This window comes from Carya illinoinensis, chromosome 12 (genome assembly GCF_018687715.1).
Source record: "Carya illinoinensis cultivar Pawnee chromosome 12, C.illinoinensisPawnee_v1, whole genome shotgun sequence".
NCBI classification, from domain to species: domain Eukaryota; kingdom Viridiplantae; phylum Streptophyta; class Magnoliopsida; order Fagales; family Juglandaceae; genus Carya; species Carya illinoinensis.
The window spans coordinates 849,706-921,794 of NC_056763.1; the positions used below are offsets into that span (position 1 = coordinate 849,706).

The 72,089-nt window shown below is 36.1% G+C and overlaps 2 long non-coding RNA genes and 1 pseudogene across 5 annotated transcripts in view; all 3 read right to left on the reverse strand.

Moving 5' to 3' along the window:
* The window catches only part of LOC122290315, a 574-nt gene extending 279 nt beyond the window's left edge, over positions 1-295 (reverse strand). The window contains exon 1 of the long non-coding RNA XR_006236354.1: positions 77-295. This is a non-coding gene — a long non-coding RNA (uncharacterized LOC122290315). The remainder of the gene's footprint in view (positions 1-76) is intronic.
* Positions 296-21,209: 20,914 nt separating this feature from the next.
* Positions 21,210-38,537, reverse strand: LOC122290054 (annotated as a pseudogene).
* LOC122289166 lies at positions 27,286-30,345 on the reverse strand. 4 transcript variants are annotated; one of them, XR_006236133.1, is made up of 4 exons: positions 30,036-30,345; positions 29,651-29,742; positions 28,523-28,796; positions 27,286-27,524 (listed from the first exon to the last, which is right to left on the reverse strand). It is a non-coding gene; the product is annotated as an uncharacterized LOC122289166 (long non-coding RNA). The 4 variants fall into 4 exon arrangements; XR_006236131.1 differs by having other exon boundaries at positions 28,523-28,818; XR_006236132.1 differs by having other exon boundaries at positions 29,651-29,826.
* Positions 38,538-72,089: the final 33,552 nt, after the last annotated feature.

Here is a 72,089-nt window from a genome sequence, read left to right on the forward strand (position 1 = left end):
CACCCATCACCATTATCAGTTAATATTAAGTAAGTAATCCATCAGCTCGTTACAATCAGAAGCTTGGGCTTCTAACATCTTAACGTTCAAGGTCGGTAAGCTTCATGCACTGCTCTGCTCTTAAAACTACGATCCATGTCTTTGTGTAACGGGCTAAGAAGTTTAAACCTAGACGGAGATCTCACTGGATTAGTTATCAGAGTCAGAGATTTTCTGTTATTTCCCAAATTCTAATTTTCACCTGGCTTTTTGGGTTATACCAATTTAATTTGATCGGGCCAATGATTTGGGTTTGGGTTGTATACTTGTATTTTATTGAGTCAATGCTCAAAACAGAATTTAGAATTGGTTATGGACTGATTTATTGAATTAGGATAAGTTAGAATCCATCTTTTAATTTTTAATAAAAGAAAAGGGGCAGATACTCTCATTAAATTATCCTACAATTTGTAATAGAAAAATAGTATTTATAGTCGTAGAGTACGCAAACACCACACAATTTATTTGAAAAAAAAATAAGTAAAGTAAATAGAGATCCATATAAAAAAATTAATTTTTTAATTGTAAACCTTACTCTTTTTTAAAATGATTGCATGGTATTTCTGCATTCTATGGCTGTATGCAATATTACTCTTTACAATATCCTCCCAACTTTTAATTTTGTCAAAAAAAAAAAAAAAACCCACAAACTACCAAGCAATTATAATATGACCCTTTTTTCCTTGCAAAAATGAAGACATAAATATTCAAAGAATTTAAATTGTGATTTTTTTTTTTTAAAAAAAATCTCTCTATTTGTTATGTTTATATATTTGTCTTTTTAATTTTTAATTTTTATTTTGTGTTGAAGATATTTGTGTCGACATTTTATTGAGAGAGCTGGTAACTTTTTGACAGTCCATTGAAGCAGTGTTTTGTGTATTTTTTCCATAAAAATTCTAAAAAGCAAATACAATGTCATTCAAGTATTTTAAATGTGTATAAATGATTTTAAAGTATGGCTTCATTGTATAGATTCAATTTTAATATGAATCATAATAGTTTCATTGGAAATATCGTTCAAATATCTAATCTCAAAAGTTGTTTTTGTTTTTGTTTTTTTTTTTTCCATATAAAAATTCTTAATTTATAAGGTGGTGATAATTGTATTATTTTTTGCATAATCACAAACTCGATATAAAATCTTCATTTATCTCATAATGTAGATAAATACTCAAGCACCAAATTAGGCAAAATCACAAATGCCATCAAATTCAATACAAATCCAAACACACTAACAAAATTTTTATATATAGTCACTTTTGCGTATTCTTTATGCACTCTATTAATGTGATTAGTTACATCGCTTTTTTTTAATATAAAATATCTGATTTGGCCAATCACAGTAGAATGCACAAGGAGCATGCAAAAGTAACTGTGTAGCAGAACTCTTTGATGATCCCATTAATTTGTATGACCATCCTCTCCGCTGACACATTGCGGAGAAGGGGACGGATGGTTCACATAGGAATATTGATCTGAATATCAATAAGAATGGCCATACGCAGTGTCATTGAAGTGTACGACACAAGGAAGAAAGATGTGAATTATGATCTCCCCTAAAATAAGCACACTCCTTCAACGAATTCTTCATGTAGCAGCTAGTTTATGTTGGGTTTGATCTGTACATTCGAGAAAATATTTAGCTGCAACAGCAACTAGTAACGTAAAGCTTACAACACCAATTTTGACTGAAAATAATGGACACATCAATTCCTTTCTCCACTTGCTTTCTTGCACAACACTTGAGGGTGTCACAGGTGGGGTCTTCAGAAACGATGAATATACATTAATTTCTGCCCTTGTGAGTTTCGGTTTCAATGAAGCCTTCATCGTCTGGAAATGATGATCACACACAACAGTGGTAGCAATGTTTTCCCTCAGAGCTACAATTCCAGCTTCCCTACACAGGCCTTCCAGTTCAACCCCTATGAAAAGCTCAGCATTTTCTGCTATTCTTCTAAGATCAACATCAAAGCCTATTTTCATGTTACATGTACGTACACGAAGTATCTCATGCCGAGCTTCTAGATCAGGTGGTGGTACATACAGCACCTGCAATTTCATAAAAGTGACAAGTCAACCAGGGACAATTGGCTACCCCTCCCCCCAGAACTGACAACAACATTTTCTGCTATTTATTTATTTATTTATTTTTGTAATTTAGTGCTACCTCATGCAAGAAAACAAGGAGGCAAACGGGATTCACCAACTTGCTATTAGGAAGCTCACAACCTCAGAATTCACTCTATCCTAGAGAGAGACTGACTTTACAGGTATAATGTTAGCTATGAATATGCCCAAGGGGAACAAAACTTCCTTACAAGTTCAAAGCATCTAGGGCGCATAAGTGTAGCATCAATTGCATGAGGACAATTTGTAGCAACCAAAACAAGTATTCCCATAAAAACAGAAGAAACAAATAAGCGTATACTAGAATCACAAGAAGAAAGTGAAAGTTGTGTCCACTTTATCATACATAAAATATTAAGGTCACTAGAAGATAAATAACCATTTGGAATTAATGCTCACTTTAGCTTCTTCTAAACCATCTATTTCAGTCAGTAGAGTAGATAGAAGCCCCTCTCCTACTATGATGTTGCTGTGAACTCTCCCCTCTGCCAATAAAAGATACATAGAGAAAAAAGTCCAAAGTTAATTAATTGTGTGTTCGGGTACAATCCTAACACCCTCAATTAAAAGCCAGGACATATCTTGAATGCCATTGTGCAAACAACCAAAAACAGATCTAAGTTAGTAAATGAAAGTTCTCAACAAAATTATGCATTAACAGTCAACTGTCTCTAAGCAAAAGAAAAAAGGAAAACAACATAGACACATAAAGGTTAAGACACACCATAAGGCCCATTGATTAACAAATAAGGAAAATGATAAACTTACAAGGAAAAGTTACTCTGCCGCTTGAAGTGTACCGATGAAGTTGGCCCCATTGGGTTGTACAGGCAGTGGTTCAATGTTTTGATAATTTTTTTTTTAAATCGATGACATGGCTGTCATGTGACAGACCACATCAATGGGGCAACTTCATCGGTACACTTTAGGTGGTAGAGTAGCAAGACTGTTGTTACAATTAGTCTACAACTATTTTACCACTCTATTTAAAGTGAAGGATTAAGTCAAAATGGAATTAGTTTTTAATGAAATGTCATAATTACATTGGTTGATTTAAACTAAATTGTAAAATAGTTATAAAAGAGTTGTAGCCTATAGGTGTATTGTTACCCAACACATAAACAGACCAACTAATATCATACTTAAGCCTGTGAGTTGTGCGATTAGACTAGCCAGAAACATAGCAAAAATGGTTCCTTATCCCCATCAGAAACCTGATTTTGGAATTTTGTGCACCTACTGCCATTATCCAACCACCTAACTGTTTAGGTTCAATTTCACTGGACAAGCACATACATGCATACTAGGAAAATGATTTAATATTTGGTGCCCTTGAATCATAGGGGTTTTTAGGAGACATAATCACAAATGAATCCTTGATAACCAATCACAAATGCTCAGGTTTGTGTTTTTCATGAGTTTAGACTCTGCAAAGCACACCCTAATATTGTATGGTACATGCAAACTTCACATTAATGTCAAAACCTAAGGTTAGTTCTTTGAGCATGAAGAACTGCTTAGTGACAACAACGTTAGCTTCTTTGAAGAATATTATGCTTGGAGCTGTGAGGCGAGCTCTCTGAAATGTATTCTGCAACAAAGCTTCTCCCCCTCCAACATACATTGAATACAATTCTGCACCACTGTAACAACCATAAGCCAAACAAAAATCAAATCATAATCTGGTAAAGGGTCAAATGTCAACACATATTGTAAAAACTAACAACATGCATTTCCTAATTACACCCCAGCAGTCCCGACGATATTCCAAGCAAGCACCATAAATTTCCTAATTACACACAAATGCTCCTGTTTACTCTATGTACCCTATGTAGTGACCGTGAAAAGTCCGAACCTCAAGGAAAAAAGAAGAAGCTTGGGCAGCATGAGCTGCAACTTTAGCAAGGGTGGTTTTCAAGCATCCAGGAGGTCCATGCAGAAGAATTCCACACATAGGAGATATCCCCAGCCTCAAAAATGTGACAGAATGTTTGATAGGCCACTCGATAGCTTGTTGGAGCTTTTTTTGCCCATGGATAAGGAATCCTTACAAATCCCACGAGACTTTAAATGCAAAATAAGAAGTCTAGGATACAAACCTTTAAATCGTTTAATCCCCCAATATCTTCCCAAGTTACCTTTGGGATTTCCACAGTAACACCTCTTGTTATGCTAGGCCCAACTATGGATTGTGCATGTTTCCAATCTCCCATTGTTAAGCTAAGCACACTAACACTTCCATTTGCATCAGAAGACCTTCTAACTGCAAACATGGTAGCCTCACAACATAAAGCTTCTATAGCAGCTCCAACATAGCCATTGCAAAATGCAGCTATGGCCCGTAAATCAACACTGGGATCCAAAGGAACCTTCTTTGTGTAGAGCTAGAGTATTTAACACAAATAATGTTACAGCCTTGAGCTGATAATAGTGTACTTACCTATCATACATTCTATTAGACTAGTCAAAAATAAAGGCAAAATAAATTTTCATCCTTTCAAGTCCATATTTGCCATCAATTTGGTTTGTGCAATGGCAATCCAACAGTTCTTATTTCTTTCACAAGGGACAATCTTTAATTCTTTCTTTTGTTTGAAGCAGAAATTCGTCTTTATTTCTCCCCAAGAATATATAGGATGAGGAAGAGGTAAGTTTAACTAAATTTTCTAAAGTAATCAAGTCAAGTGCATAATTTTTTAGCACAATACTACAATTAGTGGGATGGCACCAAAAACTGCCTCTTATGACGAGAATTTCCTAAATTATGTCAAGAAATACAGGCTTAGACCTTATTTTTTGGACCATTACCCTTCTTTTTATCGTATGTTTATTAACTTGAATTTGTTGTAAAGCATGTGAAAAGCTTCCAAAAAGAGAGACCCCATAAGTATGCCCACCTACAAGTCTTTGTTTTAGGCTCTTATCCCAACTAGTCTTCATTTGATAATGTCATATCTTGAGTAAATGGGCATCAAGTGGGATGCAGTCCCACTCTTAACTTGATCATCTCTAGCCTGTCACCAAACACAATTTGCCATAACATGATATAAAGGAGTACTGCCAAAATCTTCCATTCTTTTCAGAAGTTCAAATCCATCCATTTCATGACCAGTACCCTATAATATGTATGATTAAAATACAATATGGTACTCTTTGGCTCACAAAACACATGCAAAAACTGTCTATATAGATGGGAAGATGCCAAAATATAACCAAATGTATTACAACTACACAAGGGGAACAATGCCATATGAATGCACATGGTTAAGACAGATTGAGGTACCCTGACCAGACATGCAATGCAATAGGCATGATGCTGTTTACAATCTGCCCCCCACAATCTGCAAGATATCTCCACCACCGAGGCTCTGCTACACAAGTATTCCAAGACTTGCTTTATTGACATTTGCGCTATCTCTACCAGTATTTTGTGCAGGGATTGAGGCCTAGCCAAAACACCTGCTCTGGGGGATTTTTTTTTTTTTTTTATCATGTTCTCTTGTAGAGAAATTGAGAATGCACTGTCTTCTTGAGTAACTAAGTAAAATCTCCTAACAAAGCCATAACTCTAATCAGAAAGCACGAGCTTTTTCATTACTGGTGGAAAAGTGATTGGCCTCATTGAAAGTAATGCCAATTTGATATCCTAGACAAAGGAGAATAAAAGATTCATATCAGACCTGGTCTAAGAATGTTTAACTCCAGTCACAACAATATGTTGGACATACCTTTGTGAGACTTTGATTGAACAATAGGTCTCTCACCAATGTTTTGTCAAGATCAATTGTAGTTGGAGGCTGACCTTGCCATTATCATACAAAAACATCTAAGCCTGCCACACCAGATCATTTAAACCTGCCTGAAATATCATGCACAACCTGTTTAGTAAGACAATCTCATGCTAGTAAACAATTGTTGAGAAACTAGATTAAAGAGTTTCATACTAAATTTTAATGATTAATGATATTGACACAACTATTTTACAATCCATTTAACAACCAACCAATGTGACAGTGTCATTTCATAAAAGAAATATTGAAGTGTTTTTCAAATTTTGAATTTCCCATCTGATTTGAATTTTAAAATTTGCATAACCGCTTTCCATTATACGCAGAGTTAAAAAATGAGTTTTATTTGTATCATTACTCAGTTTTAATTACAGATACATGCAGCCTATTTCAAATGAATATAGAGTGGACTGAAACTACTGCAATTGTAATTAACAATAAATTGGAGAGTGTAACATTAAATGAGCAATGCACTTCTTTTATTTGGACTGCTGGTATTTAAGTATAGTGAACTAAGAATTAAGGAATGAAGAAGGAAGCATATGTTGTAAACTATCTAGAAAACAAGAAAGCTTTGGAGTCACCCCGAGAAATTAGAGCAAAGTTTTCCCTTAATTATATGGGTGGCATTATTCTCTATTTTGTTTCTACCCTTTCTCTAAGCCCAATAATTATGGAGTGGAGCCTGTTGGGATAACATATCAAGGGTACTTTGCCCACTAGTCAACATTGCTACAACTATAAAAATTGCTTTCGGGATCTTAGATGGAAACAACTCCATTACATATGAAATACAGGCACTGCCAAAATCTTGCCCCACCAACATCACCTGCATTTAGAATAAAGATTTTAGTTCTAGTACATCTGAATGAAACATTACCAGAGGTACTACCACATGTTTACTATGATCAATGCTAGTTACTCTCAATTACTCGCAGGAAAGTGGAAAGCTAGCTACAAAGTTCGCTAATTTTATATAGGCATATGAACTTTCAATGAATATCTTGTCCAACTGTATTGCATAACATTTGTTTGGAATTAAAACGTTAGTCTGAGAGATGGGAATCTTATAAGCGTGAATAGAAGAGAGTAATATGATAAGGAATCTATACACAAATGAAGAATAGAATAGAAAATTAAGAATAATAAAGTAAGGATAAGCTTGAATAGTCCCTTCCAAGACTCATCTCCATATGAGATACAAACAATCTGAAAGGGTTATCCTTATTGCAATTGAGAGTTAAAAACCAAGACAAGAACACCAAAGATCTCGGACATACACAACTTTTTACCCTATAAGCATATATGAATGCAGACAAAAATAAACAGTATGATTATTTATCTAACACACAGACACATAGAGAGAGAGAGAGAGAGAGACAGACAGAGACAGAGAGAGAGAGAGCTTTTTCCCATCTCCTAGTTTCTCTAGGATATCTGTGAGTGGCTTTACATACTGTGCAAGACTGGTGATGTTATTTGTGTCATATGAATGAACTTCAGCTCCAGTTAAGTCAACTGCATCAACTTTGTATCCCCTTCTTCCAAAAGTGTCATAATTTTATACCAACACCAAGCACCAAAGCCACCTCCATGAACAAGGACAATATGATTGGTTTCCAAACCATCAGCCTTTACATCCTAAGGGATTAAAACTAGAAAATAAGATGATGAATGATATATAAGAGGAAGAATTTACTTTCCTGGATGACACAATCATCATTTTTTCCACCTCCTATTGAATAAGCAGAGTAAAAGTACAAAATCAAAATGACCAAGTACAAGTATTTGAGCAGCATTAGAGTCCAAACATCATGGAGATGTTACTGCATGTCCATACATAATGATGGGAAATAGATAAGGTCAATTTTTCACAAACTTGATCAAATGCTTCCTGATCACTAGCTAACTTTATCCATTACTACTTATTCAATCCATCATGCATCAAAACAACCGTCAATTATATGCATACTTTCTAAGCACTCTCATTAAATTGAGACTCTTGGAGCCAATAGAGAGTTCTCTATTCTATTTGTTTTCCCTTTCTTTTGTTATATTAGACAGTCGAATTGGGAAGGATCCTACTTGCTTGAACACCTGAACTTTGAAGAACTGTATATTAATTAATTCATCAAGGTTTATGGGTGGATCTCTCACCCATAAGGAAAAGCGGTGGCATTGTTTTGTGGGTAAACTTGTCTCTTTTGACAAGTCGGAAGGAAGCTGCTTTATCCAAGCCCAATCATGTTGTAAACTTCAAGTAACTTTTTGGCAAAAGCATAGTGATCAAAGGGTAATGGACTTCACATCAACCTTTTTGATGTCTTTGAATCATCAGCTTTGGCAACTCTTCGACAGCAGAAAGGAGTCTGTATTCATGGAATCCATGCATCTTTTCAGCCATAGTATATGACATCTCCAACCAAAGTTTGAATTTCACCAAACCCGTCCAATTTTAGATGTTGAAAAATGCCCGACCAAACAAGCCATGTAAACAGACGAGAACTTGTGGCATAATTAAACACTAAAGAAATATGGTGGAATGTGATTATATGGCATATTTTAATCATATATATGAAATAGGATATTATAATTTATTATGAAAACATAATCATCCTATATAGAACTAATTAATGGCCAGCAGGCTGCACTTTGAACTGGTCTTTCCATCTTACTGATTTGACCAACTCGGTCAAACAACACTATTCCTAAGGATGCAAGCAATGAAATGAAGATTAACCAAAACTCTAATTCCTGTTCTTTGACATGAGCTTTAGATCAAAAGACTCACAAACAAGATATAGTTCCCAAAACAAGAAATTGAGTAATAATATAGTTAGAATGGAAGATCAATTTTCACAAGGCCAAGGGAAGAAATCATTTTGATGAAAAAAAGAAGCACAAAACTATGATCAAGTGTGGGAAATAATCTGACTCATAGAACATCCAAAAACCATAGGAAAAAAAAACCAATTTTAGGGAAAATTAATCAAACCTTATTGTTAACAAGTTGATGAGGCTGAATGAGCAAATCAGAGTGTGAACGCTACCTAGAACTCGAACTCTTGGGAAGCTTTTTAAGAACACTAGGAGATGGATTATGATAGACGACATAAGTGGAGTAGTTAAGGGGCACAGAAAGGTTATGCTGATGTTGGCAAAAGAGAAGAGAGGCGGTAACGGCTTGCTGTCGAAGCTGAGCATCTTCATTGTAAGAAAAGGAATCAGAGAGCTTTGCACAACAAAAAATGATCAAAATAGAGCACAATGAAACAAGAAAGAAAAGAGGCAGAGTCGATGGTGAAGAAGGAGAAATTTCCTCTACTTTGAATGAATCCAATACAGTGACCTGGTGCGATTATATACACTAAAAATATTCTAACTGACTAACAAACCAAACTAATAATATAATGACATCTGTACACTTGAAAATAAAATAGAAAAGAAAAATATAAAAGGAAAAGGAAAACTACAGCTTTATATATTACAATTGAAATTAAACGACCTGTAGCTTATTTTGCCCTGTATCGTCTAACACCCCACCGCAAGATGGAGAATCGTAATTTACTATTCCCATCTTGGAGAGATGTGAGTGGAGAAGATAAGAGGGCAAGGCTTTAGTGAAGATGTCAGCCAATTGGTTGTTGGAGGAGACATGTGCAGTAGTAATCTGTTCAGCTTGAATTTGATCTCTAATCAAGTGGCAGTCTAGATCAATATGCTTCGTCCTCTCGTGAAAAACTGGGTTTGCAACAATATGAAGTGCTGCTTGATTATCACAGAAGAGAAAAGCAGCTTGTCTATGGGAAATGCCAAGATCTTGAAGAAGATAACGAAGCCAAGTTAATTCCGTGCATGTGGCAGCCATACTTCTATATTCATCTTCAGTGGAGGAGCGAGAAACAACTGTTTGTTTCTTGGATTTCCAAGATACCAAGGAATTACCAAGAAATATAGAATATCCTACAGTTGAGCGACGAGAATTCGGACAAGTGGCCCAATCTGAATCACAATAGGCTTTGAGTTGAAAGGTAGATAAAGAAGGGAGGAGAATTCCTTGACCTGGAGCTACTTTGATATACCTTAGAATTCTGTATGTGGCTGCCAGGTGAGAAGAAGATGGACTAGCCATGAACTGACTTAGTAATTGTACAGGAAAGCAGAGATCTAGCCGATAGAAAGTAAGGTACAAGAGCCTCCCAATAAGTCTTCTATAAATTCTGGGATCAGAAAGAGGAGACCATTCATCCTTGCTAATTTTAAAATTCTGATGAAGAGGGAGTTTGAGGGGTTTACAACCCATCATGCCAGCATCAGCCAATATATCCAAGGCATATTTCCTTTGGGAAATATGAATTCCCTTAGATGATCTAGCAATTTCTAAGCCTAAAAAATAGTGGAGGCAGCCAAGGTCCTTAATTTTGAATTTTGAATGAAGAGTGGACCGAATGGAATCAACTAAGGCTTGAGAATTGCTAGCCACAAGGATATCATCATCATAGATTAATAAAACAAGAAATGAGTGTCCATCATGCTTAGTAAATAAGCTATAGTCAGATTTGGACTGAATACACCCAAACTCTAGCAAGGATGAAGTAAGTTTGAAATTCCACTGTCTTGAGGCTTGTTTAAGAGCATAAATACTCTTGAGCAGCTTGCAAACTTGGTGGGGCTGACCTTTAGTGTAACCAGGGGGTTTTCTCATATAAATTTCCTCATGCAAATCACCATTTAAGAAGGCATTATTTACATCAAAATGATGTAAAAGCCAGCCTTTAGTGGCAGCAACAACAATGAGGCATCTGACAGTAACAAGTTTAGCAACAGGGGAAAAAGTCTCATGAAAATCTATGCCTTCTTGCTGTGTGTAGCCCTTGGCTACTAGTCTAGCTTTAAGTCTCTCTACAGTTCCATTAAGTCTCTCTACAGTTCCATCAGACTTAAATTTAGTTTTGTAAACATACTTTCAAGCAATAGCTTCTTTTCCTTGAGGTAAGTCTGTGAGTGTCCAGGTTTGATTGTGTTCCAAGGCCTCAAGCTCAGCCTCCATAGCTTGACACCAACCAAGATCCTTCAAGGCCTATTTGTAAGATGTAGGCTCGATGTGGAGAGAAATGGAGGAAGTGAAGGCTTGAAAAGAGGGATTAAATTTTCTATAAGATAAATAATGACTTAGAGGAAAACCTTACTATTTAAAATAGGTGCATCCTTGGAAGCCGATTGTTCAAGGGGAGACAGCAGAGCATGGTGACAATGAAAATCTTTGAGGTAGTCTGGAGCTTTCCTGAGTCTAGTGGACCTTCTAAGGGGTTGATGGGGAGTGATAAGAGGCGGAGGAGATGGTGAAAAAAATGTGGGCAGTGAAGGAGAAGAGGTGCTGCCAGTGTTCTACTCAGGATTGGAATTATGTGGTTGTGTGGAATCAATTGAAGGAAATGATTCAAAGCTGGAAATAGGAGTGGATGAAAAAACTGGTAGTGGAGATTCTGTGGAGGGAGGTAGAGAATATGTGGATTGGTGGAAAGGAAAAATGAACTCATGAAAAATAACATCCCGATAAATAAAAATGGTATTAGTGGTGAGATCTAAAAGTTTGTAGCCTTTAGTCCCAAAGGGATATCCAAGAAACACACATCTTCGACCCTTAGGATCAAATTTTTGTCTAGGATCAAAGTTTTTGGCTCTCAAAACATAGAGAGCCAAAAACTCTCATATGGGCATAAGAAGGTGGTATTTTAAAAAGAATTTCATAGAGGGTTTTATTTTGTAAAAGAGGGGTGGGCAGCCTGTTTATTATGTAAGTGGCTGTGAGTACACAGTCACTCCAATATGTCAAAGGTAAATTGGATTGGAATCGAAAGGCTCGAGCTATATTAAGTATATGTTGATGCTTCCTCTCAACAATGCCATTTTTTTTGAAGCGTTTACACACAACTTCTATGGTGGATGCCCTTATTATTGAAAAATTCAGTCATGGAAAATTCAGCACCATTATCACTTCTTAGGATTTTTATCTTGAGTCCAAATTGAGTTTCCACCAAATTATGAAATGATTCAATGCAGGTTCTAGTTTCAGACTTATGGGCCAACAAATAGATCCAGGTTGATCAAGAAAAATCATCCACTATGGTCAAGAAATATCTTGACCCATCATGTGCAATGGTAGGGCTAGGACCCCATAAGTCACAGTGAATGAGTTCAAAGATTCTTGAGGAAAGATGAGTGCTGTCATTAAAAGGTAATCTATGGAATTTGGCTAATGGACAAACACTGCAAGGATTTTCATTAATGGAATATATTTGTTTGCTTACAATGGGATCTGCAATCATTCTAAGCCTAGGAATAGATAAGTGACCTAGGCGATAGTGCCATAGGTCATGCTGAGTAACTGTGCTAACAACAGGAGAAAAAGTATTTGAAATTTTGTAAGTATGAGATGTATGGTCTGATAGAGACTGTGCAAGGGCTGATGGTGAAATTTCTGAGCAAACCAAGTGGTATAAGCCATGCTTGAGCTCACTCTTCCCAATCGTCTTCCAAGAAAGCAGGTCCTGAATGAAACAGTAATGGAAAAAAAATAAAATGCAGCAAGTTAGAGAATGGGTCAACTTAGCTGCCAAAATTAAGTTGAAACAAAATGATGGGACAAAAAGAACATCCCATAAGATGAGTGTATTAGTTAGTTGAATGTCACCAATGTGAGTAATAGGAGCAGAATGCCCATTAGGAAGTTTAACAGAGTAAGCAACAGTGGATTTAATTGAGTTAAAAAATGAGGGATTACAAACCATATGGTCTATAGCCCCTGTGTCAAGTATCCAACTAGAAGAAAGATGATGTGAGGTGCTCTATGTGTGTGTAGAGAAACAAGTGTATATACCAGAACTTTTTGAGGTATGAATGGAAGAAGAAGAGGTTTGAGGAGAAACTGCCGAGTGGTTGATAACAGCTGCAGTTGAAGGATCCTGTGGCTGAATCAAGGACAGTAGCTGCTGATATTGAAGCTTGGTCAAACCAATCCTGTCATCACTAACATCTTGAGAAGCAGGAGTCAGTGAATAAGAAGCCATGTGTGCACTCATTCCAGAAGGGGGTTGCTGTTTGGAATGAAATTTGTGACCAGGGGGATATCCAACCAACTTGTAACACTTATCCATTGAATGACCAGTTAAATGACAATGTGAACAAGAAGGGGCAATGGCATTGCCAAGTTTGAAACAGTTTTCCAAGGAATGACCAAAGATCTTGCAGTGGCTGCAATATGGGAGGTCCTTCTTGGAGGATTGGTTTAATTTGGTGGTCTGTTTGGGAGGGAAATAAGGTTTCTTAATAGCCAATGCCATTGTGTGAGAGGAGGGCACATTAGATAGCATCTGATGATGCATTTCTTGTTGCTGAATTAGTGAAAAAACTTTGGTAACAGATGAGATAGGGTCCATTAACATAATCTGGTCACGAATGGGGGAATATAAGTCATGGAGTCCCATTAAAAATTGTAGAACATAATCCCTCTAATATTGGTATGAAAGGATTTTCATATTTCCACAAGTACAGGCAAGTAAGGGATCATAAAGAGAAAGCTCATCCCAAAGTGTCTTAAGTTTGCCATAGTAGGTACTTACAGAATCGTGCTCTTGAAGGAGACTAGAGAGTGACTTCTTAAGCTAAAAAATGCGTGGTACGTTCTAATGTGAGAAGCACTCCTCCAGATCCTTCCAGATGGCTTGAGCATCATTGACAAACACCACACTGGTCTTAATGGATGGACTGATGGAGTTTTGAATCCATGAGACCACCATATCATTACACCTCTCCCATAGATCTAGTAAGGGGTCCAAGGGATTGGTAGGTTGCTGCAAAAAACCAGTGATGAAACCAAGCTTATTCTTGGCACGGAGAGCACGATGCATGGCACGAGACCATGTGGCGTAATTTTCAGAAGTGAGAAGCTCGAGAACAAGAGTAATGGCTGGGCTGTCTCCATGGTCTAAACGAAAAGTGTTGGAGGGATCAGAAAGGTTGAGGTAGCGAGACAGGAGCAGAGCATCATTGTGGATGGATTTAGGTGAATTTGGTGGTGGGTTATGGCTAGGCGAATTGGGTGGAGTCTGAAGGTTGGGGTTGATTTCTGCCATCGAAATTACCTCTTCCTTGCTCGTGATACCATGTAAGAAAAGGAATCAAAGAGCTTTGCACTGCAACAAATGATCAAAACAGAGCACAATGAAACAAGAAAGAAAAGAGGCAGAGTCAATGGTGAAGAAGGAGAAAATTTCCTCTATTTTGAATGAATCCAATACAGTGACCTGGTGCGATTATATACACTAAAAATATTCTAACTGACTAACAAACCAAGCTAATAATATAATGACATCTGTACACTTGAAAATAAAACAAAAAAGAAAAGTATAAAAGGAAAAGGAAAACTACAGCTTTATATATTACAATTGAAATTAAATGACCTGTAGCTTATTTTGCTCTGTATCGTCTAACATTTATCATCGAGCTTATTCCGCTGCTTGTTCCTGATAGGGGAAGTAGAAGAAGAAGAACCGGTTCTAATTTTGCGTAAAAAGTTGGGTATGCATTTGGAGGGTTCTCTAGTGAATCTGAATCTGACCTCCTTGGGAGCGAAACATGTCCACGAGTTTCCCATGATTGAAATAATTAACGATACTATGAACACACACGTTGTTGAAGCATCCACCTTGGCATCCACACGGCAAGATACCTCCAAGTTAGCAGCACCACTAGAACCTTCTAGAATAGGTTGTGGCTTGATTCTTGTAAATGATTGTAACGGATCGATTTGGCACAGAGTACTGTAACAAACTCTGCCAAACCAAGCACTACCTCTATGCACGCCACCTGCCTGTAGGATGGTGCAGGACTGCAGCTTGTAGGCTAGCATAGGACAGCAACTGCTTTTTCTGTGTATATATACTACACTGCAACATCGTTTTATTGGCGAAGAATTCTTACACAAGCAACTCTGTTTTGCAACTCTTACACATGTTAATACAACCTCAAATCACACAAACCAAACCTTTTATGGATCCTATGTTTATATTCCTAATCAGACTCTACATGCAAGTGATCAGAATTCGAGTATGTGTATATCAGAGACAGAGAGAGAGAGAGATATATATATATATATATATATATACATATATGAAGATTTAATTGTTGTTCATGATTGCTCCTTAATGTTCTTAAAAGGCAAAGTTGAGGAGGAGCACAGACATGTAGTAACAAGCAACAGAGAGGTACGTGTCCTTCCTCGAACTTCAGACAGTCGGCAAATAACGGGACTTTGTCTTGTAATAGTTACAGAACTGTATTTTCAATTCCACTCGCAAAGTGCAAAGTGCAAAGTGCAAACTACTCGTTAGGTCCGACTGAATGCTAAGTAAACACTATGGGTTTCTTTCTTTTTCTTTCTTTCTTTTAGTCAAAGTTGGCCACCTCGAATTAAATTTTATTTATTTGTTTCGAATTTATTATTTTAAAATTACTTAAATATTTTGTATCAATTGAATAGAAAAATTATATGCAATTATTTTTATATTTTTTTATGCACTCAACTAATTTAATTAGCTGCGTCATTTTTTTAATATAAAATAACTATTTTGACAAATCACATCAGTGCAATGCTTAAGAAATATATAAAAGTGACTATATATAACAGAACTCTTGAATATAATATATTGATGAATAAAAATCGTCATTTTTTTTATCATAATTTGGAATTATTTTATATATTTAATATATTATAAATGTTTTAACCACAAAAAAGAACATTGATATTTCGTATGCATTTATCGCACTATTCCAAAGGTGTCGTCTGTTGTTGACAAAGGTTTGGTGCGCAAAACATCGACGACTATTTGCAAAAAGGGAATGAAAAACTGTCTATTTGTCATGATGAAACTCTTGCTTCAATGTTAAACTCTTTTTCTAACACCTTGCACCACCTGCAGGCTTCTATGGATTACATTTAGTACAAGATGCAATGTTTGGTTGTCAACTTCATTTCCATTTATCTCAAACAAACTATTAATAGAACTTACTAATTTTTTAACTTTTAATAAAAAATTAAACATGTCTCAACTTATTTTATACATTCAAATACATATCAATAGGATCCATAAAATATTATTACTCACAAATCATCTGAAATAATTTGAGATCATCTTAACACTCAAAAGCACCTCGTAACCTTGTCCACGTGATAGTCATGTAACTAACCAACTAAGGGCATTTTAAGTGATTTATATATATATATTATACAAAAATAAAATATATATATATATATTATATAGAGATGCGTCCCGAATGTGTGTCTCAATTCTTTTTTTTTTTTACTTAATGATTAAAGAAGTATTTTTTAATGATGTTGTGAATTTTTTTAAAATATTTTATGATGATAACAAAAATGATTGAAAAAAAGTATAAAAAAATACAATAGATGAAATAAACTACTTGGGACCCAAATTCAGTAGGCATAGAAGGACTCATATTATATATGTGTGTGTATATATATATATATATATATATATATATATATATGGACATTAGAGGAAGGGAGGAAGAAATTACAAATTGAAAAATACTTGATCCACAAAGAGATCTTACGAAAAGATCTTCAAAAATTAATGTAATTTGATAGAATAAGTTAAATTATAAAGTTTTTTTTTTTAATTATAAACTAAATCTAACGCATCGGATTGAGATGAGATTAGAATTTTATGGATAGTAATAAGATAGTTTGTAAATAATAGTACGATAGTTTGAATTAAATATTTTTTAGATTTTGAAAAATAAGAGAGGAAAAGTTAAATAAAAAATATTATAAATTTAAAATATTGTTATAATATAATTTTATAATATATTTTTATTTATAGATTTAAAAAAGTTAAATTGTTATTTATTTTTTATTTGAAAGTTTGGAAAATTTATAATGATTAGTTTGAATAAATTGTAATGATTAGTTTAAAAATTTTGTATTTAAATTATGTTTGTAAAATAAATGAGATAGTTATAAAGAAAATTTTGAAATGAGATCTATTTCCAAGCAGGTCCTAAATCATGTGTCTTTGTAAATCTAGCACTCTCACTACAACAAATGAGATCTATTTTGAAATGAAAAACATTTATTACCGCAGTTGCATTTCGTGGTGAAAGATAACTTTTCTCATGAAACAAAATCTGCTAGGTAAACTATTATTCGTCATGAATTATATGTTACCAACGAGCCATCACAGAAATTGGTGAAAAAAGTTTTTTTTCCACTTAACCTGTACTCGTTTCCACCACTCACCCTTGTGAAAAAAACTAAGAATTGTTGCAGTGGATCTCTTACAAATAAGTTGGGTTTCAACCAATTAATGCTCAAATAATATATGTAGAGGCACAAGATACATCACACCCCTCAGAGAACAATTTCCCTATTCCTTTAAATCAGAATTATGAAGTAATAAATATCAAAGTCTCTTGCAATTTGTGACTGGAGACTATGGTTACTCATCAATGCTCAAGGTTGTGCCACAACCTCATCAAGATCAATAATTTTTGTAATGAACTGTAGTATCTGAGATGCCTTAAAGCAACAGCCCTCCTGGTCTTTATATATTATGATACGGAAGGCAGGAGTGAAAAATTGCCTTCAGTCAACAAGTTGATGGAAATTTCCGTAGATATACTGGGAGCCACCTTCGAAAGAAACTCCTCAATGTAAATAGACCTAGGAAATATGCACCAGAACCGCCCAGACAAGCTGAAAGCCAGTGCCTAAAAAATGGGCCAGAAGCCATCAAATTCCTACTTCCAGGGAGAATTTCCAACAAAAAAATAGCCAGCTTTTTTTAAAAGAAAAATAAATATCTGCTACAAAATTCCAATTCTCCATTCTCCTTTCTCACGTTGCAGCAGAGGAACCAAAACATCAAACTGCAGCATCCAGCATGATTTAGAAGACAACGGTTGGCATCAAGAATTGTTTTCTGAAAGAGTGTTTTAAGCAAGGTAGCTCAAAGAATAATTCCAAAACTTTAAGGTGCTGCATCTAAATTAACTTTCTTTTTTTCCCAAAAAGGTAATGACTTGATTGGTGCAATAAATGTGTTGAACCAAGTTTGTCTTATGATATTGAAAGCCAATATGGTAGGCAATATCCCATGTAACACCCAGGTCCAGCAATCAACCACCTTCTCAAGTTTTCGAGTTTATATGGGTGAAAAACCTACTTGAGAATAACAAGTATCTTTCGAATGGACTACAAGCCCAATATTTTGTTTGGTAGATACCGACTTTATTTATTTTATTGGGCTTGCTAAGTAGGATAAAATCTTTAAATATTTTTGGTTTGAGTGAAATACTTTTTTATGGGTCGAGGAAATTAGCTGGAAATTTGGATTATTTTTAGAGGTTATATTGAAATCCAAAACTCAAGGAAAAAGAGTCGAAACCTTCTATGTTTAATACCCAAGCTCGTGAGATCTTGTTTAATACTCCATGTTCTTCTTGATGCTCGTCTGTTTGTCATGCATGCACGCTTCCAATGCGTCCGTTTTACACGGCTTGCCGTTGCTCGTCTCTCTTTTCCCTCCCTCTCTAGGGTTTTATTAGTTTTCCATATATATATATATATATATATATATATATATATTCACATTACTGGGTCTCTTGCTTATTATTATTTTTTTTTTTATCATCGTCAACCTAAAAACCTAGGGCACCGCTCCAAGTTTTCCTCCTTCTCTTGGTTTCCCTCTGCCGCTGCACCACCTCGAGGTAGACATAGCCCAGCGATGCCGGACAGTTCCTTCCCATCTCCGCCCATCAACGTCGTAAATTCCTCTTAGTTCCTCTCACTCTATCTGTTTCTATTTGCACCCAACCTTCTTAGATCTCTCTTCACTACCAACTAGCCCCCCCCCCCCCCCCCCCCTTTTTTTTCCAGAAACCATAGCAGATCAGTTTTCTTTTATGCTTGCTGCCCATTCAATGCAACCTAGCGGTCTCAGCCTTGCCGCCGTGTAGCACATCACATTTGTTAGATGCTACCTAGCCACCGTGTGACCCAACTGAACCACCCAACTGAGGCCGCGTGTCCCCTATTTTTCCATACCCGAAATAGAGCATCCACCTCTCCTTTTGCCAGCCACTGCAACCACCACATAGAGAGCCCCACCACGTCGTGACCTAATAGAAACCACCATCTGGAACTTTTCGGCCCCCAAGTTCGTTGCATCTCACAGTGAGCTTCATCTCTATCCCTCGCATCTCTCTCTCTCTCTCTCTCTCTCTCTCTCTCTCTCTCTCTCTCTCTCTCTCATCTATCTCTTCCTCGTGTTTAACCACCCAAATCGGTGGCGTCTTTGCTACACCATTGCCTCAACCCAACAACTGTCACACCCTCCCTCGATGTCATTGTCTCTTTGTCCTTTCTTGGGTATGTGCTGTTGCTGCTCAACTCTTTAGTTTTTAAGAGTTGTGTTTTACATTGAGCTGCTTTTAGTTTTAAGTTGCATGCTAGTTTTTTTTTTTTTTTTTTTAATTTTTCCCTCAATTTTATAACTTTGTGTTTTAAGGTTTTATTCTTGTTTTTCTACTGGGTTTCTTTTATTTTTAAGTTATTTTGAAATAAAATGTTTTTCGAGTTGAATTCGGGTTCTAAAACTATTTTGGGTCGGGTAATATTTTATTTTATTTATTTATTTATTTATTTTTATTTCAAAGACTTAGATTGTTAAACAGGTTGGGTTTTGATTTCTTAAATAGACTGATGTTTGAGTTGGAATTAGGTTAAGTATATTAAGTGTATAATTCATGGTTTTGGCAAAGGATGGTATTTTAGGAATTATGAGGATTTTAGGTTTTGAGAATTTAAAATAGGTTAATTTAGCATTTCCAGTTGAAATATCGAAATATATGTATGATCAGAAATTTATGAGAATTACATGATTATTTTATAGGTGACAAGTAATTTTTGTTCAGGCATTATTGAAGAAAAATTTCTAAAAAGCTAAGAAGTCCAAGTAAGCGATATTCCTATGCTAGATTTTGCATAAAAGGAAAAGGAAATGAGATTGACTTTTAAAATATGCATATTTTGGTTTTTGAAAAGAAATATGAAAAACAACCCCAATTGTTTGTTTCAGCATTATTCATGAACTTTGATGAAAAAGAAAGCATTTTTTTGTCATGATTGGAATAAACATGAGCTTATTTTCTAGCATTTTGTTTCTAAACTACGAAAAGAAAGCGAATATGAAAATTTGTGCATAAATTATTTTTTTATGATTTGATTCTATTCTGTTTAGAACTCCGATAAGTTATGATGTGATTTCTAAAAACTTTTGGCATGACATTCTGAATCAGGATGTGGTTTGTGAATGGTGATTGGTTTGACCTACTACGGGTGCTAATAGTGGTTTCTGTTTGGGTTGGTACCAACTGTTCTATTTCTGCTACACCCAATTTGGAAACAAAGTAGTTTTCTGGTGGTCTTTTTGTGTGCACATTCGGGAGTCTGAGAATAATAAGAGGAAGATTCACATTTTATTTCTGCTCGGCTAGCTACTGAGGTTTACACAACATTACCACGAGGTTTAAACATGGCCTCTAATGTGGTATGATGTTCTGGTATGATGGTGGTCAGTAATAATGCTATACCAAAAATGATTTTGATTAGGTATATTTTTGAAATTTCACTCGAACGTTTTATAGTAACATGTTCTAACTCTGAATTCTGAAAATAAAAAGTGTTTTCATTCTGCATTCTGAACTGTGTAAATGGTCATGTTTGCACACTAGTATATGCTCTTTGCTTATTGAGTTGTTAATAACTCACCACTTATCTCCAAATATTTTTCAGATAATTTTGATAGTTCAGCTGGAGAACAAGAGTAGGGAGTTTTAGTAAGGTATGATGATCATAGTGGACTAAGTACCTAAGGGTACAAGTGCTTACTTGAGAGTCGTAGTTAGTAAATTGATTTATTTTTGAATATTTTGATTTGATGAGTTAAGGATATTTTCAAGTCTTTAGTGAGTTTTTATTTTATATTATTGAGAATTTCTTTGTTGTCCCTATGAAGGAACATGGATATTTGGGTTAAGTCAATAAATTAATATTTTCTGAATTTTTTGAATTTTATAATTGTGATATTGAAGTTGATAGTAAGTAATAAGAATTAACTCTCCGGACCTCCGGGAACAGGGTGCTACATCCCAGGTCAACAAGTGTTTGTAAAAATACCTTTGAGTTTTGCTTCAACCTCATTCATTCATGCCAGGACCAAAGCAGATAGAACATGGTGAGAAGTTTGTGGATTATATTCATGATAAATTAAGCATTCCAATGGGTGAGATATAAAATAATAGACCCAAAAAGATTGTACAGAAATGATCAAATGGACGGAGAGAATTTGAGATCTTACCAGCTAATATCAAAACCAAAATTTAATTTTGTGAGCAATAATATTGAGGAGCCAGTTCAGATAGCCACAAGTAATCGATTCTACTAATGCTACAGATGTACTTATGATTAGTTTGGACTAGTTCGTTGAAAACTATACACTCTAGTTTTGCCTGGAATAACACAGAAGAAGGGTGGATCTGCACCACCTGACCACTAGCTAAAGCCCTGTCATTATATTAGAAGTGTTAATATTCCAATTAACAATGGAGCATCATAAATTAACCAAAATAACCTTTTTGAAAGGTACAAAAACTAGTGGATCCCTTAAGATCTACCAGATGAATTCCATAATGGTTCACCTTGTTAAAAGGTATAACGGCAAGCGGAACATTTGAGATCTACCAGAGGAATTTCAAATACGATTCATTTAAATGTTACATTCAATACCTATATGTTCCCTCTGGCTGCCTCAAACCTGCATTGAGGAAGAATGAAGTAGCAAGACATTTGCGGAACTGAAGCATGTCATCTCCACAAGAAGCAACACGAAGACCCATTTGTTCAACATGACCTCAAATTTGACTGCAATAAGCACCTAATAAATTAGGGGTGGAGATCTGGTGGAAACTTCAATGAATCAACTATTAACAATCTTTTATGGAAAATGAGGCCTAAAAGATGCACACATAAAAAAGCCAACAAGGATGATAGAAACCAACCTATGAATGTCACGAGCATGTCTCAAGTAACGACTATTGATGAAATTTTCCTTGCACCACTTGCTCAGAATTTTGTCCTTTTTCTCTTTGCTAAGCCCCACCATTCTCTTATCCAAGAACTCATCAGAAGCATCGTACACATTAACCAAAGTGAGGTGGTCTCCCTCTGGACTTGAAAAGCATCTCATTGCAGTTCTTACCTGGCCACATGGGGGATAAACATGATAGAATAATTATGAGTCCAAATGCATAACAATTTTTCTACAATAGTCCTCTCTGTATTGAGATAACATAAACAAAAATGGGCGATAGCAGAACAAGATAAAAAATTCCACAACTTATTTACTCTGCAAACTATTTCAGTTCACAATTATTGCACATATTGCTCTTCCATTACTCATTGAAGTATTAAACTCCCACACAATAGATCTAAACGATGTTTTTTTTTTAAATTTTTTTTTTATAAGTAAACGATTATATTCATATTAATACGAATAGGCATTGCCCAAGTACACAAGGGGGTATACAAGACATAGCACCTATTTAGGAAGAAGAAATAGAAACAAGAAAATCATGAAAATCGAGGCCATTGAAATCTACAGCTTTGGCCCCAAAAAAACAAAGTTCTAGCAAACAGATCTCCACGAAGTTACCGCCTTTAAACACCCTTTTGCTAATACTTAGCATATTTAATGCCTAACCAAACTAAACCATTTAAATATGGATTAAATTCCTGCTCACTAGCACTTGCTTACAAAACTTATCATCTGACTAAAGCAGATAATATCGAAGTATCATTCAGTCACGTTCATATCATTGCCTAGCAACAAAACCTATACAAAAATTGCCACAAATACATTAGAAGCTACAATTCATATGCACTTACCTCTTCTAACTTCTTGCGGGGGGCATAAAAAATAGATTCCACTGTATCACGAAATATAAAGCAAAGAAATCAAGAACAAGCAAGGAGGACATGAGGACACTAAACATCAAGGCTGCAACTCACAAAGCAATACATGCAGCAGCCAAAGCAGACCTGCAACAACCTGCAACACTCAATGAAAGCATGTAGCTGAAAAAGTAAATAAAGTATCTTGCAAAACACCAAAAGTAAATAAAGTATGCTGCAAAATACCAAAAGAAAAAAGCAGCATAAATGAGAAAGTGTTGGCACAGAAACACAAAACATCAGTTGAAGGAATACATGATTGCACAAAAAAAGAAGTTAGGGTCTCAATGCACAAAGCACTGCATACACCATGCTGTCCAAAAAGCTGAGATTTACAATCTGTAATTCGGTAGCAGAATAGAAAGATGTATTTTAGAAGTTTTCTTTTTGCCTTTCAGTTCTTGTAGTAGTGTATATATATGAGTTCTGTGATAACCCGTTTTTACATGTATTTTCATTGAAGGGTTGTTTTTAATTTAATTAATATATTGGTTTATTTATTTTAAATTAATGTATTTTAAATTGGTTTTAATTTATTTGATATCGTGTTTAATTTATTTTAGTTGTTTTACGGTTTTTAACATCGTTTTCGGCGGATTTGTTTTTGGTTTCTGGAGTGAGGATTGGACCTCATTTCTTTTCTTTTCTCTTTTTCTTTTTTCCTTTTCTTTTTCTTTTTTTCTTTCTTTTTCTTCTTCTTTCTTCCCCGTTTCCCCTCTCCCGCGCGCTGCCCCTTCTTTTTCCCCTTACCGTCGCTGCCACTTCGACCGCCCATAGCGCCGCCGTCCGGCGGCTGTGTTGTACACCACCCCAACCATTCTCTTCCCCTTCCACTAGAGATCATCTCCACCAATTTTCAGAGCCATCGGACCAGCCGTTAGCCGCCACGAGCCCCTGGAAGTCACTACACCTGCTCTGTTTTTCCCCCTGTCGCCGGTTGCTTTCGCAGCCCAGAACCGTCGCTCGCCGGCGGCGTGGCCTACACCACCCATCCAGTTTTCTTCCCCTCTCACCGGTGAACATCCCCACCAAGTTTCACCTCCATCCGAGCCACCGTTAGCCACCACGAGCTCCTCCAAGCCATACGGTTTTTCACCTATTCCGGCGCCGTCGCACTACCTCCGGCCACCATCTCTTCACAGATTCTTCCCCTACCTCTTGCCGACCTAAACCATCCATTTCTGGCCTCGATCCGTTGCCAGAGTAGCTCCCACGAGCTCAACTCCGTTCAGCCCCTTTTTGGCCTTCGACCACCATTTCCACCACCACCCATGGCCAAAACTCGTTTCTTTTAACTTCATAAACATCCCTAGACTATTCCCTATCAATCCCAAGCCTTGGTTTGTCCCCGTTCAAAAATGGGTAATTTATTACCCACGGCCACAGTGTAAATTACACTGTTACGTTGCTTTTCTTCTGTCGTTTGCAACTCCGCGAGCTTTCAAAAAATACCATATAGCGCTGTAAGTATTTTCCAAACTCTACTTTTAGATTTAAATATATTTTTCTCATACAATAAATATTTGATGTTGGTTGGCTGATTCCGGACTGAGTCCGAGGAGTTCGGAGGTCGGATGGATTGAGGACGGAATTGTTTGATGTGTTGATTTGGATTGGTTGGCTGTTTTATGCCTTGAAGTTGCATTTATATTGCATTTATGCGCATTTGCTTTTAAGTGAGAAAATCATGTTTTATTGGCATAAATGGTTTTTGGGTGCGTGTGTCTCACGAGCCCAAGCCGGGATGGGTTATTATCTCGGTGGAGCTCCTCTGGTCACTCGGGAGTGGATAATACTGAGTGACATCCCCTGGGTTGTCGCGGGATAACGACCGGATCGCACGATATGGTAACGCTGTCGTGTCAACTTCGTGGTCCCTAGAGTGGTGGGGACTAGAGGATGGCCTGGCCAGGGACTCGCTAGGCGCGAGTCTGGGCACCGCTCGTTTAGGTGTCACACGTGTAGTCGTTACCTGCAATGTGACACAGAGCTAGGGTTTGCGGATGATCCCTAGGGGAGATCATGGTGCATGCATAATTGGATCATTTTTATGGTTTTCGGATGTGGGCCATTTTCTGGGAAAATGGCGAGATTTGGTTTCGAGGCTTTTGATCTATTTTCTGGGAAAATAGTGGTTTGGGCCATTATCTGGGATAATGGCGAGGATGTGTTGAGGCTTTTGATCCATTTTCTGGGAAAATGGTGGTAGCGGTTTTGGGCCATTATCTGGGATAATGACGAGGAATGGTTTTAATGGTTATGTTTTTGGGCCAAATGGGTTTTTAGCGTGCGTGGAAAAATTATGATTTTATGGGACATGTGCATTGCATTCTTTCATGCATATTATTGAGTTTAATATGTTTTTATCTAGTGGTATTTGGATTTTACTTACCTGCGACACCATTTTTGGTACCGTAGATTTTGATGCAGAGATCGAGAAGGAGGAGAAGGCTGAGCCCAAGGATGAGGCTCCGCCGAAGGTCTGAGTTGAAGTTAATATCTTGTTGTTGCTTTGAATTATATTTGGATCTTGTAATATTTTATTATGTATGTTTTTGAACAGTTTTGTATTAAACTAAGAAAGATTCTGGTACTTAGTTTATGACTTTACCTTTCACTGCGTGTTTCTTCATGCACATTTGTCTTGCACACACTTGGCACTCGACGATAGGGTGGTGACCCGTATTGTCACCATCCGGACGTCTCGATTTCTCCGTGTCCGTACGTGGGGATTTGGGGGCGTCACAAGTTCCATGTACCATAAATGATATATGAGAAAAGAGTTTCTCCACATCACTTGTTCATCTCCCATTTTCTGTTTTCTATTTTTTGTTTTAACATGGTATCAAAGAAGGACTTCAATCCTACTTTGTTTCCTTAAAGCTTGCAAACAGAACATTAACTCATGAGTCATGACATCCTCCTCTTCTTCTTCTCCTTCTTCCCTCGAGGACCCAAATAGTCCATTCTTCCTGCATCATAGTGGCAATGCCAATACTATCATTGTTTCACCACCATTAACTGGTTCAAACTATATTTCTTGGAGCATATCATTTATGCTCTCCACTTTCATCAAGAACAAACCAAGATTTTTGGATGGCTTCATTACTACTCCTGACTTGATAGTTTCTTTCTATGTTTCATGGCTAAGATGCAATAACATACTACTTACATGGATTCTGAATTCTATTTCAAAGGACATTGCATCTAATGTCTTTTTCATGACTTTAGCTAAGCAGGTTTGGGACAAGCTCAAGGAATGCTTTGCACAACCTGATGAAGCTTGGATCGATCACCTCCAACACAAACTCAGTGGCATTGTGCAAGGACACCTCTCTGTAAGTGATTATTTCACTCAGCTTAATGCCATTTGGAAAAAATTACATAGCTATAGGCCTCTTCCATGCTATTCTTGTGGTAAATGTACCTGTGATGCCTTGAAAAATGTTGGTAAAGTCCAAAAAGGAGACTGTGTTTAAATTTTTAATGGGATTAAATGAAAGCTATGATGTTGTAAGGGGACAAATCATTCTCCTAAGTCCCTTGCCTTCATTGGATAAAACTTTTTCACTCATTTTGCAAGAGGAAAGGCAAAGGCAAGCAAGAAACACAGCCTTGCCTACCTTAGAACCTTCTGCCTTACCTGCCTACCAAAACTTCCCAAAGAAAAAGCATAGGTCAGAACTGGTTTGTCACCACTGTGGTAAGGTTGGGCACACGAAAGATAAATGCTACAGATTGGTGGGATTTCCACCAAACTTCAAATTTACCAAAACGAAAGGAACCTCTGCTGCACCTTATTCTGCAAATCAAGTCACTACTCAGGCTGCTAGTTCACCTCATGAAGCATATACTCCAAGTGTTTCTCAATTGAGACTCTCTTAGGAATAGGGGTGTCAAATCATGTGAACGGGTCGTGTTCGTGTCGTGTTGAGGCATGCACATTACAGTTAATGAGTCAACACGAATACGACCCGTTAAGAATTTCGTGTCAAAATCTCTAACATGAACACGACCCGACCCGACCCATTAACAAAAATAAATTAAATAAACACGACATGACACGACACGACACGATCCGATCCATTTCAACCCGTTTACATTAATGGGTTTAACAAACCCATTAGTGATCTAATTGATAAACTAATAATAAGTCTAAAATTACAATCCAAATAATAAAAATACCAACATTAAAATCCTAATAATTATCCAATACCAATTACCAAATACGATACACAAATATGATCCACATTCCACACACATTGTAATAATATTAAAATTACATCCCAAATATAATAAACAAAACACACATTATAAACATATTAATGATACAATCTCAAATATGATGAAAACACGAGTCCAAAAAAATCAACAATTTGAAGAATGAAGTGGAGCATCCTCTTTGCCCTTGTTGATCTCCAACTCCATTACATCTTCAGTTAACTCGTCCAATTTGACTTCTTGTGATTCTATTAAGAAAAGGCATCAGTAAAGTTTTATATCAATTAATATTATTATATTGAAAAATTACAATCATTTATTCAATAAAATAAAAATAATATTGCCTTGCTCATCAACATATAACCAATCTCTTGTGCAGACTAATGCTTCAACAATATTTGCTTTTAGTTCACTCTTATACTGATCAATGATATGTCCACCAACACTAAAAGTAGATTCAAAAGCAACTGTAGAAACTGGAACACTCAAAATGTCCCGAGCCATACAAGCAAGATCAAGATAACGAAATTCATTTCCTTTCCAAAATGAAAGAATCTCAATCTTTGCATTTCTATCTGCCATAGGTTCATCCAAGTAAAGATCCAATTGACTTTTGTGCAAATGGGCACTAAGATCATCATGTCTAAATGAATCAAATTCATGTGCACAAAAAATAAATAAAAATGTTTCTTAATGATATGTGATATAAAACAACAATATAATGTAAATTATTAAACAAAAAATATTATTTGATATTACCTGAAATACTTGTTTATTAACTAAAGACTCACTTTCCACTCCACTAACATTACTTTCAGAAGTCATGGTAGAACATGTGGGAACACTAGAAGAACTATATTCCATGAAAAGAGATGCCATTTTGGTCCGAACATTCATAAACTCAATAGAACAATCTCCATAAAGCTTTGTATAAGAAAAATCAACAAAATGAAACTTGTATCGAGGATCCAATATAACTGCTATAGCCAACAACACATTGAACTCAAACCAATATTTCTCAAACTTAGTAAGCATTTGGCAAGACATTCTCTTCATATAGTCAAATAATTGGAACATCTAGACGCAAATATTGTAATAAAGATCTCACCCCCGAATATTCAACAAATCAAAAAGCCAGTTCATGCTTCACAATAGCGGCTACCAACAATTCTCTACATTCATTAGTATCAAATTTAAGATTACCTACTAAAACCGGATCCACTATTTTTTGATAACAAATACTGACCAATATCTTGTGAACTTCTTCTAGGGCATGTGTCAATGTGACGCTTCATATTTCCGGTTCCATATTTTCTCGCAGCCATGTAAGTGACTCCACACAATTTGCACCTAGCTCATGGCTTGCCATCCTTTTTCTCAGAATCAGGAACCATTTCGAAAAAACTCCACACGTTTGACCGTCTCCTTCGTTTTGCTTTAGCCTCCTCTTTTTGAAAACTTTCTGAGTCCAATGGGTCTAAATCAACAAAATCTTCATTTTGTTCTTCTACCTCACTCATCTGACAACAACAAACAACAAGCCTAATTATTGTAGTTAGTATTTATTACTTACTCAGAACTTAAAGGAAAAAAAAAACCACCAAAAAAGGGTCACTTGCACATATGTACTAAATAAAAATTAAGTCCAACTTTTCATTGAAGCAAGAAAATGCACTTATGTATTAAATATAGAAAATTAAAAAAACAAATATAAGATTTAGCTAATTTGCTCAATATAATTCAAGAAAATACCAAATTAAGAATAGAGATGCTCACAAATAAAGCCCAAACTCATCAGACAAACTCTCTCAAAGATGGCATAAATTAAGATCCTATTTTACTAAACTTGCATAGGTATTTTACACAAAGATGACATATTGCAGCATTTTGTTCCCTCAGTCAATGAATTTTTCTATTTCCAATAACTCCACCAAATGCATTCATCCATTTATCATTAATTTGTTAACGTGGGTATGGAATTGGAGCCTGAATGCACCATGCTAATTTTTTAGCTAATTATAGACAAGCAAGCAACTCCAGCTCGTAATTATTGGACACCATGAATATTGTTGTGAAATCTGTAAGTTGGACGTGATCTTCATCCATTTATCAAATAATCAATAGATATATAACAGGTAACAATAATCCACAAATTTCACTCACGGATCATCTAACAACATTCATTCACAAATTTCACTCACAAATCTAACAACTATCATTCACAAATTTCACACAATAATTCCAGAAAACTATCAGAGATTCAGAGTATAACACCAAAAGATTAACAAACAAACTTAACAAATTACGGCTAAAATAAATTTACAGATTTCACACCTAGAAAACTAGAACCAAGAAATGCCGAGAGGGTGCTTACCTTGTTCCGTTCAGCAACCCGCACAAGAGGTCTCAGGAATTTCAACACTAATTCACCAAAAAACATAGAAGACGAGAGAATGAGATCCTCAGCTGAGAGAGAAATCGAAAATAATTAGACTGAGAAGAGGGGCTGATCTGATTTCGTGATGGCGTGATTCACAGTCATTGATTCGGCTAAAATGAGAAAAATTAAATATAAGTGCAGGGAACTGTGAATTGGTTCCAGAAAATGAGAAGCCGAAAATAACCATGTGTGAACTATGAAGTTGTGAACTGGTTCCAAAAAATGAGAAGATGAAAATGATAAAAATGGGGGAAGTTGAAGAACAGGAACCGAAGAGGGAAAACCAAAAAATGAAAAGGGCATGAAGAATTGAAGATACCTGGACTCCAGATGGGATGACCGACTCCGAGTGAGGCACTGAGCTGCGCACCAGCCAATCCGCACAACACAAACACCACCGAAGCCCAAAGATGTCGCTATCCAGGTTTGCTTCTGCAACAATTGCTTCTCTCCCAGAATTTTTTTCCCTCAGAAACCCTAAGATCCCCTTTTTAAATTTCTAGGGGACTCTGATTCTCTGGAATCTTGTAGCCGAAGCGACAGCTGGAATTATGCTTCCATTTTCTAAGTCTGAGGTCTGTGTAGACTGTGCGGCGTTGAATTGAAATTTGAGACTCGACTGAAGTGCCTCTGAGGTACTGTATTAGTGTATTACTCTTTTTTTTTTCTTCTATTTTTAGATAGAAGGGACCTAAGGGTAGAAGTGTAAATTTATTTTTTTAACGGGTCAAAACGGGTTGACTTGTTAGTGACCCGCTAAGCAATCGTGTCTTAACGGGTCAACCCTTTTTGACCCAAACCCGATAAGACTAAATCCAAATCCGCTTTTATCGTGTCGTGTTCATGTTGGGTTAACGGGTCGTGTCACAAATTGCCACCCCTACTCAGGAATAGGCATAATATCTCATGCATTTTGCCAATACTCAATTTCCATAACTAAACTTGAGACAAGACAAACTTGTACTGCCTACTCCTGCTGCAACCTCTGAACCAAGCTCATCGACCATTTCCTTTTCAAACCTTGCAGGTAACCACCACTGATCACATGGTGTGCTCTACTTCATACCTTGATGAACTTTCCCCTTGCACACAAACCTTTGTCCAACTTCCAAATGGCACAAAGGCTCAAGTCACACACATTGGGACTGTCAAGCTATCAGACTTCTTGATACTAACTAGTGTCCTCTGTGTGCCCTCATTCACATTCAATCTCATCTCAATTAGCAAACTCACTCAAAAACCAGATACTTGTATGTTCTTCTCAAATAATCTTTGCTTCATTCAGGTCCTCTCTACATGGATGATGATTGGACTTGCCAAGGTCCATAATGGCCTCTATCATCTGCTGCCTCCTTCCCGTGACAGCAAAAGCAATCCTTCTTTAACTTTTCCTAATCAAGCTTGAGTCAACCAAGCAGCTGTGCAACATGATTTTGATCTATGGCATTTTAGATTAGGACACTTGTCCTCACAAAGAATGAATTTAATTCATTCTCTTGTTCCTAATGTAAAATCCAAAGACTTGCCTTGTTGTAAGATTTGCCCTTTGGCTAAGCATAAACACCTTCCTTTTTCCTTCAACTGTATCCACTAGTTCTTTCCCTTTTGACTTAATCCATTGTGATATATGGGGCCCATATTCCCAAGCATCAATTTAGGGTTTTCATTACTTTTTAACTTTTGTGGATGATTATTCAAGAATCACATGGGTTTTCTTAATGAAACTAAGTCAGACACAAGGTCTATTCTACAATCATTCATCCACTTAATTCAAACTCAGTTCAATAGCAAGGTCAAGAAAATCAGAACTGATAATGGCCTTGAATTCGACATGAGGGATTTTTATAAAGAAAATGGCATCATTCACCAAAAATCATACGTGTATACCCATCAACAGAATGGTGTAGTTGAGAGGAAACACCAACACCTCTTGAAATGTTGCCAGGTCACTCCTTTTTCAAGCTGGACTTCTTACTTCTTTTTGGGGAGATGCCATCTTGACTGCAACCTATATCATCAACAGGCTCCCCACTCCTTTACTTTCAAATAAAACTCCCTATGAGAAGCTCTTTGGATCACCTCCTTCCTATGATCACCTTCGCGTCTTTAGCTGCCTGAGCTATGCTAGCACTTCTAAACACCAAAGAACCAAGTTTGAACCTCGAGCTAAGCCATGCATTTTTTTAGGATACCCTACAAACATCAAAGGCTAATAGCTCTATGATATGGAAAATCACACCACTTTCATTTCTAGAAATGTAGTGTTCCATGAATCCATCTTTCCTTTCCATTCCTCCACTTCCACTCCCTCTTCTCAAACTTCATCAGACCTTCATGCTTCTTTCCCTCAAAATTTGGTTTTACCTCCACCACCAGTAGATGATTCTTTTTCACATTCTCTTATTCTGTAGTCTAACATATCCCTTCCACCTGAGCTACCATATGAGCCACCTAATCTTGAATCACCCTTAGTTGCCACACCCTCTGATACACCTCCTGCTTCACCTCATCCTAGTGAAATGCATACCACCTTGCCTCTTCGAAAATCCACCAGAGATAGGCACCAACCTGCCTATATCCATCAATACCACTGTCAGGTAGCAGAAGCTATGCCTCTGGAAGCAGCCTACCCATCTTCCACATTTCAACCACTTAGTCATCATCTCACCTACAAAAATCTCTCCCCATCTCATCAATCCTTTTCAGTTTCCCTCTCACTCTCTTCTGAGCCTAATTCCTATAGTGAAGCTGTGAAATTCAAACATTGGCAAGATGCCATGCATGATGAACTTAGTGCCTTAGAGGAAAATAACACTTGGACTGTTACTTCACTTCCTCCCAATAAAACAACCATTGGTTGTAAGAATGTTTATAAAGTCAAGCTTAAATCAGATGGCTCTCAGGAGAGACACAAAGCCAGGCTTGTTGCTAAGGGATAAACTCGAAGAGAAGGGTTTCACTTCCAAGAAACATTCAGCCCAATGGCTAAACTCACTACAGTCCGTGTCTTCCTTGCATTGGCATCTATTCATAATCAGTCCTTATCTCAAATGGATGTCCATAATGCCTTTTTACATGGGGATCTTGATGAGGAGATTTATATGGAAATGCCACCAGGTTATCACACTCCAAGAGAGTAGATTGAGGGGGAGAAACTCGTATGCAAACTGAACATATTTCCTTATGGACTTAAACAAGCTTCAAAGCAATGGTTTTCCAAATTTTCTAACTCCCTCACCTCTATTGGTTTTCGTCAATCCAAGTCTGACTATTCTTTGTTTACTAAGGTTAGTCAAAAAGGATTTATTGCTCTCTTAGTATATGTTGATGACATCATAGTTGGAAGCAACTCTCAAGATGAAATTGGCTCAATCATAGCTCACCTTCAAAGCAAATTCAAAATCAAAGACCTTGGACCTCTTAAATATTTTCTAGGCCTAGAAGTTGCTAGATCATCCTCTGGAATCAACATATGCCAAAGGAAATATACTCTTGAAGTCTTGGAAGATGCAGGGTTACTTGGCACTAAATCAGTCTCTACACCCATTGAATTGAATCACAAGCTAAGTCACAACTCGAGTGAGACTCTACAAGACCCTACAGCCTATAGAAGGCTTATTGGAAGGCTCATTTATTTGACAATCACAAGGCCAAACATCACTTATGTAGTGAATGTTTTGAGCCAATTCATGGATAAGCCCTCACAGACTCACATGCACTCAGCCTATAGGGTTCTCAGATATCTTAAAAGCTCCATTGGCCAGGGAATTTTCTTGTCATCAAAATCATCCTTGCACTTAAAAGCATATAATGACTCTGATTGGGCTGCTTGTCCCGAAACTAGGAGATATGTCATAGGCTTTTGTGTGTTCATTGGAGACTCATTGATAAGCTAGAAATCAAAGAAACAAGCAACTATTTCTAGGTCCTTTGCTGAGGCAGAATATAGGGCTTTAGCCTCCACAAGTTGTGAAATCATATGGCTCATTGGTTTGCTAAGAGATTTCAACATCAAACATGAGCAATCTGGCATCTTGTTCTGTGACAATCAATCAGCCATTCACATTACAAGGAATCCTATTTTCCATAAAAGAACTAAGCACATAGAGCTAGATTGTCACTTTGTTTGAGAGAAGGTCCTAGCTGGAATCATCACTCCAGTCCACATAGCCTCAAAGTTCCAATTAGCTGACATTTTCACTAAGGCTCTCACATCTTCTACTCTTCAATTCCTATTGTACAATATGGGAATCCTAAATATCTATGCCCATCTTGAGGGGGAGTATCACGAAATAAAAAGCAAAGAAATCAAGAACAAGCAAGGAGGACATGAGGATACTAAATATCAAGGCTACAACTCACAAAGCAGTACATACACTAGCCAAAGCAGACTTGCAACAACTTGCAACACTCAAGGAAAGCATGTAGCTGAAAAAGTAAATAAAGTATGTTGCAAAACACAAAAAAAAAAAAAAAAAAAAGCAGCAGAAAGGAGAAAGTGTTGGCACAAAAACACAAAACATCAATTGAGGAATACATGACTGCACAGAAAAAGAAGTCAGGGTCTCGATGCACAAAGCACTGCATACACCACGCTGTCCAAAAAGTTGAGATTTACAATTTGTAATTCAATAGCTGAATAGAAAGATGTATTTTAGAAGTTTTCTATTTGTCTTTCAGTTCTTGTAGTAGTGTATATATATGAGTTCCATGTACCATAAATGATATATGAGAAAAGAGTTTCTCCACGTCACATGTTCATCTCACATTTTCTGCTTTCTATTTTCTATTTTAACACACTGAGAGCATTGCAATAGTTATCAACATAGACTAGCCAAAATAAGAGCTCTTGAATAAACAGGGTCTAAGGGGAGCTGAGACATTTGACGACCTACTGGATCTGACAGTTTACATTCATCTGTTAAAGCACCTAGCAAGAACAATTGCTCCAATGACTTGACAATAGATTCCCTATTTGAAAGTTCAAAAATGTTAATGTACCAAGGGACATAATTGAAAGATAACAAGCCTTTGTTTATCGGTATAAAGTAAAGAGAACAGGATATCAAGTGATATCATTAAAACAGCTACAAGCCTTGCAGAAAACAATGCAGGTTCTGCAAGAGAGGGTATTAAGAGACAGAAGACTACCCATAGCATTTCTCTGAATCTACAACCCTGCTTTTCAGACAATATGAAGCCAACTATCAAAGACAATCACTTAATGATTAATGATGATGATGACGCTCATAATCACAAGCTACAGTTAATCCACTCCTGTAGGACTTGAACTATTTTTTTTTATATATAAGTAAACGATTGTATTAATATGAATAGGCACAGCCCAAGTACACGCGGGGTATACAAGAGGTAACACATATTTAGGTAACACCAATTATAATACATAACGGTTGAAGTCGCTCTTTTACAAGTCGTTCAACTGACTCAATCTCTTCTTGCCCAATTAAAAATACAAGTGTATCACTAGGGCCTTCCTCCAGATGAATCTAATAAGATGAAAATACAAATATAAGAAACCATAGATGAACTCTTAAATTATCTTAGAAGGTCGAAGAACAATCTGAAGTACTTCAATAATTTTAGAATTGAACTTCATGAAAAAATAGGAAAAATATAAGTTTCCAACGATCCTATTAACCCCAATCTTGTAGGTTGAACTTAACTCTACATGATACTTTCACATCAAAGTACAAGCATAGAAAGTAAAACCATACAATTTGTAAGCATACTTAGAACTGAACTCTGATACATTGACGTTGCAAAAACACTCATCGTCAAGATCTACTATAATTGAAATTGCCAAAGAATCTCATCGAAAACATTAGAGCAACTTGCATGTAGAAGCTGGGCTATTGGAACACAAAAGAAGATAGCTATATAACAACCTGGAATCTGGCAATTAAGGTTGCGTCTAAATAATCCAGCTTAACATGATGAGTGTAAAATGTATCCATGGGAAATTGTCGCCCTTGGACATGAACGGCTCTTGCACCGCCGAAGTACTCGGAGAAACCATGTGCATCTAAACTTGCAGACATGATAATTAACTTCAATGGAGGAAATTTTCTGCTTTGACATTGCTTGAGAAAAACACCATTGTCCTTATCCGATAGAGTGCCATTTTTTTCCTTATTTTTTTCAATATTAACATAGTCATTGAAAGATTTTGACCTTGCTCGTTGTATATTTTTAAGCAATCCCAACAAAACATCAGTGTGGACAGTCCTCTCGTGGGCTTCATCAACAATAATGACCGAATATCTATAGAGATATGGATCTAACAATGCTTCCCTGTAAAAGAATAAAAACTCAAATCCATTCACACATGAGAAAAGCTCATCAAAGGTCTTGTAGATAAAACCCTATTACAAGTACTAGATGCATTAAACTAATAATGCTCGATTGAATACCCTTAGGTTTCTAACCCCCAGACCTCCCCCGAAGATAGTACGACAAACTTGCTCCCACTTAACCAGGTAAAATTTGAACTCATCCCCCAAACCCCCTCACAAAAAGTCATGCTAGAGCTTCTCAATACGGGCGGCCACACTTTTTGCTATTGGGAATAGAGATAGAAAATAAGTAGGTAGGTTAGAAAGCGTACTCTTTATCAAAGTAAGCCTTCAACCTTTTGACAAATACATTTTCTTCCACCCCGCCAATCGCTAGTCTATTTTTTCAATCATTATATCCCATACCGAAGGAGCCCTTAAGATACTCCCCAATGGAAGTTCCAAGTAAGCTATTGGAAAGGAGGTTATCTTGCACCCCAATGTACTCGCCAACTGTCGAGTGTTGGGAACTACCCCAATGGGCACCAATTCTGATTTCTCCAAATTTACCTTCAAACCAAAAACTACCTTGAAGCAAAAAAGTAAGGCCTTCAAAACTTGCATCTGATTTTGCTCGACTTCACACATAATTAGTGTATCATCTGCAAATAGTAAATGGGAACTATTAATAATACCCCTATCCAGGGTTTCGATCAGGAAACCGTTTATAAATCCATTTTCAACCATTGCCGAAAGCATCCAGCTTAGAGCCTCCATAACTATAACAAACAACAAGCGTGGCAATGGGTCTCCTTGTCTCAATCCACATGAACTTTGAAAAAAAATAAACCGCTGAGACCCAATTTACCAACACAGAGAACTTTCTTGGAGATATGCACCAATGGATCCACACCCTCCATCACTCCCCAAAACCATACCTCCTGAGCAAATGAAGTAGGAAGTCCTAATTAACATGGTCATATGCCTTTTCCATGTTGAGTTTGCACAAGATCCCTGTTTTCCCAACTTTCAATCTACTATCGAGGCATTCGTTGGCAATTAGCACCGCATCCTAAATTTGTCTTCCTTTTACAAAGGAATTTTGAGGTTGAGTAACAATCTTCCCCATCATCTCACTCAATTTGTTCGCAAGAACATTGGAGATTATCTTATACACCCCATTTACCAAACTAATAGGCCAAAACTCCTTAATCTCTGTAGCCCCCCCTCCCCCCCCCCCCCCCAAACGGGCTTCTTAGGTATCAATGTTAGGAAAGAGGTGTTAAGACTTTTTTCAAATTTTCCAACCCAAAAAAACTCCTAAAAAACCTTCATAAGGTCCTCTTTTATCACTTCCCAATAGTCTTGAAAAAAACACATAAAGAATCCATCCGGTTCTGGAGCCTTTTCTCTAGCCATTTTCCTCGCTACTTCATATACCTCTAACTCTTCAAAATCCCTTTCCAAGCATGACACATCGCTTGACCTAATGGTATCAAAGTCCTTCCCATTCAGTGGGGGCCACCATCCCACCTACTCTTCTAGTAAGTTATCATGAAAGTCAACAACATGATTGTGGATTACCTACTCGTCTTGCATTCCACACCATCAACTTTCAGCATGTCAATGTTGTTATTTCTCCTATGCGAATTTGCAATTCTGTGGAAGAAACTCGTGCTTCGATCTCCTTCCCGCAACCATAGTGCCCTGGACTTTTGACGCCAAGACATCTCTTCTATTATTATCAATCTGTCAACATCTACAACTAGCTCAGACTTCCAATCTTGTTCTTCCTAAGTAAGAGGTTGTAACTCTTCAAGCCTTTCAATCTCTTGCAGCTCCAACAACTTTGGTTTTTTGTTTTCCCCAACATTTTCGAAGACTCCAAGTTTCACACTTTTAAATCTCTTTTAAGAGCTTTCAATTTACCCACAAAAATGAAACTAGGAGTATCTTGGAATTGATAGGAAGACCACCACTATTTGGCCCTATCCACAAACCCTTCCTATTTCAACCACATATTCTCAAATTTAAAAGGCAGACGCCCTTATGAACTCCTTCACAATTCGGGGCATACGCTTTTGCCATGCATCCGAAAAATGGCTTTCCCACTCTGGTGAAAGTAAGAATCGATCCAGTCAAGACCATGATTGATTATTACACCAAGTCGCAGTACCCCCAGCTAATGGCAAATCCACCAAGTTCAGGTCAAAGATACACTCCAAGAACTCCTCCATAGCTGGCCGCAATCTTCTACTACCAGAAACTTCACTTGGGAATCTTTCGGAAACTCCGAGAACTCTTCCAGAAACTTTACTTGGGAATCTTACGACATTAAAATCTCCCCCTATACACCAAGGGAGTTCCCACCAGTTATGAACCACAACAAGTTCCTCCCACAACAATCTTCTATTTGTGTCTAAATTAGGACCATAAACACATGCAAAAGCCCACAGAAAGTTATCGGAAACACACTTAAACAGGCATGCTACCATGTAATGCCCAATAAAATCCTCCACCCTCTCCATCACCCGCCTATCCCACATCACTAATACCCTTCCCAAAGCCCCATTTGAGGCCAAGAAAGGCCAATCGACATAAACTCCACTCCATAAACTTCACACAATTCTCCTATCAATCATTTTCTATTTTGTCTCTTGCAAACATATAATATCCACCTTCCACTCCTGTAGCAAGTTTCTAATCTGTAGACACTTATTAATCTCGTTTAGCCCACGAAGATTCCACGATACAATCTTTGGCTTCATTGAGGAAAGGCCAACCCATTCCCTTTCACCCTACCCCTATTGGCACTGCCCTTCATATTCATCGACCAAGTCAATCTTTTGAATTCCCAATGCTTCTTCAATTCTCCTTTATTTTTTTTTTTATGTTTGGCTTCAATTGTTGTGTAAAACCCAAGTAGTTTGATTGTTACCACGGTATTTCTCTGCCAAAAGTGAGTGTTTTTTAATAAATTTGGGCTGGGTTCACTATTGGACAGGTGACTACCCTCTATTCTAAAATATATATATATATATATATCTTATTATTCAATTTGTTCCATGCACAAACTATTTGAACATATTATACTCTTGTTCAAACTAGAATTTTTTGCTCAAACCTTCAGAATGGGTCATTAAATCTGAAATTCCCCAAGTACCTCAGTAAAACCATGAAATTGTCTACCAATTTCCTTGAAAAAATTGGTTAGATCTCAATTATCAAGATTATATAACAAATCAAATACTTAAAATAAATAATAAGACTTGTAAGACACAATGATTGATTACGAAGGAAAACCCTTTAAAGAATTCTTTAAAGGTAAAACCTTACGAAGCAACCAAACCCAAGAAAGTCAATCTTATTGTTTAAAAATCAATTACAAGTAATTTTCAATTATAAAACCTTTGTAACTTAACTCTCTTACTTGTCCAGAAAAATGACCCATTTGTCTTCTATCGCAGTAGCAGTTAGAACCTTTGGTGATCTTTAAACTATTGACTTTCCTCCTAGAACTCCAATGGCTGAAATCCAATCAATGATCATTCACACTTATAGCACAGTCACACACAGAGAGAGATCACAAATATGAAAATTCACTAAGAAATTTTCTCACCAAACTATGCACTTGAAAGTGCTCTAGAAAATATGTAGATCTGTATCTCTACAGATCCTAACCAATAGGACCTCTTAAATAAATAATATGGAAAGAGTTCCAGTTGAAGTATGATTCTGCTGAAGGATATAACCTATCGCGAGGACGTCTCATGACAAATTGCTGACATTTCGCAATAATTCTTTTCTATAGTGACTGATTTCTGTTCAACTTTTGTTTTGGATAAATGCAAATCCTCATGGACTCGATTTTTACCTCAATGACTTATCTAAACAACCTCTAAGACTTCTAGATAGACTCAATATTGTTTAAAGATAAATCAATAATTACTTTATATTCATCCAACAATTTTAAATATAATGATAAGATAAGCCTTATCATATAGTCTCTAACCTTAGCCAATTTGTGCCTTTACAATCTTCCCCTTTGGCAGATTGGTGACAAAACCAAATGATGAATGTCTTGCATCTACAATCTTCGCCTTTGGTGGATTGGTGACAAAAACAACCAGCAGACCAAGAACTCGTGAAGAAAATCTTAATACAGTAATGAGAAGAAATGACATAGAACACTATTTGAAATTAGTCTCAATAATAATCAAAGGTTAGATGTAATCTAAACCTACAAAAATAGTATTCTAGTCATCATCAATAAACATGTTCAGTACTTAGTTCTCCCCCTCCATATTACGCTGCTCTCCCTAAAGTATATAGTTCTCCCCCTCAATATTTCGCTGCTCCCCCTTTTTATTTTTAGCAAATCCATTAAACTCTCACTTACTTGAACTCCCCCTAAATTTCACAATATCAAAATATTTCAACATATTTCAATTTGCTCTTTCAATACTCTCCATTTTTGTCACTAATCTAACAGTAATCATAAGATAATAAATACCATTTATGTGTGCCGAGATGAAAACACTAAAAAAAATATGAAAAAAACTCTCATGTGTCTCAACTTTTCATGGATTAAATGCGCATAATGTATGAGCATGAATGTATGTCAAACAATGAGCAAATGATTGAAACAACTTGGTTGAGACAAAAAAATCAAACACTTGGTGGGCATACCATAAAACCGAATGACAAAGGCCAAGAACCCACTCAAAAATCGTCCTCAATACATGCAACAACATTCGGAAAGAACAATTCAGTCACTATGTAGGCAGCCCAAATGCAAATCCAAGCCAACACTTCACATAATCAAACTTTCCATAGAATATTTCAAAAAAAAAAAACAATCCGGGCCCTAGAGAATGAAAATTTCAAACACCATAAAAGACTTACCTTGATTAGGAAGTGTAAAATAAAGAGAGGATGTATGTAATCCTGAGTGAAGATAGACGAAAGAGAGTGAAAGGGGCACCGTGAAATGGGTCTTGCGTGATAGAACCAAGGAACCGTGAAATGGGTCTTGATAAGGGCTTATGTTTTGGGAGCTGGGAGTAAATGAGAAAGACAGCAGAGGTTTTAAGTCTTTAAGTCTTTAAGGCTTTTAAGTCCCGTGCATGTGCTAAGCCATAAAGTCCCACTGGGACTTATGCTATTGTTTCAGAATAATATCCCAATACCCCATACTGACTCCAAATAGAAACTTTATATTTTTATTTTTGGATTTATTTTATAAATTAAAATAAAAATACAATAAAATATCACATCGATCCGGGAAGAAAGAAAAAAAATTAAATTAATTTTTTTTTTTTGTTATTTTTATAAACATGAATGTGAAAAAAAAAACATACAAGTAACATGCTTATAATCATCTCAGTTCAACCATAGCAGAATTTACAAAACAAATACTAATCTTTAGCACACTCATGTTGCAACAGTTACTTTGGATGCTCACTCCTCATAAAATCATCAATATCAAAGTTCATGTGAGTGTGTGAGTATACTTATACCATAGCATTTTTATGATTTCACCTTAAAAGTCAAACTTTATGCTAGGGCCTAGATATATGAGCATCTCCTCCAAACACTAGTTTGTGCATCCCTTTTTTGTGTTCATGTTTGTTGCTCATCTTTTTCCATAATGATTAGAGCAACGATTTTTCTCGTAAGAACTTAAGGAGGTAGATCCGTATAGGGTGTTTGTCTTTTTCCGCAATGAATTAACACCGACTTTTGCTATATGGATCAACTCCTTGTGTTTGACAAGAGAAGAGCCCTTTATTGATATACTAGATTCAACTAGTATTAGTCAATTCAAGGCATGAACTCCCTCTTTTATGAGCATATTAAAAATCAATGTGAATTTTAATTATAATATGCTTACATATTGGTTCCTCATGGTACTTGTAAATGAATTTTACCAAAATGACCCATAGGGTTAGTATGCTTAAAGTGTACTGCAAAAAGAAGAGTAGTGCATAAGATAAAAAAAATTTAAAGTAATGCCACACATGCTCAAACTTTGATTTATCAAACATGTACTTTCCTTAAGGAAAAACTTTGAACCAAATCAGAAAAAAAATTTATATTATATTTTTCTTATTTAAAATTGAAAAACAGAAATATAATAGCAAAACAGAAAAATAAAATGCATGTCCTAGACTAATGATATGCAATGAATGCAAGAACATACAAAAAGTCCAATCAATTAATGTGCCATGGCATTTTCTTTTACCACCCACCTTACTTTAAATTTTGGTCTATTCTTTTCATCAACACCACTTTGTATAATCTTTTCTTTATTTTGAAAGTAAAAATCTACTAGTTCACCAAATTTGAAACTTAAAAAGTTGATTTGTTGACTCATATCACAAACTTGATTCTCTAGACTCTTTCTTCTCCTTTTTAGATTTCTTTCACCTCCATTTTTCTTCACTTTATTCAAGTTAAAGCAATTTGGCCTTATATGACCAACAACACCACAATAATGACAAGTAGGAGTAAACTTACCTTCGGACTTACCTTGGTTGGGCTTCTTTGTCATTGATCTATCATGTGAGACTCTTGGAACATGAGTTTTAGACACAGCCTTCTTTGGAGTTTCCTCATCTTGACTTCCTTTAACAAAAATAATATCTTTTGATGAAGTGACAACGGATGATGAGCTTTTAAGTTTCATACATTGGGAAGTCATATACCCCAAACTAGTACGATCACAACTAGATTTTTGAAAACTCAACATCTCTTCTAATTTCTGTGTTGAGGTTTTTTGCTTGCACTCATGAAACTTTTCCAATTCTTTTTCTAGTGCAGCCTTTTGATCTTTTAATATTGATACTTCAACACCAGAAATTTTTATGCCTCAGAAAGATTGTTTATCTCATTCTCCACAACAGTAAATCTATTGTACAGCTTCTTATTGAGTTCCTTTAATTTGATCACTTCTTTACACACATCATTGAATGCTTCCTGTAAACTTAATTCTCAGTCAACATCAACAAGTGATACATCTGAATCACTATAATCACAACCACTTTCAGATTTTGTTAGTGCAATATCAGGAAAAGATTTTTTATCATTAAATGATGAGTTTGAACTTTCAGAATCTGAACTGTTACTAAGTGTGACATTCAACATTTCCTTTATTTTTCTTAAAGTTTGGACATTCAACTCTTATGTGACCATATCCTAAGCATTCATGGCACTTAACTTTGTCATTTTTCTCAAATTTATCTTTATTCCAATTTTTAGACTCATTTATCTTTGCAAAATATTCCTTACCTCGCTTTTGTTTTCCATTAGTTTTCTTGTAAAACAAGACTTTTTTGAATTTTCTTACAGTGAGATCTATATCATCATCGAAGTGTGGCGGGACATACAATGACGTCGATGTGATCTATAAGGGCACGGATCACACTCGAATGGGTGAACCACGCTCTGATGCCAATTGAAATTCCCCAAGTACCTCTGTAAAACCACAATATTGTCTACCAATATCCATGAATAAATTGGTAAGATCTCAATTATTATGATTATATAACAAATCAAATACTTAAAATAAATAATCAGACTTGTAAGACACAACAATTGGTTACGAAGGAAAACCCTTTAAAGAACTCTTATTGTTTAAAAATCAATTACAAGTAATTTTCAATTACAAAACCTTTATAACTTAACTCTCTTACTTGTCTAGACAAATGACCCATTTGTCTTCTATTGTAGTAGCAACCAGAACCGTTGGCGATCTTCAAACTATTGACTTTCCTCCTGGAACTCCAATAGCTGAAATCTAATCAATGATCCTTCACACTTAAAGCATCATTACACACAAAGAGAGATAACAAATATGAAAATTTACTAAGCAGTTTTCTCACCAAAATATGATCTAGAAAATATGTAGATCTGAATCTGTACAGATCCTAACTAATAGGATCTCTTAAATAAACAATTTGGAAAGAGTTCCAGTTGAAGTAGGATTCTACTGACTGATAGAATCTGTCGCAAGGATGTCTCATGACGAATTGCTGACATTTTGCGATAACTCTTTTATGCAGTGACTAATTTCTGTTCAGCTTCTATTATGGATAAATGCAGATCCTCATGAACCCAATTTTACCTCAATGACTTATCTAAACAACCTCTAAGACTTCTAGATAGAGTCAATATTGTTTAAAGATAAATCAGTAATTATTTTACATTTATCCAACAATTTTAAATATAATGATAAGACAAGTCTTATTATATAATCATCTAATCCTAGCCAATTTTTGCCTTGACAAAATCTTTCGAACATACAAATAAATAAGTTCAAACGTATTATACGCTAGTTTGAACGTACCTAATTCCTCGACAGACTTCTATTATACATCGTGATTCTTTCTGGAAGCTTCATTCCATCGAAAATCCAAACGGACATTTTTTGTTCAAACATTTAAAACCCCACTTTAAACCGTCTGAGTGTACAAAAATCTAGTTCGAATAGAAAAAATTTGGGACACATATGTAACCCAAAAGCATTGAGCAGTTCACTCACCATTTGTCCCTATTCAAAACCACCAATCTGTTGTTCGCCACCACTCTCTGCTGCATATTGACATAAGGCTACCATTTAACATGTATCAATCCCCATACCATCACTCTACATAATAAATAGGCTTCAAAAATTTTGGTTGTGTTGAAAATCGAGGGTCGGGATTTTGAACAAGATATGAAGCATTTTTCATGCTTACCAGCAATCACACACGACGTTTGGCTATGGAAATGATGGAGTGAGGTGTGGGCTTCACTCTATTGAAGTTTTATGATCAAAACCAATGATTAATCACCAACGATTCTTGATAAATCGTTGGTTCTATTTTGTTCTAACTCGACTCAGCCATGGATGCTCATGGCTGAGGTTTGTTTAGTCAAACTGAAGTCAAGCTATTCGAATGGTTTTATCCAAATAGCAATGCTTGCAGTTCGAACGTGACAACACCTATTCAAACTATCTAAGGTTTGTTTGTTCAAATGGCTTCAAGCTATTAGAATGGTTTTTGTCAAACAACAATTCTTTCAGTTCGAATGTGATAAACCCCATTCGAATGAAAATAATTAACCAAATTCTAGATCAATATATGATTATGTTCGAATAGATAATGTAACAGCTTGCTATAAACTCAATTGTGAAATTTTTATAAGCTTTAGGAACCTTGTGTAAACCCCGTAAGTTTTCACAAATCGACTAATCACATAAGTTTTAATCTATCAGCATGGTCAATGTTATCACTCGCTATAGTGCCAAAAGTGTGATTTTATTTATTTGAAATAGTTAGAAGTGTCAGAATGCGATATGGTCTGCACCATTAGACTCAATTGATTATTTTAAATTTTATGACATAATAATCCCATTTTAAGATTTCAAAAGATATGCTTGTTTGAAATGTGTTTTTATTTCTTTGAGGCACTTCAGGCTTGAATTTTGATAAATGAACTGCACAGTACGTTTGTATGAATATTTATGATTTTTTAGTGAAAAGTTTATTTTTCACATTCCCAGAGTTAATAGTAACCTCAATAGTAGCACCTAGAACAGTGTTTTCAAAAGCACAGTGTGGAATGTCCAAATTAGGTTAGAGAAGTTTGATTTAGATACTTGGTAAGATCTTAGCTACACTTGGTGAATAGTATTAGACACTTGGCAACATAAGCATATATTAGATGGATTTGTGAAGGAAATCAATGAGTAAGATCATGCCACCTAAGCAAAATCCTATTCTTTCATCTTATCAACTAAATTGTACCAGACCAAAGAAGGTTTCAATCCTAATAAAATCCTAAATGGTTGGAATCCAATTGAAATCCCAAAAGTTTCGTTGAAACCGAAACCCTAAATGGTTTCCCCAAACCCTAAAGTTGGCCTCTTAACGCTTTTTGATCTGATTTCTAGCATTAATCACTTTCACATGCTATTAATTCATTAAATTATTGTTATGAAATCATTATCCAACTTTTTAAACCATGAAAATTTGATTGGGCGAAAATTAGATTTAGGCTTGATAGCATCCCAAACTCTAACCAAACCCCCTTTAAACCCCAAATTGAAACCTACTTGGTTAAGGCCCACGAATTTGGCCACATTTGCAAAGCTTCTTAAAGAAGTTTTCTCCCCCACATGAAACGCCATGCACTGCCCTTGGCTGCACCCAATAGTGCCTTGATGTGAAGGAGAAATCCACCTCATCACCCTCCATACCTCACAGCTGCAGTAGGCAGTCCATACCCCTCACTATTCTTCACTTCATGTGACTTAAGCACCTCTAATCCATTCAAGCCCATAACACCCCCTCTAGAGGTCTAAAGTCATGCAAGACACATTTCACTCCTTTTCATCACTTTCTCACCCCATTCTTATAGAGAAACCCAAAAGAGCTCTCTCAGACAGATTTTTAGATCTTTTTGCATAGAGATTTTCAACCCTTTGTAAGTATTTTCTCATGATGAATCCTTCATAAATGTTGTTCTTATTTGAGTTTAATTTCTGTGGATATCTTATTTTTCTCATTCCATAGTCATTGGTTGGTAAAAAGTATTTTTACACATGGAAAGATCATTCTGGGCATGAAATTAGAGAGTATGTTATGTTTTGGAGATTTTGACCAAGCTAATAGACATATCTTGGTCAGGAAATTTTATGAAGTGTTTTTAGCATATTTTTGTGAATTTTCACTGAGGTTTTATTGTATGAATAAAGTTTTTTATTATATATTTCCTTAGATCTACAAACTTGAAAACTGGAAGTGGAAAAACAGTTTTTGTTTTGAAAAAGTTTGAATATTTCATGGTTTAATCTTACTCCAAAGGCTTTAATGTTTTTATGTGATGATCCTAAGCCTCTTATATGCATGTTAGGATGTTATTTTGAAGATATTTAGTATTTGTTTCAAAGATATAATTTTTCTATGCAAGAGGATTTCGATTAGGCCTAAGTTTTGATGATTTTGGATTAGATCCAAGTTTTATTGATTTTTAGCATGATGATTTTAAGTTTCATGATTTTATCTTCCTTAGGATATATTTTTAAACCATGTGATGTTTTAGTTTGAAGATTGCATCTTTTTAAGCCATGGATAGTTGAGAAAAAAGTTTTTTTTTTTTTGGACTAAGTGTAAAACCAAAAACTTCAAGTGTTGTTTTGTGCTTTTTGGTGACTTTTATTTGATGATTTAAAGCATGGTTGATCTTAAGATGATGTTATGAATATGTTAGAAGATTTGATTGTTTTTTTTTTTTTGGAATATTTGGAGATGTTTTGATTAAGATCAAAACTTATGATTCAAGGGTTTGCTTTGTCGGTAAAAAGGTTAAGGTTCTTTACAAAAGGTTTGGTGTTGATGATTAGATTTTTCTTAATGGATGTTTTAAGTATAATTTTAAACTTAGGATAAGAAGATCTCTGTTGCAAAATTTTGGTTTAATCACGTTTTGAAGTTGAAATGAATTGCAACAAGAATCAAGAGAAATGGCCTATGAATGTTTCGAGTATAGTGAGTTATTCACAATTGTGGATTGTTTTAAATCTTTCTTAGTTGATATTTGAATTTAGGACAAAATTTACATGAGAAATGTAAATTTTGATAATTTTTGGAGTTAGGATGTGAAATTCTTAAGTTAGGGATAAAACGGTCATTTTTCACATGTAGAGTATAAAATAGTAATTTTACCTTAAATTGTCTCTTTTACAGGTTTCTAATTATTAGTACTTAAATTTCTAACTTTTAGAATACCCTCTTACAGTTTCTCGTGTTTCGCACTTTATTCTTGTAGAACGCGACAATCGAGATAAGTTAGTTTCTAACTTACTATCAGTTTACTATGTATATGTGATGGTAAAGGAACTACAGTTTATATTTGTATGTTCTGATATATGACATGTCATTTCATCACATGTTTATCTGTTACATGAATTATTCTGTCATGAAATACTTATCTGTTTCATAATATACTTTGCCACATGTTGCTATTTGTTGCAGGTATGTCACATTACGTATGCCATCTGTTATATATTTGTCATGTATTTTAATATTCACCGTCACATGTTATGCCATGCTATAAAATATTGTATGTCACATATTATGCCATTTACAAAATGTTATTTGTTACAGGTTATGCCATGTTATGAAATATTGTCTGTTAAATGTATACAATCTTATGAAATGTTATCTGTTACATGTATGTAATGTTATGAAATATTTTCTGTTACATGTATGCCATGTTATGAAATGTGTCATGTTATGAAATGTTGTCACATTACATGTTATGTCACGTTACAGTTTGGAACTTCTTTGATCACACTAGAGTGTCTAAATAGGTATAAAATTTCCTAAGTTGACAAAATACAATCAACAGGTTGTGAATGAGGCCTAACTAGCTAGTCACCAGAGCGCACCAGGCACTAACGTTGATAGTGTCATATTTTATTTTACATGTGTCCACAGCAATTGTGGCACAAAATATTCATGGGGCTACAACAACTATGGAACATACACTATGTGAGACAGAACAATTGTGACACATAGAATACATGGGGCCACAATAACTATGGAGTACTTATTAAAGCACTCACAACTGATGTAGATACTTGTGTTGTGATGTGGTAATCAGTAGAAACACATTGCTCTAGGGGATCTATGTAGCAACCGTAAGGTCACTTTATTAATTTAGTCTATTGAACAAAATTCTAAATTCATGTATTTCACGTTCAAGTTACGTTTCATATTATGTTATGTTCAAGTCCACGTTCATGTCAATGTTTAAGTTCACGTTCATGTTATGTTTCAAGTTCATGTCACATCAAGTCAAGTCTCAATTTCAAGTTCAATTTCAATTCAAGCTATGTCAGCTCATGCCATGTTATGTCAAGTCACGTTATGCTTATTATTTCATGCCATGTTATGTCAAGTTATGTTATGCTTACTATTAAATTTGATTGTGCATTTATATCTTTACTACCATGCATGCATCATTAACTTTTATGAGAGTTTTTTGTTAACTTGCTGAAATTTGTAATCAAATCTCACCATGGTAGTCCTAACTAGCACCCCCCCCGAATGGTAGACGATGTATCAGGATTAGAGTAGGGAGCGGACACTGACAGACTGGAGGAGGTTAACTAGACGTTGCAAATGCAACATGGAGCTTATAACTTCCATAATTGGGTTTTTGGACAGTATTCTGGCCTCGTTAGTCGAGTCACGCCAGTTACTCGATGAACTGGCTCAATAGTGTATTTTGGTAATGTAATTATAGAGCCTGATCTCCCATATTTTGAGATTACAATCTTCTAAGATCCGTATTGTAATCATAGATGTTTATTTTGCTAAGTATGCATGAATTATGTTTTAGTTGTTTGAGATATTATAAGCTTGGTGCATAGTATTACTAAAAAAAATTATCCGCTCCGAATATTGCATAATACTAGATGTATGTTAGGAATATCTCATCTTATATGTCAAGAACAAGGTAGGTAACCTTGTGTTGCATGTCCTGACGCTTCAGATGTCTGTCCGATCCCAAGCAGAATCTAGGGGTGTCACAAATAAAATAATAGTTTGAACAATTTCTCCTACCCATGGAATTTGCTGATGATGTTGTTCAAATGATATATGTATATGTTCAATTGGTCTAATACAGTTCGTGCGAAGCCTCTAACTTGTTCGAATGATATAATTATACATTCGATTTATGTTTGAACATTATGTATTTCTATTCCAACACAACTTAGTATAACATAATTACTTAGTTCTACAAAATTTATTTATAAGTGATTATTGCTTTTTTCTCAACAATAAATTCATGGCATGCATTGAAAGAAAGCATGGAAGGGATGGGCAACCTAGCAACAAGGCTAGTAATACGAGAATGCCCTTATTGGTCGAGCAAGAGATCATATTAGATGACTTTCCAAATTTTGTTTAGGAGGGAATGAGCCATTAGTCCATAATCCATGAAAAAGGATGAGGTCTGATTTATGAGCAGAAGGGGGTGGCCTATCCAAATATGGTCACTTACAGAAGACTCGCATTAATGTCAGAGTGATCCAGCTACTATGGATGTTGGAGCTGCTACAAAGGTTGTAGGGACTAGTACCAAGGAGATGCGACCTCTGTTGGATGAGCGTCGCACACTTGTGATCCAGGATATGGAGAGGATCACTTCACCCACATTAATCGACTAAAAGGACTTGAGGCATGCATGATTATTGTAATACTCAAACCTATTAGGAAAAATCCTATGTCAATAATTTATTTAAATGACATTCTTTCTCCATGAATTTTAATTTAAGAATCTTCATTTTTATGATTTTTAAAACCTGTTCTTTAATTTATAGAATGATTTTATGTCACTTTGAAAGTTATTTTAAAAACTCCAAATATAAATATAATTAAGAATATTTGGATCAACTCTGAGCTTCTAACTGTACAGCAACTTTCCACTTCAAAAATAAAATTGTTTGTCTAATTCTCTTCAAGTCAGGCTAGTTTTGGTACTAGAGTATTATGATAATACCCAACTACTATTAATTATTTTATCATTACTTTTTAATTTCTTTTTCACTACTATTTACAAAATATCTGATATCACCTCACTACCCAAATGCAACCGCATTACCTTCCTTTTTCTTCCCAGCCACAAAATCACATCTATATGTGTGTGTGTGTGTCTATGTGAAAGTACACTTAGGATAAGTTCAAACCACCAAACAAGACTGCAAGCCTTTGCTTTAGAAAAGAAAAACCCTTTCTTCTTCCTTCTCTTCAGCTCATCATTCAGCCTCCTGGAGTGGAACCCTAGCTTAGATCTCCTCAAGAAGAAGACTAAACTCATGTAAGTTCCTATTTTTTATTTATTTTCCCTATAGATTTTGTTCTACACAAAATAAATAGCAACCAAGAGTTTTATTATCTGAGATTTCTGCAAGTTCCAGCCAAGAACCTCCTTCCACCATTTCTTTTAGCTCACACCACTATCTTTTGCTTTGATGCTCTAGTTCACACCCTTGGGAAGAAGACTTAAGACAGGTAAAACTTTCGTTCTAAATCTTTTGTTTGTTAGGTCTATGCTTAGCACAAAACAGCAACGACACAAGTTGATTTCTAAAAATCCTGCTGCTGTCCAAATTTGTTTAGTGACTTCCAACTTAGAATTTTCTCACATATTGCTTCTAATACTTGTTTAGTTGGGTGTGTAACCAAGTGGAGGGAAGGTAGGAATAATCATAAACCGTGCAAACTACAGCTTGAAGAGGAGAGATGATGCCCTATTTTGTTCCAAGTTGTGTAGTTCTACAAAAATAAAAACTATTATAGCTTTAACAATGCTCCTTCTTGAGTTTGAATCACTTTTTAACTATGTTTAAGCCTTCATCTGTATATGTTAAACCAGTGGAGAGTAGTATGTTTTTTTAACATTTTTCTCAAGCAAATAGCCTAAGTAAACAACCAAAGACTTCATTCAAACTGGTAAGTTTTCTCTTAGAATTTTCTGGTTTATCAAGAAACTATCTTTGCTGTTTTATGCCATGTTTACACAAAAATCATGTTTCTTTTAAATATTTCTTCAACACTAGTATCATTTTTTTATCTAGTTGGGATTATGGTTAAATGAATGGAGTTTTAAAGCAAGAATACAACCATGTTGCTGGCTGTACAAGTTAGTGCAGAAATTTTCTGCTATGCATTCTGATTTGGTTCAAACCAGTCCATTTTCATCTCTATTTTTCCATTTCATCTTTTACTCAACTAAAGTGACTTATTTGTATGATAACTACTGAAAAACAAAAGCAAAACCAGCCATCAAGTAAGCCTTAGTTCTCCTCACATTTTAGTTTCAACAAGATTACCAAAAGCTATCAAATATCCATTTTTGGTGAAATTTCTAGATTTTTGATACTTTCTTGTTCCCTTCAATTCCAAGAAAATTCCTATCATCTATACATTCTTAACCCATGATTTTAATCTATATTTCATGTAGAAAACTGATTGGCCCCTTGTTGGACAGCAAGCATGTTCTTAAACATGTTTATGAGTTTCTTAAGATTGTTTGAAATGAGGAGTTTAAATGGCTTAACTTAGTGCTAAGTATGGAAGTATAACATGAAACTGTTATACCTTAAAGAAATGGATGGTGAGAAGGAGAGAATAAAGTTGGATTGACTTGGTTTCTTGTTGAGCTTGTTTGATATGGACGGAAGTTGAAAGGATAGAGATTGTGTCTTGTAGTTGACTTTCTCTAAGTGAAGAGGAAGTTAAGGAAAATGCTTTGCTTCCTTCATGGATTTAAAATAAACAACTAGCTAAGAGTATGGTTAGTAAAGCTTAGTATGAAGTGGGTATTGATATGTTCATTCCATTTCATTGAATAGGACTTATTGAAATGTAAAAGGAAACAAAGGTTGAGCTTGGAGGTAAGTAGCTATGACCATGCTTCTTATCCAATATTTTCTTCTACTAAATGCTCTCTTTTTCTTCAAATTATTCTTTATAATGAAAAAATAACTGTATATAATGTATAAGCCTTCTTGGTAGCCCATGTTAAGCATCCTATTAATTATAAATGTGTGTAAAGCCTTCATATTCAAGGTTGAGATCATGAGATTTATCATATAAATGTTTTCTTAAAAACTAGTGATTTTCTTAATATAAAGTTATAATATGAAATGCATTCTTTTATGAAAGAAAATGCATACTACATTGGACTAAGAAAGATAACAAAAATGTTATGAGAGGAAAAATGAAAGAAAAAGGAAATTAAGGTTTTATGTACAAAAATACGTAATGGCCAAAGGTGGAATGATGATGGTACCAAAGAGGGGCAGATTGCAATGACGGATCGGTTTCATTGGTAGTGCACCCAGTGGCACCATCTTGACTGGGGGATTCCCAAACCTTGGCCAAGGGTGGAATCGAGTTCAAAAAATTGCTAACCCTAGTACACAAGATGTAATAGTGTGTACCGACCAAGAAAAGTAAAACTTTATTCATAATGTTTAATTGATATGTTTTAAATTTGTATGGATTTTCAAAAGAAATGAATAATTAATGTATGATATTTAAACTAAATGGTGTACTGCTTACTGAGTATTAGATTCACTTTTGTATTTAATGTTTTAAACATCCGGGTAATGACGAAAATGAAGCTACGGAGCAAGACATTACTCAAGAAGGCAAGGAGTGACACTTGTCCAACATGCAGGAGGTTCTAGAAGATGTGAGTGGAGGATGATGTCACCAAATTAGGGCTTACACGCCCACATGCAAGGCCTAGTTTTGAAAATGACACTTCTCAAGCTTGAAGAATGACTTTTGGAATTCCAAGAAAACTCTTGCTTGGGAAAAGGGAAAGGCGTGTTCTAGAAGAAGCTTTTTGGAGGAGCAAGAGAGAGAGGGGGACAACGGCTAAGCATTGGGAAGGCCAAGGGATTACCTTGGGAAGGTCAAGGATCACCTAGGAAAGAGCTAAGGTTTTCGGCCATCACAAGGAACACATACTCACTTGCCACATGGCAACCATGCACACAAGTAGAGTTTCAAGAAAGATTAGTGTTTTTGTGTTTGTACCTTTGAGCCACCAGGTGCATTATATCTAGAAAAGTGGAGAAGGGAAAAATTGGAAGATGAGGCAAGAGAGGTTTCAGATTTTAAAGGCTACACACCACCCTCACACAAGGCAACTTTTGGATTTCCCATGCAATCCCATCAAGGGGGAAAGGAAAGTGTCTTTTTGCCATGTGGCATCCATGTAAAGGCTCTTGGATATTTCTAGAAGGAATGAAAGCTCTCTATAAAAGGGCATGGCCAAAAGTCATGGAGGCCCATTTTGCTCAAGTCTTCAACTTTCCTTCTAAGGGATTTTCGGCATTCACCATTTCTCTCCAAGTTCTTACACTTTCTCACCACTTTCTCACCAACAAACACCACTATTTCTCTCCACCATTTCGCGAATAACAGGATTTCTCATACACCTTTCAGCTAGAGGAAGAACGCGAGGAGGTAAGAACCATTTCACCATATCTTGCACATACACACATGGTCAAGAGGGAAGAAACACGCCAAATTTCAGATTTAGGGTTTTTTTCCCACATGTGCACACACTCTCACTTTAGAAACTAGGGTTTTCTTTCTTCAAGAAGAGGAAAGACCCAAAAATATCCTTTGTTTCAAGTTCTTGAACACAAAGTAGAAAGGGAATGGAGGTTATGAAGGTTAGGGTTTCTCAACCTCAAGAGTTTTAGACTCTAGGGTTTCTCATTGAAAAGTATGTTCGAAAATCCTAGATGCATACACATGGCCAATCCTAGATGCATACACATGGCCACTCTTATTTCAAGATTAGGGTTTCTCTAGTTGTTTTCTAATATGTCTTGCATGTATTTTTCAGATTTTGCTAGTTTACACTTGGTATTTTTATAAGTAAACTTCCAACTTACTTTGGATAGCACTTGTATATATTTTGTGAACTTTTGTTTGTCTTTCATTGGTTGAATCTTGTTATATTTGTGCTATGTATGTTCAGTTTTGATATGAAGATGAAATGCCATATCTTATGGCAAACATCACAAAACACTCAAAACAGCAATCTCACAGTTCACAACAAAGTTACAAAACAGCAAATGTCACATTCCACATTCCACATTATATTAATTTAGAAAATTCCATATTCCACAATATTAATAACTTAATTCACAACCATACCATTTGATTTTAATTTGACAGGAATACTCACAATGAATTCAGAGAAATAAGTCTCAGATTAGGCGTCACAGTGTAATAATTTGATTCAAAATTTTTCAATCCCTATCAAGTGTCCATACACAATACACAATTAATTATTTAGACAAAAAATATGTCAAATACTATGATGATAAATTAAAAACCCCAAAATTGAATACATTAAAAATTATAATACAAAATAATCTTGCTGTGAAAGGTTAGACATTATACTTCAACTACAAACTATAAAATAGAAAACTGAAATTAAACTTTAACAGAAAAATTAATCTTGGCGTGGGGGTGAGGTGTGGCGGTGCACTCCGGGAGCCGTGAGGGGATGAAATTTGAACGGAGATGTGCTAGATGTGGTGGCTGGAGAGGGGAGTTTGGACTCAGTGGAGGCACAAAGGAGGTGAGACCGTGAGGGAAGTTGGAACTGTGAAGGCTTGAATTGAAAGTCTGAAGCGGTTGAAACTGAAAGTGAAGAAGGGGAAGGGTAGCACGGGGTGTTTAACCCTAGAATGAAATGGTGCCGTTTCATTAAGTTTTGTTTTTAAAACACAGGGCTTAAACGGCGCCCTTTCACTTAAATGAGTGAAACGGCACCATTTTAGATAAGTATATTTAAAAAAATATATATAAAGATAAATAGTCGGCCGGTTCAGCAGCTTTTAGAAGGGTTGAGCAATCGCCGAACTGACCGACGTCAATTTTGTATAAATTATACCGCCGGCTGACCAATTCCATACCGATTTCGGCCAGTTCCATGCAGCAGTTGTCGAATGGAGTCGGTGGCGGTCGGTTTCTATATAGCCCTAGCTACCTGCACCCCCAAGACGTGGTTACCCACATCCTGTACCCAGCCCCCACATGGGCAGGTTTAGGGGTTTGGCCTTGGAATCTGACCCCGCATCCCATGGGCAGCGTGCCCTGTCTGCATGTTGGGGAGCGGATTGGCCCCTTGTCTATCTGTCCACTATCCACCCACAACAAAAAGCAACCAAAAAAATCCAAAACAATATCAAACTATAGATCCATCCCTAAAAGCCACAAATCTATCATCCAACAACAAATCCAACAAATTATAAAGTACATACAGTGACACATGGCAAAAAAAAAAAATCACCACCATAGCACATGGCAAGACCACCATCTAAGCAAACAAACCCACAGCCATTCATGGTCGTGGTTCCACTACCATGCTTCAAGAATGAGACGTTGAGAAAAAGAGTCAAAAACTGAAAATAGGAAAATGAGGAGAAGGAAAAGAAGAAGAAATCATAGAGGGAGAGAAACTAAGAAAGAAGAGAGGAGAGGAGAGGAAAGAAGAAGCGGTAGAGAGAGAGAGAGAGAGAGAGAGAGAGTAGAATGATTTTAAGGTTAAGTGGGGAGGCCTAGGTCAAGCCTGCCCCAACTGCTTCAAAACTTGTGGGCAGGGCACTTCGCCCCTGCATGGCATGGGCAGGGTTGTTTGCACCACCCAGACCAGACGGGGCAGTAGATGGTGGGGTGGCATAGGGTTCACCCAACCCTACTGGGCCTTACTAAAACTTTTCGAAAGTCTTGAGCTTATAATGCAATGATAAAAATTTAAAAAAAATTAAAAAATGTAAATTGAGAACTTCCATAAATAACTAATGTAGTTTGAGACTCTTAGACCTCGTTTACATATTGAAATGAAATGAGATGAGAAATTTAGGAATATTAGTGAAATAGTTTGTGAATAGTAATAAAATAATTTGAGTTAATTTGTTTTATGGGATTTTGGAAAATGAGAGAAAACAAAAATTGAATAAAATTATTATAAGTTGAAATATTTACCAAATATTATTTTTTAATATTATTTTTGTTTTGGATTTGCAAAACATGAATTTTTCTTTTTTGTGTTTTGTTTGGAAGTTTAGAAAAGTTATAATGATTAGGTAATGATTAGATCAAAAAATTAAAAATTTGAAATTGAAAATTGTTGTGTTGTGGTGTTTGGATGTTGAAATGAGATGAGACCATCTTGAAATCTAAACAAAGTTATGTTCTTTGTGTGCCATGTTCTATTCTACAACATCATCTTCACACTAATCATTATTTGGAATGGTCAAATATTTAAAACAAACAAATTGATTCGAATACTGTGTAAGAACACATCATACTGTAAACATAATAGAAGAATAGGTTTTCAATTGTAAAAGAGGAAATGCATTAATACATTCAATCATATTACACACATACATTTTTTCCTTTAATCGTCAATGGCCAATGGACACTATTAACCTCCATGTATTAGTGTTAGCTATCCTTATGATCATGGTTAATCCCAAGACTAGCAGGTAAGAACCAAACCCACTTTAGGAAGGTTATCACTAGGTGCACCATGAATGAGCCAATCTAGCGTTGCAATCTACCCATCAATCTCTGGCTCCACCTTCACAACTAGTAAGCCACCCTGATGTTTTTATCCACCCCTCAATCTCTGGAACCTTTTTTACTATCATGACCTTAAGTCATTTATAATATGTAGTCAATCATTCATTAATAATATTCATTCCCCTATTAAATTTTCACTCTTTTTCTCACCCTTAAACACCAAACTTAGGGAACACCTTTACTCAAAGCAGCTAATATTACATCCTCCATGACCACGAGCTAACACCTTCTAATTTTGTAGTTTTTAAAATTGGGCAATGGCTGACATCATTGACTGACATCCCAAAATTCTAGCAGAATAATCACAAGAGGCATGATCTTATGGTTAGGCTGTTAATACTATTGTAGAATGTAGAGCGTTACTTGATGGTCTTCGTTTATGCCGGAGGTTGAGATTGCGTGATGTTTTAGTAGAATTAGACTCAGCTTTTACTGTTGGTTGGTTAGCATCTAGAATTTGTAGATACTGGTTTCTATGGGATTATTGGGATGAAGTGAAAAGAGATTGCACAGGAGCTTAATGTTCATTTTTGTCACATTTTTCGTGAAGCAAACACGGTGGCAGATTTTTTGGCCAAAAATGGAACTCAAGGCATAAATTCATAATTTCATGGGTCCGATGAACCACAGGATCGTATACGAGGCCTAATTCATATGGACAGATTGGATATGCCTTATATTAGACAGCGATGAAGCTGCTTGTTGTTTAGCAGAGGTGTTTTTCGTGCTGATTTGTAGTGTTTTATTTGTTTTTAGATTTCTGAAATTTATTTTAGCACTTGGGCTTGGTATTTATTTATTTGATCTTGTAAACGTGCTTGAGTTTATTACCACGATTTTCCTCTGCAGGGCTTATCAATAAATTTGGGCGGAAGTCACTTTTGGACATGTGACTATCCTCTGTCTTTTAAACAAAATTAATAAATAGATGCTAATCATCATCTCACACCACACACTTTACATATTTTAAAATTATTTTTATTTTTATTGTTTTATTTTATTCTTGTTAAATTAATTGAGTTGTTCTACTTATCATCCATACACCACATACTTATTATAGGAAAAATGAAAAAAAAAAAAAACTAAAATAGATCTGATGTGTAGTGTATGGGGATGATAAGTAGAATTATTCTAATAACAAATATAATTTATTACATAAAAAATAGTACACATGCACACTTTTTATAATCTTTTATATAACTAAATTTTAAATGATGGATATTTTTATATAAATATCATTTATCGCCAAGGTTAATAGCCAAGGCACAATATTTAAATAAGTCTAAACTTCCAACCTAGGTGATCATAGAAAAACATATACCACCCATCCAGTAACCAACCTATAACTATTGCCAAAGAAACTATGTAAGGAGATCTCTGTTTTGATGGCCAAATTTTGGTGGGGGAAGAAGCATAATGTGTAACGCCTGTATTTGTGGTGGGTCCTTTGGAAAATGATTTTAATAAAAATAGACGGAAATTACGATTCCTTTTGAAAATTTCTTTTCTTTCATGCCAAAATACAAAAGACTCCATGTTTATAAATAAAACTTGTTTTCTTAATTAAAAGTTATAGCAAAAAATATTAAATTTCATAATTAAAGTCTCTCGTATAAAATAACATGCTTAGGCTTTCGTGCTCTCCCCTTGGGGCTATGTCTGTTCTGACGCGTCATGCTCATCTTATCCCTGGGAGAACACACATTAAAACTAAAATAAGTCGATAACTCGTAAGCATTACTTCATATAGTAAGCATATATGAACGTAGGTTTTTAGTCATGCATTCATCACTCCATATATATCATACATAAACATGCAATTCTTTTTTTCAAAAGTTGCGAGGTGGGGTTTTTATTTAAAAATGTTTTTTTCTCTTGAAACAGTCCACCACGCATCGCTACCTTCATTTCTTAAAGAGTCTGTTTATGCATACATCTTTTCTTATATACATGCATTCTTTCTTAACATGCATACATTCTTTCTTATCGCTTTCATTGGCCATTGCACATTATTGCACCCCATGTGCTAGGGTTAGTGGTCTTTTAAACTTGACTCCGCCTGTGACCATGGGTTGGAAATCCATTCCGTTAGGGTGCTGCACTAGGTGCACTACCAATACTACTTACCTGGCATTGCAGTCTGCCCTATCAATTCCTTTGGTACCTTTCCATTTCCGTTCATGTGACCGTTACGTATCTTCATACATCATGCATTCAGTCCATTCATTTCTTTTTAGTCCTTTCATTCCTTTTCAGTCCATTTAGTCCTTTACAGTTCTAACAGTCCTTTCATTCAGTTCTTACAGTTCTTAACAGTTCGTAAAAAGTCATTTTAAAAGCATTGGACATTTTAAAAACAGTTTTCTTTCTTGGCATTGTTTAAAACGTCAATTCGTGCATCTTTTAAAGCATCGATTCGTTTCATTTCATGAACATACATACAATACATACCACGTATAACATTCATCCACATGCATACACTTACTTACTTTGGGTGCGTGAAAACGAAACTTTGGGAGTACGGTTTGCCATTCATTGAGGTTGTATATAATTGAAATAGTCATTTTGGTGTAAGGAAGACTTTAGATATGTTTCATGAATGTTTATGGAAATATTATTTGTCATTTATAGACTTTGCATATAATAGAATCATGCATACTACTACTTCATATTCTCCTTTTGAAGTTGTTCATGGTTTTAATCCACTTACTCCTTTAACTTTGATGTTTTGCCTTGTTGATTACAGGAGTAGCTTGGATAGACCTTGTCAAATTTTTGAGAAAATTTGTAGTGGATCTTCCAAGTAAGTATCATGTCTATTATTTTCAATGTTACTAATCTTTTTCACATTGATGCAGGTGGAGATTCGAGATCGAGTCCTTTTGAGGAGAGGGGAAATGATGGGCTCCGAGGTGGACCGAGTCTTAAAGATCCCTTGCATGTTCTAAATGCGGCAATCACAAGATCGAGAGCTAAGAAGAGCAAAGAAGCAATGTAACAATTGGTGCAATTTGAGACGTGTCTAGCAAGAGCCCAACATTCAAGATGGGCTTGAAGGATAAAAATCCAGTTTTGATTAATTTAATATAAGCTATGGAAGAGGGCACCAACATGACTTAAAGGCTTTGGGGCAATTTAAGGCTTTCAATTTGTTTAATTCATTAGATGACTTATTTTATTAGTTTAGAATAATTAGGTTTACTATGAGAAGGACTTAAGGGTATGTTGAAAAAGTTATTATTTTGTTGAACTAGGGTTTCAAGAGGGTTATTGTAGCCGTGGCACTATTCACTCAGGGGCATTTTTGGAAGATGAGGCTTTATTTTACCTAGGGTTTTGTGAGGTTTTAGTTTAAATACTCTTTAATGCCTCATTTTGAAGATATATGTGAAAGTTTATAAAAATTAATAAATTTTATTCATTGTGAGTTGAGTTTATCTCCTTTTATTCTTGATTGAACGTTTGAACTTATCAAAGGTAAATCACAACCATTATGGCATACCTCCTTTGTAATCTGGGTTCTTGAGATAGGTTTTTCAATAGGTTTAGATTTTTATATAATCTAGGTTCTTGGAACCAGTTCATCAATGGGTCTTGATTCTTCCATCCATTGACTTGATTTTGGCTTTCTTGCTTGAGTATTCAAATTGATTGTGGGTTCAAGGGATTCCAATTCCACAGGTTCATATCATCGAGCCTTCTGCAAAGCCTCCTTATTGAAAGAGATGGTGCTAGCAGCTTGAACTTCAGCCAATTGAGCTCTTGCTTGTTGAATTTTCTTATGCACTAGACCAAAACTGTGCTTATTCCATTTTGAGAGGCTCTCACTGCAACCAGAAAGTTTCTACAAAACATCACCTAGTGGTCCTTGTCTAGAGTTTACATGCCGAGCCTATTCTATAACCTTTCCACAATGTTCAATTTCCATCCACATTACTCTGAACCTAAAGGGTTTTGGACCTTTTAATCTTGAAAAACCCCCCTATGTTTGTAGAAAAATTGGTATATGGTATGAATGTACTGTTGTGCCATGTATAACCTTAGCATAAGGAAAAACTCTGCCCCATGCATGATTTGATAGAATTCTATCCAACCTTTTACAAATATTATGCTCCCCTTCTCTATTATTCCACCACGTAAAATTAACTCTTTCATACCCCAGATCAAGAAAAGCACAGTCATCAATTACTTGTCTAAAACCCTCCATCTGTTGCTCAGATCTATCCTTCCCTCAACTCTACTAGTGATCTCATGAAAATCACCAAATACTAACCAGCTCTCATGATCCCCAGTATTAAGAAGCCTTAATAGCTCCCAAGCTTCTGCTCTTTTGTTTGTCTCTAGATGTCCATAGAGACTTGTAAGTTTCCATTGTTGTCCTCCTCTACTATCATCATTTACCAAGGCATCAATATGATTCTTTGAAAAATAGTGTATTGTTAAGTTCACCTCACATCTCCACAGCAAACGAAGTCCTCTATTTCTCCCTTCACAGTCCACTGTCAAACAATTTTCAAAACCAATTTGATATTTAATCCTCCCCATTAATCTAATATCTAATTTTGTCTACTATAAAAAAATGACATCAAGAGCTTCCTTCTTGACCAAATCACGAAGGGCACGAATTCCACGTAGATTCCCAAGCTGACGTGAATTCCAACTTAAAATTTTCATGGCTTCTGACTAGGCTAAAACTCAGCCTCCACCAATCTCTTATTGTTTGTGTTAACCTCAATTTCCATCACCTTTCTTTGTTTATATATGAATCTGAACATCCCCATTTTCCTCCACCATTAACCCGTTCCTCTTTTGGGAACAATTCAAATTGTGATTTGTATTCCCCTTCCCAGTTATTTTCCTGCCTTTGCCACTTTCTCCCATTTGGCAGTTCTTGAATCTCTCTAGCCTAGACTAAAACTGCACCATCGTGGGCTCCCTCTTTTCATTTTTGTTGGGCCTTAACGAAAACAGTACTATTAGCTTTAGAGCGCCCATCACCATGCATAACTGTAATTTGCATTAGTAGTTCTTGTTCAATGTTCCTTTCTTTTAGCTTCCAAACCTCTTCTCCTCAATTTGGCATGTCTACATTTTTAGAAACGTCCCTCTTTAGCTCCAATGACCCAGCATAACGTCCCTTTCATTAGAATTATCATTCTGATGATTCTTGCTCCCTCCATTACTCCTTATAACACTCAGCTCAGAATCAGCCTTATTTGCAACCATATTTCCTGCACTTTCCTTTGCATGCTAGAATGGTCATGGTACTGGAGGATATCAACCATGCACTGCCTACTGGTCATGCTAGCAATAGACATTACCTGAGAAACCACCAGTTCTCATCCATGGACCAAAAGGGAACCTGTCATCAATGAACACCCTTGATTATTCTACCACAGTCTTTATGGTTGTGTCCCAGCCTAGCACATACATAACAGAAAGTGGGTAATCTTTCATAGATGAATCGAATCCAACATACTCCATAAGTTACCAGATTTATACATTTTTCCCCTATCAAAGGTTTTGTAACATCCAAACTAACTCTGACCCTAATGAACTCCCCCCATGCAACCTCATCCTTCTCCACGTCAACCTCCTCCACTTTGCCAATACTACTACCAATCATTCTTACCACCTTTAATTCATAGCATGCAATGGAAGATCATAAAGCCAAATCCAAAAAGCAGCCTTTGAAATACATATCTTATTGGCTTGGAGTTCCCCTTCAAACGGTTTCATCAAGACAAGATTTCTATCAAACTCGACCTCTGATCTTCTAACTCAACCAGCTCTAATCTAGATCAAAACTCATTGAACCGGATTTTCTTCACAAGTCAACACACCTTCTTCAATGTCTGTTTGAAAGCCTCATGGTTATAATGCTTGTCAGTGAGTAGAGACACAAACAAACAACGTTCTCCTCTTTGTTTTGATTCCTCTAGCAACACTTCCTCTACTACAAACTCCTCCTTCTCCTACTCCGACAGTGACAACCTTTGACACAAGTCTTGTTGATTGTCCTCCATCGAGGAATGTCAATACAAATGTAGCACCTTGAACTTGTAATATGATAGGAAGAAAAACCTCCACGAGCTCTAAAACTCTCAAGAGGAAAAAGAAACAAACGCCAAATTAAAACTCTCTAAATATAGCCCTTCTATGATGTGGTGAAGTTTGTGGGGTTCTTTGAACCTGCCAAGGGAGGAGTTAATGTGGAGAGTAAGGAATGGAAAGAATATTATTAATATATAGGAAGACATAAGAGCTTTAACCCCCATCAGCTTGTTGATGCATACAAGCTCCAATTAATATACTCAACAGGAGTTCAAAAGTGGTGGAATTTATAGATCCAGAAAAGGGTGTGTGGAAGTGTTGGGCAAAGAACATGCAGACACAATTTTCAATATATCTCATAGTACGCTAGGCCTCAAAGACAAATAGATTTAGGGCTTTACAAAGTCAAGAAATTTCTTGGTGAAGAGTGTCTATCATCTAAACATGAGCCTAAAGCAAAAGGTTAAAGGTGAATCCTCTAGCACAATCTATAATAGTATACTTTGGAAAGATATGTGGAAAATGAATGTTCCTAGAGTGGTTAAAAACTTCATTTGGAAAGCAGTAAATGACTGCTTACCTACTAGGGGAATTTGGTAAGAAGGAAGATCATTGAAAATCCCATGTGTCCTATTTGCAATAGAGAAGAATAGTCAGTCTATCATTCACTTTGAAGTTGTGATGCATCTACAGATGTGTGGGGCAGAATCTACTAGCCCTATTCAGAAATGGTCTAGCAATGAAAATGAATTCTTCATAGTCTGGAAGTTGATGGTGCAAAAACTGAAACAAAAGGAATTGGAGAAGGTTGCAGTTATTATGAGGAACATATGGCTAAGAAGGAATATGGTTATTTTTTAGGATAATTTCACAAGCCCAAAAAGGCTTATAAGAATGGCTTTGGAGAATCTAGAAGAGTATCAGGTGGCACAAAATAATCAAGAGGCACCAATGTTGAAGGGCTAACTTAGAGTGGAGCTAGATGGAAGAAGCCAGGAGGTAATGAGGTGAAAGTTAATTACGATGCATCCTATGATTCAAGAAACAAGAAAATGGGTGCAGGAATTATCATTAGAGATGGGGAGGGAGAGATTTTAGCATCATTGTGCATGAGTAAGATGAGAATAAACCAACCCATTATAGCCGAGATCTATGCTTTGTGGAGGGCAGTGGAATTTTGTACAAAGTTGAATTTTTTCATAGTGATTTTTGAAGGGGATGCATTGGTGGTGATAAAGGCTGCAAATAGTAAGGAGGGGGTCTGGACGTGGTATAGGCAGCTAATAGAAGACAAAGAAAATTTTTATTAGTAGACCAGATTGGAAAATACAACACATGTATAGGGAATGCAATTAAGATAAACTTTATAAAGCCCATCTTCCACAACACATGTGTGGAAGGGGATACAACATAGTTACTTGTAATGAAAATGATGATTTCCTATCAAAATAAGTTTATTCTCTTTGCAAATAGTCATTCTCGTTATAAATATTTGTTTTTCTTATAGTGACAATTGAAGTCATGGCAAGTTCATAAATAGTGCAGTTCATTGTTCAGGACTAACCAATGGTTGATACCCAATTCTTGTTCTTTATAATCTTCGGCTAGGGAAAATAGTAGCATATATAATAACTAGTATTGATCTACCCAAGTCACAAGTGGCCTAAAATACTCCTCCACTGATGTCCTGACTCCTTATGCATGGGAACGATCTGTTGAGGGTGATGGGTACGATTGGGTCAAACTTGATAGATCTAAGGTCATTGTTTTAATTATGATGTGTGTGCCATTGAAGTCTGAAAGAGACATGAAAGCATGGCATGCATACAACCCATGCACAACCTAAGCTATATTCAAGTCTTATGCATTAATCATTTTGTGACATTTCGTAGAGGAACCACAAGATTGTCAACCAAAGGGTTGAATGGAGTTGTTAATGGATAAATGTGCACAATAGATTGGAATAGAGGAAAGAGTCATCCCTGCGCTTCGAAGGAGATTCAAGCCTTGGTGATTCAATCTGAAGCCCACGAGGGTGTTTTGGGGCTTCGATATGATACTCGTATGTGCATCCATAGCAGTAAGTAGTAAAAGAGTACATGAAATGTAAATAGAGAATGAAACATGTATTTAAGTGGTTCTACATAAAGCTTACGTCTACGAGTCGGTTGGAGGGTAAATCTACTATAATGAGAATATTTTACAAACTATCATGGTCTCTCATATCTCATAGTACGGTGGGGCTTGGTGACCCCCTTAGCCTGGAGAAGATAATATTGACATATTTTCTCATGGTGAGGTTGAAGAAGATCCCTCTATCCTTTCACAATAGTCACCAAGAAGTCCCCATTTATTGAGGCCTTAGGGGTAGTCACTCAGAAATGTCACCTTTATGTCACTTCCCCATCTCCCTTTTGTTTGTCTGACTTGCCTTCCTCACTTAGCTTTTGGCTTGTCTTGTCCCTTCCTTCATTTTGCTTCCTGATGATTGCTTTAAGGGGGACTGGACCTGGTATATTTACCCCCAATAGTATGCTCGTGATTCTTAAGGTCAATTTGCTCAATAAGAAGGCCTTGAGAATTTTCAAGTCAAGCCATGAAAAAGATAGTCTATAGAAACCTATAGAGAAATTAATTCCGAGAAGTGGTCCCTATTTTTCAGTTGTTTGTGCAAAGCAATGAAGGTCTCCAAGCACAGAGAGAAGACTTGCAAAGTTTATAGTAAGAGCCCTGAGGTGATTTGGCTGTTTGCAAAACTCAAGCTTGAGACATTTGTTTGTATGAACAGAAGGAAGAATCACCTAGTGTACTAATGATGGCATGCAACTGTTTATCGTTTAGCAAAGAGTGCATCTTTTTATTGATAGTAAGGTTTTGTTTCTGATGGGGTTAGTGGATTTTTTGCCCATTGAGGTGATATTATGTGGACCCTCCCAATTTGGTATTGATGTTAGAATTTATTTGTTGTGACCCACGATAAGTGGTTAGGGAGCCTATCAACCCTTTTGGGTCCATCTTAGGCAGTTTACTGAGTCAGAAGGCTCTTTCCTAGAGGTAACCTACTGGCAGCGGTTGTGGTGCAAGTGTCAAAACTTAGCATTTGCTGGAGTAGACATTATTCTAGCATTGATGTCCAAGAGCGAGTGTGAGAACACTCAGCTTTTATGTGAGGGGGGAGATGCTCGACCATGCTAAGTGTGAGGGTGGAGCTAAGCTTGGAGAGCTAGGCAGGAGATGGCCTAACTGTGCTAGGTGTAGCATGGAGCTTGGCTTGGAGAGCTAGGCAGGAGTTGGCTCAACCACACTAGGTGTGAGAGTGGAGCTCAGCTTGGAGAGCTAGGTAGGAGATGGCTCGACTACATTAGGGAGGAGCACGAAGCTCAACTTTGCTGAAAGAGATGCTTGATTGCATTGAGGGGCAACCTGTGTGCTTGAGTAGGGTGAGACTCAACAGAAGATGTACTTGGCCATGTTGAGGGAGGCTAACTCGACTACTTGAGTGTGGTTGAACCCAATGGGAGATGTGCTCGATTACGCTGCTTTTGCTGGAGCTGTGACTGGAGATGGGTCTCGAACGTACTACTTGGGAGGGAGAGGAGTCTTGACTGCACAACTATGGTGGGTGACAGATCTCAAACCGCATTACTATGGTGGGAGACAGAGCTCAATAGCAACAAAAAACCAAACAGGTTAGTGTAAATAATTCAAATCACAAGTTTGAGATTTACAAACCTGAGTCATTTCCCTATAGGGTGGTGAAGGCTTGAGGCCCACGGGCAGTCATGCTTTGGCAATGATAAAGATATGGGGTGCCTACGATACTGAATGGTCTATTACGACGAAAAGAGATTAAGATTCCCAATAGGGGCTTTGTAGTTGATGTTTCATGCCACGTGGGTGATTTCCAACAAAGTATGTTCCCAAGGCGTGCAGCCACTCGAATTCTCATGAAACCTCAAGGAGTTTTGTGGAGAGAAACTTTAAAAACCAAATTTCTTAGTAAAAATGAGATTTAAATAGTAAGTTCGAGAAAAGTAAACTAGGGTTGAGTTAGCTATTGGTTTCAACTCTTCCTTGACTAAGATTGCTCACATATATGACTATTGAGTTGTAGCGATGAGCGAAATTCAATGTTCACATATCTTTCAGATTAATTTCCTTGGTGATTTGCTGAATATGGCCGACGAGCTTTATGTTCGCTTTTGAGGTGGGACCGATGGGCCTATGTGCAACAACCCATTAGAAATTCAATGGTGAAATTTCTATTGATTTTATGAATCTCGTGAAAACTTCATAAGTTTTCACGAATCGACCAATCGCGTAAGTTTTAGTCTATCAACATAGTCAGTATTATCACTCATTACAGTGCCAGAAGCGCGATTTTAATTGTTTGAGATAGTTAGAAGTGTCAAAATGTGTTATAGTCTGTGCCATTAGACTCAGTTGATTATTTAGAATTTTATGGTGCAATAAGTTTATTTTCATATAGTCAGACAAAATGCCTGATCAAAATAGCATTTTTATTTTTAAGAGCACTTTGGGGTTGAAATTCAGTAAACAAAATTTCATGTAGGTTCATATGGTTATTTAGGATTTTTCAGTACTAAGTTTATTGTTTACTTTTTTGGAGTGAATAGTAACTTCGGTAAGCGCACCAAGTGTAGTGTTTTAAAATCACAGTGTGGAATGTCCAAATTAGGTTAAAGGAATTTTATTTGAATAATTAGAAAGATTTTGGCCACACATGATGAATAGTAATAGACACTTGGCACCATAATGAACCATTTGATGGACTCTAAAAGAATCAAGGTATGAAATCATGCCACTTAAATAAAACTCTATTCCATCTGACAAATCGAATTGTATCAAACCAAAGAGGATTTCCCAACCTAGTAAAACCCTATATGGTTGGAATCCCATTGAGAAGATAAAAATATGATTGAAACCGAAATCCTAAACGATTTTAGCCAAACCCTAGAGTTGACCTTAAAAACTAAATCAATTTCTAGTATTATGTTTAGTCACTTGATTGAATCACTTTCACATATTTTTAATCCTTAAAATTTATGTTATGACACCATTAACCAACCTTTTACACCTTGGATATTTGATTGGGCCAAGAAAAATTTAGATTTGGGCTTGATAGAACCCAAAACCCTCTTTAAACCCGAAATTGAGGCTCATTCAGTTAAGGTCCACAAATTTGGCTACTTTAGCATTTTTTTTCTCAAGAATGCCTAGAGTGTACTTGAAGTGCAGGGCTAGAAGCCACCTCACTCTTCTACTTTTGCGAGGCACCTTGGAGAGAAATATATTGGGAGAATTTGCCCCCTGATTTGGTTGGCAAGACCAACACACAAGCTCTTTCTCAACCTTATCATCTGTCCTCACTTGTTCAAGAAGCCCACCAGCCTATTTTACACACAACCCATCTCTTCTTTCCACTTTTCTTTGAAAGAACATAAAAGACTCTCTCTCTCAGGCAGCTTTTCTAAGTCCTTTTGCATGCCTGTTTCAAAGCTTTTGTAAGTTTTTTCCCACAAAGTTTCTTTCATGAAAGTAATTCTGAGTCTAGTTTACATGGATACCTTATTTGTTCCATTTGAAGATCATTTGATCGGTTAAAAGTTGTTTAAACCCCAGAAAGGTCGTTCTGGGCAATAAACTGGAGAGTGTGTTATATTTTGAAATTTTTGACCAAGCTAATCGATAGGTCCTAGTCCAAAATTTTTATAGAGTATTGTTAACATGTGTATATGATTATGGTTTAGGATTTTCTGCACGATTAAAGTTTTGAGAAAATATTTTCTTAGATCTAGAAACTTAGAAACTGGAATAGGAAAAACAAATTCTCTTTTAAGAAAGTTTGGATCTTTTGTGGTTTAAACTTATTCCATAGCTTTGATATTTTAATTTGAGGATCCTAAGCCTCTTATATATATGTTAGAATATTATTTTGAAAATATTTGATGTTAGTTTCAAATATATAAATTTTTATGCAAGAGGATATTCAATTAGGCCAAAGGATTGATGGTCTTAACTAAATCCATGTTTTGGATGATTTTTGACCATGTGAATTTGAAGCTTGAATCTGTTTTAGGACACATTTTGAAACTATGTGATTTTTTAGTTTGAAGATCACATCTTTTTAAGTCATGGATCAAGAGGTTGATCAAAACTAATTGAGAAACAAAATTGGGTTTTTGGACTTAGAGGGAAGCCTAAAACTTCAAGTGTTTTTTTGGTGATTTTGATGACTTTTGTTGGTGATTCAAAACATGTTTATTCATAGAAATATGTTATTAATATGTTAGAAATAAGATTTAGATTTTTTGAAGTTCCTGGAGATGCTTTGAAATCGATCAAACCTTGTGATTCAAGGATTTGCATTTTTAGTTAAAAAGTTTGGATCTTTTTACTAAAAATTTTGGTGTTGATGATTAGCATATTTTTATTGGATGTTCTAAGAATGTTTTAAACTTAAGATAGAAGTATCTTTGTTGCAAAAATGTGGTTTGATCATAAGTTTTGAAATTTGAAGAATTGCAGCAAAAATCAAGGGGAATAGCCTATATATGTTTCAGCCCCTATGAGGTTTTTATAGTTGTGTCTAGTTTTAAGTTTTTTTGAGTTCATATTTGAGTTTAAGACAAAATTTACATGAGATATGTAAAGTTTAATGATTTTTGGAGTTAAGACGCAAAATCCTTAAGTTATAGGTAAAATTGTCATTTTCCCACATGGAGATGGTAAAATGATAATTTCACTCTAAGTTAGCATTTTTTCATGTTTCTAACTGTTAATGATTATTTTTTAACCTTTAGAATCATTACTTACAGTTCCTAAGATATTACCCCATCCTAGTGAAATTTCCTAGGTTGACGAAATACTGTCAACAGGTTACGAATGGCGCCTAACTAGTTGGTCATTGGAGCACGCAGGCACTAATGCCAATGGAGCTAAATTTCATTTCTCGTGGGGTCCACAGCAAGTGTGGCACGTGTTAACGCACTCACATCTAGTACAAATACATGTGTTGTGATGCAGTAATCGACAAGGACACATAGCTCTAGGGGAACCATGTAGTACCCATAAGGTCACATTTAATCAGTTAAGGAACAAGATTCCAAGTTCATGCTAAGTTCAAGTTCATGTCAAGTAAAGTCTCAGATCAAGCTCCTGTCAAGTTAAGTCTCAGATCACTTATGAAATAGAAACGCTTAACTAAGCGATGATGCGACGTTGATGATAGTATAGTAGTTAACTTAAATTACTACGTATACTTATGGAGTTGAATCTCCAGCACACTTATGATCACAACCAATTTGGATAAATGTTGTTATCTTAGTTGCTCAGTATGTCTTTATGTACGAAGTATATTTTAAGTATTTAGATATTTTCAATTTGGTGCAGTATTGCTAAAGAAAAAAATTATCTGCTGTGAATATTGCATAATGCTAGATGCATGTTAGGAGCATTGCATCTTATATGTCATGAATAAGAACAGGTAACATTGTGTTGCCTGTCTCGATGCTTCAAAATTTTGTCTGATCCCAAGCAAAATTTGGGGGCATCACAACATGGTCCATGACTGTTGGTCAAGTTTAGTTACATTTGCACTAGGCGCCATGCTCATTCATGCCTTTAGGTTTCGAGTTGGTGCATCAATGTATGTTTGTGATCCGGTTGCGTGTTGCATGCGATACTACGCGAAGCAACTGTGGCTAGTAACCATGGGCAAGCAGTACTATAGGCAAGCAACTCATTGTGGTCAAGTAACTTACTGTGGCCGGGTAACTCCTTTGGCAATTGGCCATCACTGTGGGCAGCCACTGGCAATGGCTCCATTAACTCATACTGTGCACTTAAGTGCATGGGCAAGGAAGGTCCTCTCGAGGGTGGAACGTTGGGTGCATGGCATTGTGCATGTGCTATATATGCACAGTGCACTGAGTTGTATGGGTGATGAACAATCTCTTGCCCATTCTTTTTTTGTAACAATGTTATCCAAAGTAATAAGATAAAAATAATGACAAATGAAAATGTGAGGGGAATCTTATCTGCTCATTCAAAGATGACTTCAGAAGTTGAAAAATCCTCATTCTCCCACTTCCGGTGTAGAGAATAAGTCGATCCATAAATAGCACCAACTGTTAATGCATAAATTCGCACAACACACTTGAATAGAAGAAAAAGGCATCACTAACTCACGGAGGACATTTGGGCCTCAGCAATTCCGTCTAACGCCCATGATAGCGGTTTAGGACATTGGTACTATGTCCATACATACGTCCATAGTAGTAAATAATAATAGAATACAGAAAATGTAAATAATGAATTAGACCTGGATGTTTGTGGTCTTTCATATCTCACAATACAATGGGGGTCGGTGATCCCTTTAGCCTAGAGAAGATAGTATCTTTGGAGTTTCTCGTGGTGAGGTTGAAGAAGATCTCTCCATCCTCTAGCAAGAATCGCCCTAAAGTCCCCCTTCATTGAGATTTTCAGTGAGAATTGTCAACTTTATGTCACTTCACCATCTCCCTTTTGCGTTTACGGCTTGCCTTCCTCCCTCAACTTTTGCCTTGTATCGCCTCTTCCATCTTTTTGCTTCCCAACAATTGTTTTATGGTGGATTAGACCTAGTGCATCTTGGTTGTGGTACATTTACCCCCAACGTGTGTAATCAATAGATCAAATCAGGGTTGAGCTAGAGAGAGAATTAAAGAAAAAAAAAATGAACTTGCAATTGTAAACATAGAGGAGTGAGAAGGGGAAGGGTTTGGTTCAGAGGTGTAAAAAAATACCAAAAAATCAGTTGAACTGGACCAGACCGTTTGTAAACGG